This window comes from Lissotriton helveticus, chromosome 2_1 (assembly GCF_964261635.1).
Source record: "Lissotriton helveticus chromosome 2_1, aLisHel1.1, whole genome shotgun sequence".
Lineage (NCBI taxonomy): Eukaryota > Metazoa > Chordata > Amphibia > Caudata > Salamandridae > Lissotriton > Lissotriton helveticus.
The window spans coordinates 768,938,115-769,010,203 of record NC_136059.1 but is presented as its reverse complement, the minus strand read 5'-3'; positions in this window follow the sequence as shown (position 1 = coordinate 769,010,203).

Here is a 72,089-nt window from a genome sequence, read left to right as displayed (position 1 = left end):
CTGGGCGAGGAGCTGCCCAAACAGGTTCGGCTGGAGGCAATGGAGTCAGTTGGGACAGGTCAGGGGGAAGTCAGGGAAGGTGGACGTGTCCTTTTAGATCAAGCTCGACCTTTAATTGACTTATCATGAGGGCAAGACACAAGATGGATACCGTTTACAAAATGGAGTCTGAGGGGTCGGGACGGAAACTATGATTCAAGGGTGTTAGCATACCTCGATCATGACGCAAATGCATAGGAATGATGTCCTAATCATTATCGGTTCGTCGACACAAAATTCGTCATGGTACGTTGATGTTTCGGGACACGGGTATTGGACCTCGATACCGGGACAACAGTAGGGTCCAGAATTTCAGAACCACAGACCCTCTTTTTGCCCTCATATAAATATTCATGTTAATCCGAGTCTAGATCTGTATGAAGGAATTCGTGGAGATGCTGCTGTAGCATCATTCTGTTGCTCAGTTCGTCCCTTGACACAGGCTTCCGTACACATGAGGTAGCACAGAGGCCACATAGTGCAGGAGCGCACTGTACACACAGGCAAAACATAAACAGAAGTGCTAAGATCATCCCAATGAAGATCAGTGTTTTCCATCCCCAGGTAGCGATCAGTTCCCAGAACCACCTTAGTAAGGACCAGTCCCCTTTTTCTACGTGAAGGGAACCAGATATCTCGTGTAGCTTAGAGATGGCCTGGTACACTGTCGGTGCGTTATCAGGGATGAAAATGCAACAACTGGATTGGATCACTCTACACACACCACCACGATCGGCGAGTATGATATCTAGGGCAACTCGGTTCTGAAGGATCATAAGTCGATCCGACTGAAGTTCGGTCGTCAAATTGCCAAGGGCTCCGGCCGTTGTAATCACGGCGGATTCAACTATCCTCGATAACTGGCGAATATTCCTGCTGTTCACCATAGGCCCCCAAAATGGCAGAAAACCCTTTGCGAAGTCAGCGAATTCCTGACCCGCGGTGTCGTCGTTACTCACGACACCCCTAGCTGTCCTTGTCCGATGGTAATCTGCTCTGGCCGTGTAGGTGGGAGGCAGCAGAAATGAGATAAAACATGTACCTGAGAAGTCAGGGGGCAACCAGGTGTAGGCTTGGTCATGGCAGACGAAATACGTGCCTTTGGCTGCTAATAGTATAGGGGAAGTTCGGGAAGCGAACACATATGTTTCCGTGCATATACTCTTTCCTAATTGTGCTTTGGGATCCCTGCCGATACCTTGTAAACATAAGTGACCTCAGTTGGGTACTATCCAAACTGGGCGGGATTTCTTTGCTGTCTGGCTCTTACTCAGGAAAACCCCATATTTAGTTACGTTCCAACGAGTGTACGGAGTGAGTTCATCTTTGGGAATCGTTAGATATGTGTCGAACTCTCTACTCATATTTCTTATCCCTGCTACTAGTGCCTTGTTACTGGAATCACTCTCAGTAGAACGGGTCGGGTATGGTTCTAGGGCGAATAGGAACATGGTCTGGAAAGCCCACAGAGAACCATAATAACTGAAAGGCAGGATGAAGTATGGGATACCCTTATCAGTCGTGTGCGGCATGAGTCCGCATACCCAACAGTTCGATGTGTTCATTATGGACTGGTGTTGGTGTAGAAGTTGAATGAATGCGTTATTTACAAATTCGAGTCTTCTGGCAGACTCGTGTTCAGGTAGAGGGTGAAAGGAGTGTGTGGAGAGAGTGAGAGGAGGAGTTGGCCGAGTGTCATTTGAGAACAAGGAAACTTGAAAGACGAATAGAGTATAACCAGTCAAGAACATTGCTATGCTACACAACATAAAAATACATATTATCAAAAACCTTCTTTTGGCCAGTATCGTGCATAATTGTCTTTCAAAGTCCGTGAGTCTGGCAGGTCTCTTTACCCTAGGAAACTCCATCCTCTACTTGCTGCCCGCGGTGGTAGGTTGATTCTGCCAGGGAGTGCGCTCTGTTCAGCCGGGGTAACTCCCTTGGACCAACCAGAACCGTTGACCTAAACGTCCCCAGTTGCACTCCCCAGACTTCAACAGCGACCCTAGCAGCAGAACCGGATGGCGGTTCGAAAATCAAAAATGAGCAAGTTCCCTGGGCGAGAGAGCTGAAAAATCAAAAATAGTTCTTAGGGGAAAAGAAAATCACATTAGTTTGCTTTTATTAGTCTCTTTGTTTAGACCTTAAATTGTACCGTCGTTTTCCTGGTACGATGTGGTCTTCAAACAATGTCTCAGGTTCGGTAGTGTCCAACTGCATAGACGGTGGCACAAGTCCTTGTAAAATATGATCACTCTCCTTTTCGGTACCAGTTTCTTTCAAACGTTCATTACTGAAAGGGAGGAAGCGAGGTATGGATTCTGTCTCACAGTCGGCAAGTCCTTCCTTGACCCACCGGTCGTATGGGAGGGGTAGAGGGACCCGTTTACAATGGGTCCCGTGCACCCAGTTCTTTTTGCCTTCCACCCGAACAGCTGATCTCGTGGAAAGAAGTACCAGGTACGGTCCGGTCCACCTCGGCTGTCCGTTGTTTGTGCGCTGGAAATTCCGCACCAAGACCCACGTGCCGGGTTCGATGGAGTGACCTGGATCGTCAGAGGCTGGCGGAGAGGAACTGTGTACCTGTTGGTGTAAAACACGCAATTTAGTTGTTAATTCGCACAAATAGTCAAGCAGTACGGGGTGCTCTATTTCGCTGAGTTTCTTTGGCCTTGGCACGCCCCAGACGTTGGCTGGGCGGCCAAACACTATCTCATGAGGACTAAGTCCTAACCTGGAATGGACGGTCATTCTGGTTGACAAGAGTGCTAGGGGCAAGGCGTCAGGCCATTTAAGACTTGTACAGGCTTGGATCTTGGCTAATTTGAGCTTTAAAGTGCCATTGTAGCACTCTACTAATCCAGCTGATTGGGGGTGATTCGCAGAGTGAAACTTTTGTTGTATGCCTAAACACTCACACACTCTCTTCATCACGCGTCTTACGAATTCACTTCCATTATCACTCCAGACGATTCTAGGCATACCGAATCTATGGAAGAACTCTTTGACAAGGGCTTTGGCAGTTGACAAGGCAGTATTGTCCTTAAGGGGGTACGCTTCCACCCACCTGGAGAAGCGCAAACAACAACTAGCACATACTTCAGATTGTTGCACCTCTCCATGTGAATGAAATCGAGCTGCAAAACCTCGAACGGATACGTTGGAGGCGCAAAATGACCAGCTGGAGTTGGGGTTCCCCTACCCGGATTGCACTTCAAACACACCATACAGTTTCTGACCACATTCTCTGCATATTTCAGGATATTACCATTTTGCCATACTGGGGCCAATAGTTTACAGATTCCTCTCGAACTGATGTGCAACTCCATGAGCCATTGTTACTACTGCAAGTACATATGCGTTAGGTAATAGCCATCGCTGGTGTTCTGACAGTTCGACCCAACAACCATTCGCGTCTAATCTACCTTTACTTTCTCTCCATTCATTCACCTCTTTCTCAGTTGCCTCGGCTTGTATAGATGTCACGCTTTCAATGGTTCAATCAGAAAGGGATACGAGGGGAAAAAGGCTATCTAGGGCAGTCCCCCACTCAACGATTCTCAAACAAGAAGCCCTATTCAGCCTGCATGTTGTGAAACTCAGACTCAGTAATTTAAGGGGCCAAACCTCCTATTGGCTCACCAAGCGGCCAAATCAGGCCAATGCTGCGTTTACAGGTCCGGACATGCCTTCAAACATACCAACAACCCTGTGCACAGAGTATGACACACAAAGAAAATAAGTGTGAAAGCAAGGAAAGTACCTCACGGACGTGACACCCGAGGGGGTTCCCGGTCTATGAATGGCCGGTCTACCCACTTCTCATCATCGGTTACTTTCCTTGCAAGGAGGATGGAAAAAGTGCAAGAAGATGTGCACCGAACAGAAAAGAGAGATAAAGAGGGAGTGTACAGATACACTACCCAGTAGGACAGAAACAAGTGTTCAAAAAGGATTCACAAGTACCTACACCCAACACCAACAAAACATAAAATCTAAAATAGTGAAGTTTGGCTGGCTGAATCAATTTTATTCTGGTGCTGCCAAACTGCACTGTTTAAAATAAGGTTAGATTAATACCATTCAATGTTGTAATTGGACCAATTGTAAACGCAGCATTGGCCTGATTTGGCCGCTTGGTAAGCCAATAGGAGGTTTGGCCCCTTAAATTACTGAGTCTGAGTTTCACAACATGCAGGCTGAATAGGGCTTCACGCTTTCAATGGTGTCCTCACACATTCCCACATCCGTAATCCATCTAGCGGGACCTACAACATACATCCGACTCATCGTGTTCCTTGCAGTCTCTTTCGCAACCTCGTCTGCAAATGCATTCCCGCGGCCAACATCATCCTGAATCTTTTTGTGGGCACTGCATTTCACAATTGCAACTTGTAGTGGCAGGGTCAATGACTCGAGGAGTTCATTAACTAACTGACCATGTTGTATCTTTGCACCATGTGACGTAAGAAACCCACGTTCACGCCACAATCTCCCAAAACTGTGAGCCACGCCAAAGGCGTATTGGCTGTCAGTGTACACATTCACTCGCTTTCCTTTCGCTAACACACATGCTCTGGTAAGTGCAATCAGTTCTGCGGCTTGTGCAGAATTGTGGGAAATACGCGCGGTCTCTATAATGGTGTGTAATGTCGTTACGGCATATGCTGCAGTCGTATCACCATTCGGCAGCTTGAAACATGAACCATCAACCCATAAAGTATTGTTGCATTCAGGAAGGGGAGTGTCCTGTAAGTCTACTCTCCCTTTTGTCTCTTCTTCTGTCCTAAAACAGCAGTCATGGTTATCAATCTTGTCTGTTTCTGTCGGAATGGGTAATAACGTTGCGGGGTTCAGTGTATCACACCTCTTTATGTGGATGTGACTTGCTAGCAGTGTAAGTTCGTAACTGGATAGTCGAGCGCTAGTAAGATGTTGTGTCTTCGTCCTGTTTAGTAAAATGTCTACTGCATGCGGGACCATAACAATCAGAGTATTATTCATGACTAATCCAGCGGATTGTCGAATGCAGACAGCTGCTGCGGCGGTGGCTCTCAGACAACTTGGTAGTGCCTTAGCCACAGGGTCTAGAGTTGCCGAACAATACGCGCATGGGCGCTGTCTGTCCCCAAAATGTTGTGTTAAAACTGATAATGCACAACCTTCCTTCTCATGGACATATAATGTAAAAGGCTTACTGTAGTTGGGGTTTCCCAACACAGGAGCCGAACATAATGCATCACGCAACTTGTGGAAACTCGTTTGGCAATCTTCAGACCAGGGCATAGGATTTGGCGTGTCTTTGCAGAGTAGTGCCAGCAAGGGTTTAGCTAGTAGTGAGAAATTCGGTATCCATTGTCTACAGTACGATGTAATGCCCAAGAAGGCCCGAACATCTCTCTGTGTCCTTGGGGCACTCAGTTCTGCAATTGCCTGTATTCTTTCTGGTGTCAGTCTCCTTCCCTCCTTCGACAAGATGTGACCTAGGTAGGTTACTTCTTGTCGGCAAAATTGGAGTTTGGAAAGAGAGACTTTGTGCTTCATGTCACATAAGTCACGTAATAATGATAACGTAGCTTTCTTGCAAATCTCTTCAGTGTCTGCAGCGATCAGCAGATCGTCTACGTACTGAATCAGAGTTGAGCCATTCGGTAGAATAATCGTGTCTAGTTGTGTTTTCAGGGCCTGACTGAATATTGATGGGCTTTCGCAGTAGCCTTGAGGAGCACACTTGAAGCGGAAGCTTCGTCCTCCTAAATTGAAGCCAAAAATGTCTCTACTTTCCTCGGCAATCAGGATGCTGAAGAAAGCGTTCTTCAGGTCAATCACCGAGAACCAAGCTGCTGAAGCTGGAACCATTGTCAATAAAGCAGTAATGTCGGGGACAACTGGAAACTGTGGGATAACTATCTTATTTACTTCTCTGAGGTCAATCACGAACCTGTACACAGGCGGTTGTAAAGGATCAGTACGCTTTAAGACGGGCAGAACTGGACTGTTGCAAACATTACCTGTTGTTTCTTCGATGACATTTTTATCGATCAGATCATAAACGATCGTCAACAATGCATTTTCGCATTCGCTAGATATTTTGTATTGGGGAATACGTGGCAACCTAACGTTGGCTTTCAAAGTTATGACATACGGTGCTATCTCCAAACGACCTACATCATTAGAGCCATTAGCCCAAAGTATATCAGGAAGTGATGACAATTCAGTTGGAATATTGTCCTTTGACAAATACATTGGAGAAATGACTTTCTTACCTAAAGTAAGTTGTACTCCCAAGGGGGAACAGTACAAAGTCGCATATAACCTTTTTAGCAAATCCAAACCTAACAAATTTTCACCGCAACCTGTTGTAAGAATGAGGGGTGCTTCTAATTCGCACGGGCCAATAGAAAGCGATATAGGACTAGAGATCGGGTTTCTAACAGGGGCGCCAGAGAAACCTACTGAAACATTCATTTCGCCAGACAAAGGTGCGCCAGGAAGTTTCGAGTGCATGATAGAACTTTTTGTAGCACCAGTATCCAGCAGAAATGGCTATGACACTCCTGAGGTAATTACCTCGACATAAGGTCCATTCTGATCTACTGGAACTGAAACAACTCCCTCTCTTTGTCCATGGCTGTCCTAGCAATCGTTACCCTCATTTTCGTGTTCGGTGTAATAGTCGTCAGCATAGTACTGAGCTGACCTAGACGATGCATTATTCTGTTGGTCAAAGCTGTTCATCGAATTCTGAGGCGAAAAAGAAGTTGCATTCTGGGTGAAATTTCCACGGCCCCTACCTCTAGGGGCATGTTGAACACCTCTTCCCCTTACACCTGAAGCACCGCTCAAACGTCGCGTAAGAGCCGGACAATTACCTTTAAAGTGACCCTCTTCCTTGCAATACGCACATTGATTCGGGCCATAAGCAATACGCTGATGGGAAAACTCGTTTCCTTGCGCGTTTCTCGAATACTGCTGTTGTTGTTGATAATTGGGCTGACTAGCCGTACGAGGCGGATAGGCTTGCTGGAGAAGAACTTTAGTTTTTAAATCTTTTGTCTTTTTGTCTACTTTATCTAGCTCGTCTTTGCGCCTATTTTCATAGTACTGGGCTGTAGCTAAAATTTGCGCTGACGAAGAGACAGCCCAAGCACTCTCTGAATCTTTCAGTTTATTACACAGTTCAGGGATTAAATTATGTACGAATTTGTCTACGAACAATCTTTGACCACCCTCGGTAGCCATATCCTGACCACTATGATCGGTGAAAGTCTCCTCAAATCTTGTGAAAAAGTCAGACACATTCTCATCTTTCTTCTGCTTGCACGCAGATAGCTTGTCCCAGTTTACGCGTACTTCAGGCATTATTGTTTTCATGTACGCGATAATCCTACCGGGAAGTTCAGCTATTAACGGCTCAGGTTTAAAACCACCTATTTGTCTAGCATCCATAGCGGTAATGTTCGCCCATGAGTCACCTAGTTCTTGGTCATGGTTCGTATGACGGATTTTGCTCCATAAAGGATGTGGAACAACGTTCCCAAACAACATGTCTACATCCGCTAAATTCATTATACATGAGCTTGCAGTTTGCGATAACTCCTTATAATATCCAGTCGGGTTTTTACGAGGATCAGGCAGTGTCTGCTTGAGTGCTAAGACTTCGGATCGTTTCCAGGGGACATGTACCCATACACGCTGGAAATGAGGCAGAATTGGTGGATTCGCATTCGCATCACCTTCCCTCCAAACCGGAGAAACCTCTCTCATGGGGTACTGTCTCGTTCTTTTCCCACCTGGTGCATCGTCTTCGTGCCATGATCTAGAGACGTTTCCCTTACTCCTATAAGAGAGCAATAACTCTATCGCTTTCTCAACATCTGCACCTATAATCATACCTTCATAGAACTTAAAGCGTGTACGCCATAGTTCGTTCATTGTGCATTTGGAATCATTTGTCTTCACATCTTCGCACAGATATACACACATTTCTTCGAATACGTATCTCCGGGTGGGTGCATTCCATTGACGGAAAACGTCCATAACAGACTGAACATCATATCTAACAGTATCCGTAATCCATTTACGGGCTAGTTCATTTAGCACTCTTCTTTCCTCGTAATCAGGCAGTTGACTACGGGACTGTCTATGTTCTGTTTTAGGCGTTGTTTTAGGCGACCCAAAGAAAGGTGAAAACAGTCTAGTGACGGTACCTGTCACTCTTTGTCTAATAGAAGGAGAACCTTGCGGAGGGGTAAGTGCATCGGAAAAAACAGGCTGAGGCAAAGAAGAAGTAGAGGCAATAGCAGAGGAAGTTGAAGTATTAGCAGACGTAGTATCATAGACAATAGCTGGAGCTGTAGGCAAAGTCGTAGAAGTAGATGGAGTAGGTAACAGAGACGGCGGCCTTTGAGAAGGCTGCGCCGGAGAAGTAGGAACCAGCTGAACAGTAGCTGGAGTTTGTGCAATAGCTGTGTTCCGTGCGCCGGGGCGCGGTATAGTAAAATGCTTTGGCGGTGTAGTAGCGTCTAACGCATACGGTGGAGGTGAGCTTAATAAGTGGGACATTAATGGATCTTTCTCGGATCTCTCCTCTTGACCTTGTCCCTTATTTGGTAACATCGGGTAGCATTTATCTACTGCTAGTTTCTTGCTCCTAAGCATTTGTTCTTTTTCCTGCTCTTCCTCGTTATCCCTGTATGTTATGGCAGCTTGCACCATCGACATTCCTCTTTTATTCTTTTTTGCTAATTTTATTTCTTTCTGTTTGGCTTCTTTGCGCCATAAGCGGAAAGAGTCAAACATCGCCGGCCGGGCTTTTCTCTTGAATAATTTGACCTCTAGGTTATCTAATATTTCTGAGTCGAAACTACCATATTGGGGCCATTTTAAAACACCATCCTTGCGGGTGTATTTTATCCACACTTCATTATATGTGATGGGACCTACGCCGTGCTTCACATAGAGCTCATATGTTGGAGTTCCAATCGGAGGAACCGGACAGGAATCCTCTAATCGGGAGTCCTTACTATAACCAAGACAAAACAAGTTTCCAAGTCTGCTAAAACCAGGCATCTTTGCTCACTAGTCTAGCTTCAAACTTCAAAGGATTATCTGTTATGATATTTCTCGTGAATACACAAGTCCTTCGGCTTTGGGGCTTGCAAGTACCAAATCAAAGCGTATCTCAAGGATACCAAAAACTAAGGACAAACTAAGGACTGGGAGACGCTCCACTTATACTTAACTGAAGTATTTGAAGATCGGTGACGTCGCTGAAAGACTCGTCTATCGTTTCGCTCTACCAAGGATCACTGGGTCCAAAACAAGGCGATAGTCAGGGCAGCAGTCCTTCGTAGCCGTCGGGGCGCGGGGAACCTCACAGCAAAGACCTTCGGAACCACGTCGACATACAGGGGTCGCTGAAGTGGCTGGCCGTCCTCTGGAATTTTCACACGAAGCTCCTCACGAACATCTGGCTTGGACCGTTGCCGCTTGATACCGCCCCGAGTTGGGCGCCAACTGAGGTAACGGGTTTTTAGGAACCCGTTGGTGCCAGGGGATAACACCCGAAGACCTCTGAGTTCTCCCTTGTTCCGGACCACAGAAACACTGAGTCTTCTAGTCGCAGTCAGAGATCGAATTTTATTGGCAGCTACCAAGTAACAGGTGTCCTAGAAGCACGACAAACACGGGTCATGTGTTCTCAGGAGACTGTTCGTTTTTACAGAACCAGCCGTCTCCTTATATACAAAAATAATAGCTGCAAGCAAGAATTCTTGAGTTTATGATATGGCTATACACATATTTCTACAATAATACAAAAGAGCGAAGTCATGTAGGCAAGCCCGTATTTTAGACGTCCAATTCGTGATGGATTACCCAGCCAGGCCCGGAACTCCCATCAGATATCGATGAAACCCCAATAAAGGAAGGCACCTCCTAGTCATAAAACTGGCCATAAACAGGGAGCGTGGACAGGTGTGTATGTGTGTAGAAAACATGATCTGGATGTAGTGAATGGTTTGTGGCATGTTATGCATTGATGCTATCGTATTAGGCCACTGGGCGAGGAGCTGCCCAAACAGGTTCGGCTGGAGGCAATGGAGTCAGTTGGGACAGGTCAGGGGGAAGTCAGGGAAGGTGGACGTGTCCTTTTAGATCAAGCTCGACCTTTAATTGACTTATCATGAGGGCAAGACACAAGATGGATACCGTTTACAAAATGGAGTCTGAGGGGTCGGGACGGAAACTACGATTCAGGGGTGTTAGCATACCTCGATCATGACGCAAATGCATAGGAATGATGTCCTAATCATTATCGGTTCGTCGACACCAAATTCGTCATGGTACGTTGATGTTTCGGGACACGGGTATTGGACCTCGATACCGGGACAACAGTAGGGTCCAGAATTTCAGAACCACAGGGCGAGTAAGATTTGGTACGAACGGTGAGCTGTCCCGCTCATTTCCAATAACAAAGGGAGTAAGACAGGGGTGTGTACTGGCTCCCTTCCTGTTCAACCTTTACACCAATGGACTAGAGCAGGCCATGCTGGAAGGGAGCCAGGATCTACCCCAGATAAACCACCGTCCGATACCTACACTGCTATACGCCGATGATTCAGTCATCTTAGCCCGTACTTTGAATCAACTTCAGAACCAAATTAACAAATACGGCAGCTTTATGGACACACTTGGCCTCAAAATTAATATAAAGAAAACCTTTACAATGCACATTGGCCCCAGGGTTAAAAACCATAGACCGATAATGGTGGATAACACGAAGCTGGAAAAAACCTCAGTTTATCCCTACCTAGGAATTCTGGTGGACGACGCATTAAATTGGCGTCAAGCCATTGCCGCCAGAAACCTTCATTTTCGTCGCGCAAAATCGGCCCTGATCTCTTTTTCGAGGAAAATGGGGAAACCCGCGCCACCCGAACTTTTGAAAATATACTACGCCAAGTGCCACAGTGTGGCTACTTATGGTGCAGGCGTATGGGGTTATGGTCATACAGACCACCTACAAGTAATGGAGAATGGCTTTATTAAATATGTTTTAGCCCTCCCGCAAAGCTCCCCGATCCTTGCTTCGCATTGTGAGCTCGGCATGGAATATATCACTGACACTATTCGCTCTCAACCCATCTTACTGTGGCAACGTATATGGACCAAACCTGAGTGTCACTTAACCCGTTCCCTCATCACAGACTGTCTAGCTTTGTGTAACTGGCATAAGATCCCATGGCTGACTTACGTATGGAACTTTTTTAATGACCTTGGTTGTAAGTCCTATTTTGAAGATCCTGCTACGATCGAAGATATCTCCAGGAAACATCTAAAAACAATGTGCTTGGCACACCTGAGAGAGCTCCGAAACCAAGCTGAGATTATAAAATCTTCAAATGAACAAATCTGTGCAATACAATCTGTTAAAGGCATCCAACCATACTTGTCCTACTTTTTGTCAAACCATGAGAAATTCTTATTAACAAGATTCCGTCTTAATACGTTTTTTCGTTTAGTCTCTTTTCCGGAAATTCAAAATTGGTCCCGCAAGCTGATGAACTGTCCATGCGACGGAATTTCTTCACAGACAACGATCCACGTCACTCTGTTCTGCAAATATTACAAATCTCCACGTAAAACTTGGATCATCCCACTCCTTCGATCCAGTGGTCATAGACAGTGCTACTCTGCATTCCTTTTTCTGCAGTCTTTGAACACACCACACGAAGCTAAATTCATAGTGACTTTTCTTAAAGCGACTATTACACTACGCCAAAAGCTTTTAAACTAATCAGAAACATTTTAAATTGTAACTTTCTGTCAAGCATCTCTTTTTAACCTTGTTTTTCTTCAAATTTATGCTTGTGTTGAAAACTTTTCTATGTACTTTTTATGATTATACAATTGATAATCGAATAAAAGTTATTGAACTGAACACTCCATGATTCAAGGCCTGTTATATTGCATGGCCAAGTGGCTTTTTATAAGCCCACAAGAGTGCTCCGATCTTCAATTCAAGCCTTGTTTTGCAGTAGACGAATTATGAAAGCCAGAATGGGTGGCCGCTCTTTAATTGCCTAGCGGCACTCCACTGGAATTCTTTACTCCTGGAAATTTGTCTTACAGAAGACCTCCTCACATTTCGGAAAGGATTGAAGACCTCAATAGTCTCCCTTTAGTGGTGTTGAGTATTTAGAGTTTGGTGTCTTTGATCTAGAGCCGGGATATTGCTTAGGGGATGATGGTGAACTTTATAAATATTGTAAATTCAATTAATTGTGCATGTTGCACAGTGTGGTCTAAGCGGCACATGAGTACATTTTACTCATGCAGTGGAAAGTAAAAGAGTGTGACCAATTCGCTCGTAAGTAGCATCTACAATTCGATTAGGGTTGTAGCGAAACAGGTGCCTGAGTCCTGAGGCTTAGAGTATAGGAATAGCTAGGAGTTTATGGCTTTTTGATTTGCCACTGATTGATGGATCGGGTTGCCTTTGTCAGTTTATTCCATAATATGCATCTCTGAACTGGAAAATCTATATCTTATATGTGTTTTACCAAATTTAAGAATTACCAGTGTACACATTTTTTTATTTGTGTTTTCTTCTTTGATTGTATAGTCTAAATTTCAGTTGTAGGAAGCCAGGTCCCAGCCCATGGATTGCTTGATGTGCAATACAAAAGGCTTTGCATGATATTCTTCTGATCGTCAGTAGCCAGTGTAGTGCTTTCCGTTCTGCGGTAATATGGTATGCGGTAGTATTCTGTATTCTTTATAGATTGACAATTTACTTTTTTGTAAGACCAATGCAGAATCGATTTGCATAGTCCTATCTAGATATAACTAGAAATAGAGATCGCTGTATCCTGTGTGTCTTGTGCAGAAGAATGAGTCTCTTGCCACTTTTTTGACCTGGGAAGCAAACTTTATAATTGCATTTCACTGACTTTGTTACACAAATTGAGTTTAAATTGTTTTTTAAGACGGCACAGTTTTTAAAGATTACTTAAAGATTTCTTTTTAGTTTAGACTTTATGTTTACAGGCATCAGACAGAGGGACTCATACCTAGATAAAGTTGTACTTGTGGAACACTAAACTTTTTACCTACCATTTGGGCAGAGGGTTTTGCTACATATCACGTCTTGCCGTTTTCGCTCTCCAGTCCGCGTTTTGTCGGAGATCGTTTCACTTGGCTCACAAAGAGATGGCCATTTTTCCTCCTCTCTGTGTTCCTTTTGAGCCACTATCTTGGATGGTTAGAACTCTAATGATCAGTGAAATGAGCTCAGCTTCTCAGCACCCTTCATGGGCAGAACAGCAGCATGGATGAGCCATTGGTGCACCAAAGGCAAGCCCGTCAGCCCGTACCCGGTCCACGTCCAGCACTAGCCATGTTGCCCTTTTTGAGAAATCGCAGATCAATATAATGTAGTCAAGAGCAGAGTTACTAGTGCTTTGTGTTCAAGGTGAGTGCCTAAATAAACTTTGCTTTCACACCTTTTACGGTCAAGCTCCATTTAAGATCTGAAAGTAATCTTATAAAACATTTAAATTCTAGTTACAGATACACTTTAAAAGCCTATCTTGTTAACTTCCCCTCCCTACCTAAGCACTCCTTGGATATTTCCAACCTTTTAAATGATCTCAAACCAGACATTGTGGGGCATAATATCACGGGGATTTATCTCCTCTTTTTTGGCTTTAAAAGCCAAGAAAGCGGAGATAAAATTATCTCCCTATTACCTAGCTGTCGCTAACACCAGTTAGCGACAGCTAGTAGGAGATAGCGACCATCTTGGGCCCCACTTTGCATGTCAGAGAAATTTATCACTAATGACATGCAAAGTGGGCGTGCCAAGATGTTAGCGACTGGAAACAGTCGCTAACATCGCTATCTCCTATTACCAACTTTTGGAGATATTCGCGCTAAGCGCGAATATCTCCAAAAGCTAACACCTGCCCTGAGCAGTTCTTAGCCATGTTATCCAATGGGAGGTGGATAACATGGCTAAGAGCATTAGCTCGGTAATGCCTGAATATCGCTGATATGCATGCATTGCGGCCGATTTTTATCGCTTTTGGGATAAACCTTGGTAATACCAAGGTTTATCTGCGATAAAAATCGCCGCAGGTCGGCAATACATTTTTGTCTCTAACCAAGCAATAGCGATAATTATCGCTATTGCTTGGTAATATGCCCCTGTGTTCCTTACCGAGACATGGCTAAGCGATAACTGGAGTCCTGATTTAACAATTGCTATTTCACCTAACTTTCATCTAATTCATTACGATAGGATGTGGACCAACGCTAGAGCGGTCGACCTCGAGTTTTAGTAACCAGGATCGAGTCTCTGTAACTACACTCAACATCCTGTGATTCTGGGCAAATCACGTCATCTCCCCGTGCCGAACAAAATGAATGTGTCAGTCTGTAACGCAACTGGTGCTCATGTAAAGGGCTCTAATACCGTTTGGTCGAGTTTGCGCAATATAAAACTCCGAAGAAAAAAAATAGGGTTGAGAGGAGGAGGCCTTGCGATTGTCTTTAGAGACCCATTTCAATGCTCCACCTTTAGTTTGCACAGTCTTACTAATGCAGAAAAGCTTTGCTTCTCTATAAAAATCCATCCTAATTTTTCTTTTTCTGGGGTGCTTATTTATCACCGCCCATAGCCCTGTCAGTTAACTCGGTTGGGAAAGCACTTGCGCCCTTCTGCGCCAGGTATAAGAGCTTCTCAGTAGTTGGAGATTTTAATCTCCATATCGACAATGCTTAATTAGAGCCAGTCAGTGGTTGCCGGTGGGGTGCCACCAGCACTAATTTTTTGGGACCAGCACTTTTTACTTCATCAGCTATTTCCCGAGAGCTAGAGAAAGAAAGGGGAAAGAAGGAGGAAGAAATAGATGGAAAAAACGGCTGTTGTTATTTTTATGGCTCAGAAAAGGCAGCCGCTCTCTCAAGAGAACTAAATCAGCAGCATACAGCCCTTAACAAATGGAGCTTCTAATAGGATTGCCCGGAGAGGTTTACACACAGCAGTAACAGTTTCCAAACACTCGTGGTCCCGCAGTTATTAGCTCGGGGCATCGCTTGAGCTGTGAGAGACACTGTTTACCTCCAGGTTCATGTTTTCTGTCCTGGGGTTTCTTTAATTCTAATCTGTACAGCTACAGAGGACACATCTGATTAACGAGCTCATTCTTTCCCGTCAAGTGTCCGCCATTAACTAAAGCGATGGGAAAAGCCGGGGACGAAACGAGCATTTATCTCAGTGTCGGGATTTGGCGGGAAAGGAGATGACAGGGGTTCTGCAGGTTGTTATGCAGCGAAGGCGAGATGCCTGCGAGTTGTGCGAGAAAGCCCGGAATGACAATGAACTGAATCGGGACATAGATCAGGGCTCTATCGCTAGTCTTGCCTGTTTCCGTGTAACAAAAGTATAATCATGACATTCTAGTTTATTTGATACATATTGGATGTTTCTTTTTAGGTCTGCAGCTAGCCACGCAATTCTGATTTGACTAAAATTCCATATATGGGCCTTGATACAGCCTTTTCCATCCATTGGTTTGTTATTGTGTCACTCACATTTTTCTTCCACCCACAAGAGCATACAGTAAGGGGCAATGGGTCAAAGCACTGGCTGACTTAACAGTGAGTGACTGCATTCCGCCCTTTCACAAGTAGCTCATCCCCAGATAAAGTAGTTCCCTTAGGTGCCAGGAAGTAGAATGGCAATGGTTGCTTAAGACCCAAAAGTATTTGTGCTTTTAGACAGTTTTTTTTTTTTAGATTGTTGAGGGCCAGGCAATCTCCTCAACAATAACATTTTCCAAAACCATGACAAACTAAAACAAGCATTGACAAAGCCAAAATGCTGGTGGCCAATGCAGGCCAATTGGCTTTGCCAATGCTTATTTTTATTAGTTTCGGGAATAAATGCTCCTTTTCAAGCTAAACGTTGCACTCAAAGACACAATGATATTACATCTGATATATGGCATAACATATCTCTGGCAGAGTGGTCTAAGTAAAAAATAAAGCATTGGAACGTTGATGTGAGACGGAAAGCTGCTGGGGCAGAAAGGGCGTTGAGAATGGAGGCGGGATCAGCATGCAATATTTGACTATAAGGAACCATGAGCCCCACAAAGTGTTTACTGCCTGTTAGCTATGACATGCAAAACAGAAAAAAATAGAAGTCTGAGAAACTATGCAGTTAGCAAAAAATCCAGACCAATATTATGGTGTTACAAGTGACATGGTTCTTTCTGTCAGCTTAGACTAATTTTGAAATAAGCAGTCACATTTTATTAAATGGTGAGACGACATTTTTAGAGGTAATAAAAGGTGATGTAGAGCAGTGGGTGAGATGGCAGAGATGGACGCACACATCAAAATGTTAGTGATTAAACATTTACATTGAAACATCTGGCACAGAGGTGCACTAACATGCCGTATCGCCATGCACAGTGAGAGCCCTAGTGTTTCGGCATAGGATATGTATCCCCTCATCCTCTCTCATCCTATGATAATGTCTGCAGCATTAGAAGTGTGCATCTGACATGATATAATCCTCTGCGCTGGCGCCCCTTTCCACAGTTGAGTGCAGACTTTGAGGATTGCAGGAGCTGGCTACCCTTTTTACAAAGTACAGGAAGGGATTTGCATTAATGAAAAAATACTGGAACTCTGATCCCAGCAGTTTCTACCGACTTCAGCCTCTGCTCCTACTGTGCATTACAAGGTTATCAAAAGTCACTGAGGAGTTCTATGACCTTATAGCGGCTTGAAGTCACCGGACGAGTAGAGTTTCATTGGTAATGGTACTTCGAGGTGACTAGCTAAATCCCGAAGCAAAGAGGTGATCTAACCCATATACCATTTGGGTCTTGTTCTTCTTCCCCATATATCTCTATGGATATTTTAAACTGTGAGTTACCAGTGGCCCTACTAGATGTGTGACACCTGCAGCTTGTCTTGGCTTACTAGCCAACAGCACTGAACATGCTGGAATATTTTTACTCAATACATGCAATGTTGAAAGTGAAGCTCTATGTCTCAGAATGCATTTGCTCCAGGCTAAAATGATTAAACTGGCTGAAGGTATCACACATGACACAGGGACTTAAAACCAAGTTGTTCAAATTATCCTTCGTCAACAGAGCATCGTTTGTTTCTTCCGCCTGCATTTGACCTGTGACAGAAATGATTGCTTCCTGCAGGCTTTATGAGAGCGCATGCTTGCCAGAGGTAATGAGGTAAATTGGAGTATGGGTTCTAAGATGTCTTTAGGCTACTGAAAATAACCGCTTGTTTTACAAACTGCTGCTGATACACAAACACACCGTTTGGAGTGGTGTGCACCAGCTTACCTATACAATGTGAATACCACTGTGTTGCAGCATTGTGGGGACATCACTAGTCACTTGTAATAACTTATTACTGGTGACTGAGTGAACCATGTTCTCAATGGAGACCAAGGGGGTCATTAGGATCTCGGGCGGATCGCCACTGCCCGCATGGCGGTGGCGATCCGCCCGACATCTGTCCCCGCCCGCCACCCATTTCCCATTACTTTGGCGGGGGAGACCACGGCGGCGGAAAGACCGTACTCCCCTTTTCTGCCCAGTCGACTAGTCAACCGGGCGGAAAAGAGTTTAATATGGTGGCAGTGTCTTCTAGACACCGCCATCCATATTATGATAGGGGCGGACACATGCCTTTCCGTTGCCGCGTTGCAGCCACGGAAAGGCATGCAGGAATCTCTTACGGGGGCCTGTTGCAGGCCCCCGGGGACTCTAGGGGGTGGGAGTGCACCTGGGGGTACCTATGGTACCCCCCTGCATTTCAATGTACAACGTGTCAGGCACCGCGTGGTGCCTGTCATGTTGTGCTTGAAATGCATGACGTGCATTTTTAGCATTGCGGTGGGAGGTGCTTTTAGCACCGCCTGCCGTAATGTTAAATATGCGGGATGCGCCCGCCACTGGGGCGGGCACATTCTAATGACCCCCACGGGACCCCTGCCCTTATGGCAAACGGTCCCTTTTCACATCAGGATGGCGGGTGGGCAAAGTCTGCCCGCCATCCTAATGTGCCCCCTGGTGTGAATTCAGGGGGTGTTTGTAATTAAAATATAGGAATTGGAAGTTTCTAAGCATATTATGCTCCTCTACATGGTACACAAGGGATAAAGTACCTAAACTCTGTAATGTTTTACTAGGATGTTCAAAGCCAAGTTCTGAGACCATCCAAAGGAATGAAGGAGTTCCCTTTGTAAGGTCATGGATCTCCAGAGGAATTGATAGTATCCTTATAACATACAGTAGAGGTTACTGTAGTGCTTATAATACATGATCACTCCACTACCCTCACACCAAACAGTTGAAAACCGTCGACTCTTGCACCTTTATGTGAAAGATGATGGTTGCAGATATTCAAAATGAATACCAAATATGTGGGAGGAAATTAAACTCACCAATATGCATATAGGTCTTTGTTGAAAAACATATTGTAATTCACTTTTCTGTAATGAACCATAGTCGTGCTAAAAATAAAGATGCTGCCATAAAAGCCCCATTTTCTGGTGATACCTTTCCATTTCAGGGAGGCAGGTAAGAAGACCTAAACAGCTACTTGTAGTTTTCATTATTTAAACAGCGGTACTCATTCTGTTTAAAGACCTGCTTTTACACTGTCTTTTGGCTCGTGGAGCAGGCATTGTGCAACTCAACTGAAGCCTGATACATTTTTATAGCTGATTAGCCACAATATTTTATTACAGGCGGCTTGTGATGGATCATCTAGACTCGAATACAGTTGAATAAAAAACGTATAAAGTGCACAACCAGGCGTACCGCTGCTAGAAGCAAGGAGGAAACACCCTAGAAACACTCAGTAGTTAAATAGCCCATTCTTTGGATGGTTTCTAAACTGCTGTTTACTGGAAATCTGAGGCAAAAATAAAGGGGACTTATGCCAAGCCTTGGCTGCCAGATCGGTGAAAGAATGCCCACCCTTGGTCCTACAACACAACTTAGGAGTGGAAATCAAAAGGGCATGCCTAGACCCTATAAAGACCCTTTTAGGGATTGAGCTTTCTGCATAGATAGCTGGGAGCCGCCCTGTGAAAGGAGTGAAAAGCAATATCTAGGGCTTTGCAGATGATCTGAAGGAAGTGGCCCGATTAGGGTCACCCGGGTCACTCACGACCACTTCTCAGCCTTCCACACCAAATGAAGAGTCGGTCAGACAGTGGAGAATACAAACCAATATCTGTTTATTCAGAGTACACTCAGAGCGGAGCCCGGTCTGCTCAGTCTCTAAGGAGTGCTGCAGAGGGACTAAAGTCCACAAGAATAGAGATACATTTAGTACATTTCGTAACTGGGCTAGAATTCGCCCAAATCGTAATTTTCCAGGCTGGTGCTGTAAAACAATGTAAACATTAGAATAAACAATCTCAGTACTCATATCTTACAAAGTTGCAGAGTCCACGACCACTGCAAGTGGGCCCGTCTTCAGACAAGTGGGAGATGGCCTATATCTAGTGAGAAAGGTATGCGCTAATAAAAACAGTTTATTCATTAGTCAAGCAAAACTCAACCTTGGAGAAACGAAACCTAGCAGATGCCATTTCTCAGAAATAGCAAAGGATTTGTTTCGATTATGATTCAAATTGGCGACTACATAGAAAATGGCGCAGCAAATGCTAGCATACATAGAACAATGCACAAACATGATTTGTTCTATTCTAACAGACCCTCCTTTTAGCATGAGCTAAACATTTTCTACTAAAATAGCAAAGAACATATAAATCAATATGATCATAAGGGATCTCTTTAGGAACACTCCATATTTTCAGCATCAGGAAGAGAGTCTGTAAGAAGGGAAGAAGTCTCAAAGATGCCCTCATCTATCTGCATGAGGTGATCAATTTCATTCTGGAGCATAATTGCAGCATTTGTGTCATGAATCGATATTTGACTTTTGGGGGTAAGAAGGCTGGTACAGTAGGTGCAACATACAGGCAGGCATTGAACAAGAACACAACAAAACACCAATATAGCAATAATGTAAATTACTTTCTCAAGAATCCAGCCCCAGCCAACATGAAGAGGCCAATTCCAATTTCTGCTTTCCATCCCCTTGACATTTTCTAGAATATCCAGAATATGCTTAGTAATATTCTTTTCCATATTTGTGATCCCGACTATGCACTGGTTGCCAACTACTGCACACACACACCAACATTCCTAGCCAAAATAAAATCCACAGCATATCTAGTCTGCTCTGAATAAATCTGCATGCTTTCTAACTGAGTGGTGATGTCGTGCAGAGCTGCCACAGTTGTGTTGGATAATATTTGCAACTTACACCCAAAATACTCTCAAACCTTTTTAACTCTTGCTATGGCAGTTCCATCCAGTGTAAAAAAAGAAGACATAATATATCCAAACGTACTACCATTACTATAATTGTTGATCTTGATATCTGTTACTCCCTCACAAAACTCATTTGTCAGTGTTTCATTTCACCCATTTCACCTTAGGTCTTGCACGCTTATAAGGTACACCCAGAGGCACCACCATTCCACATCATTTGTTCCGTTATGAACGTTAGAGTAAGTCCCATTAGACAAAAAGAAAAACCCTGGGTGTGCATAATTTGACCCATCATAATACACTGCGGAACACCGAGAATTCATTCCGACTACTTGGATCATCTGCTCTTACTAAAGGGAGTGTCTCTCTATGCCTTACTAACCCTGAACAATTGATGTACAATGAGGTGTCAGTACTATTAATAATAGGACAACAAGCAGGATAATAACCTGCCTGTCGGGGGACCATCAATTGTTTGTAATGCCAACCTACTAATGTTATATTCTGTTCTTTAATATAGAAATGATCACCATAGGTGTTTTTATCACAGCCGGGAAATCCCTTCCCCAATGGTTTGTGATGGTACAGGCATGGTCCTAAAAACCAGATCCAAACATTCCTTTTACCTCTACAAAATCAGGGGGTTCAGTATATGTATAATTCACTAAAGACAAGGCATATGCACTAGGCAAGCACTAATAGGCTCTCGCCTAGACTATGCTAACATCCTTTATTTAGGTCTTCCTGAATATCTGTTGACCCGTCTGCAGATAGTTCAAAATTCAGCAGCCAGGGCAATCTTTGGTCTAACTAGAAAAGCCAGGGCTAGCAACCTCCTTGTCTCCCTGCATTGGCTGCCTATTCGTAAGCGCATCTTTTTCAAGACTCTAACTACAGCTTTTAAGGCGCTTCACAATGTCGGCGCTGGATATCTGCAGAGAAGGGTCAACTTTTATTTTCCATCAAGACCTTTGAGGTCTGCTGCCCTTGCAAATGCCATCATCCCAACAGTGAAACGTGCTCGCTGTGGAGGTCGCTCCTTCAGTTACCTCGCACCCCGTCTCTGGAACGCGCTGCCCCTGGCGCTGCGATCATGTTCCAATCTTTCGGCCTTTAGAAAGGGACTTAAGACCCACCTTTTTGGCCTGTAATGCCACTATGGTTATTGTTGGTGCCGTTACGGAGGTATGTTAGTTGCTGGTATTTGGTGTGATGATCTTTAGCGCCGGGACGCTCTCCGGAGCAGCTGAGCGCTCTATAAAACAAACAGTAACATAACATAACATAACATATGCAGTCCATGAGCTGGTAACAGAGTCAGTGGGGTAGTATGCTGTACGTACCATTACCGAAAAATCACCAAAAGTATATTATTCAAAGCTACTCTCATTTCTTTTTGGAGAAAGACCTTTACCTCCACTGTGTGAAGGTACACTGTAAGCATTTTCCAAGACCCACAACGCCCCACAGAGGATTGTCATGAACAAAGCTGCAGAAATCACATAAATTAATTTTCTTTTACGGGTCCACACCGCATTACGTTGAGTAATAAGAACCATTAGCTGCTCTTCCTCCTAACCAACCTACCAAAGGGATGCATAACGAGTGATAAATGGTGGCAAAAATGTAAAAGGACATTTTTAAGTTCCCAGTGTCTGTCAGAATCTCACTGGTACAGGCTCCTATTGCCGCGGCGCACCAGAGAGGGGCACAACTGGTGCTGGAGCTTCTCTTCGGAACAGTTGTGTTCTTTGGGACTCCACCCTCCATGTGCAGGTCAAGTGACTTGTTTCAATAAACTCGTTATGTCACCGTGTTGGCGGAACTCCCTCCACATAGCCTCATATTGAGGGGCAAGAGTGACCTATACCCCTTTGAACACCTAATCAAGGTCAGGGGGGTATTATATGAGACTGGGACAGTAAGACGTCCTGAAGAAGACCAAGTTGGCCCATTATCTAAGGGCTAAGAGTGGTCGAAACATGTTGACTGTAGCAGTAAAGGAGGGGCGCTAGCGGGTCCTAATACCCTACCCTAGCACTACCATCCATTTATTTTTAATCCTGAGCTTGGAACCTACTAATAAAGCTTAATTTGGTATCCAGGAGCCAGTTTTAACTTTAACATTCCCTACTGCAATGTTTTGTCTATCACTGTACTCAGTCTTGATTCGTTGTTTTTGTCTGTGAACACTGTTGTCATTTTCGGTCTTGTGCTGCATGTTGTCCTTGTACTTCTTTGTTCCCCCTCCCTATGCCCTGCCCGGAGCGTGGCTACGCCCGGGCGTTGTAGCAGACCCGATGATGAAGCATGTAACACACAGTGTGTGTGAGTGAGGGCAGTTTTTCATCACATAGAAGTGTGCCAGTGTTTGTACACTTTTGATTGGTGTGTTTGTTCTGTCTTCTCCACCCCTCTTGTGTGTATATTATATTGACTTAGGGGGTTCGGGGTGGTTGAACTATATATAGACCCTCTCCCCTTCTGTGTGTGAGAATACAGGCTCCTATTGTCCATCAATAAGTTGGCGCTCTTGAGCACCGGTGGTGGAGCTTGCTCTGACCTAAGCTCGTATGCCACGTCGGTCACGTTGGTGTACCCTCAGGGTATACAATGCCTAGCTAATGTTCAAACAACTAAACTCAAACAAGCAATTTGTCATCCAGCTCAATGAATGGTACTGTGGTGTCAGTACAACCTATCTTATGCAGTCCATCCCTAATCTTTTTTCTCCTTGGATGCACGGTCCCTCAGCTGAGGGCGCAAATTGTACCTGGCAGCCCAAGACACTGTCAGATCAGCAAACAACAGCTCCTTAATGGCTTGTATTTCCAGAGGAACAGCATCATTCAGCACATTTTCATTCTCCTGATCCGTTTGAGTCCAAATTAGCTGGGCATCACTAAACGGGACAAAGTGAGGCACCTGTTCAGCCTCGGAGTCCCCAATGCCGTCCTTCACCCACTGATCATAGGACAAAGGCAGAGGGACTCTGCAACAATGAGTCACATGTAGCCAGTTCTTACAGCCAGCGACCTTCACTGCTGTGCGCATTGTGAGCTGGACCTTTCTCTGGCCCCTCCACCGCGGATCCAAACTTTTCTTCCTCTAAAAGTTTCTCACTAATATAAAACCGCCAGGCTGGATGTTGTGTCCAGGCTCCTCTGGTGCGGCTGGCAGGGTGTCCTAGACCTGTTGTTGAATAGACCGCAAACTTTCAGTTAGCTGGCCAAGATAATCGATTAACAATGGGTACTCAATATTGGAAAACCGTTGAGGGGTCGGGACACCCCAGACATTTGCCGGGCTTCCAAACACAACCTCATACGGTGACAATCCTGTTCTAGAGTGTGCTGTAGTTCTTGTTAGCAAAGCATCTGGCCATTTGAACCCTTTCGTCTCCTGTATTTTTACCAATTTGAGTTTGAGAATACCATTGTACTTCTCAACCAGACCTGCTGATGGTTGGCAGCATGAAACTTCTGCTTTATGTGCAAACCATCACAAACCAATTGGATCACATTTGCATTATAATGACTTCTGTTATCACTCCAAATCAAACTGGGCAAGCCAAAACAAGGAAATAACTCCTTCAGGAGTACCTATGCAGTTGTAATGGCTGTATTGTCCTTAGTGGGATACGCCTCAACTCATTTACTGAATGCACATACAACCACCAAAACATACTTCAAAATATTGCATCTCTCCAGTTTTATATAGTCCATTTGAAGGACCTCAAAATGAAAAGTGGGCGGTGCAAAATTTCCAGGCGGTGTAGGGTTACCCTTTCCAGGATTGTGCATCATGCACACCATACAGTACTTTACTAAGTGTGCAGCTGTCTTAGGGATATTGTCATTCTGCCATATAGGGTCCAACAACTTGCAAATACCCTTGGCACTAATATGGGCTGGACCATGGGCCATCGTCACCACAGGGAGAACATATGTATCAGGCAACATCCATCTCTGCTTCCCCGACTTATCAATCCAACATCCTTCATGATTCAATTGTGCTGTATTTTCCTGCCACACTGCTAATTCTTCTATTGTGGCCTCACTTTGTATCTCTTTCACATTCTCAAGAGTTTTTCAAACATAACAACTTCAGGGACCCACCCAGCGGGACCTGGTACAAACATTCTTTTCATTTTTGTCTGGGCTGTTTCCATAGCTGTCTGATCAGCAAAAGCATCCCCTACGTACGTCATCAGTAACTTTCTTATGGGCGCTACACTTCACGATTGCCAATGTCTTAGGGAGTGTCAAAGCAGACAAAAGCCTTAATATGATGTGCCCATGCTGAATCCTAGTCCCTTGTGAAGTAAGCAACCCCCTCTCTGCCCAGAGTCGCCCAAAATCATGGGACACACTGAAGGCATACTGGCTGTCAGTATAAATATTGACAACCAGTCCCTCGCTCAATTCACAAGCTCGAATATGGGCAGCTAACTCAGCAGCTTGGGCTGTCTGATAAGGGACACAATGTCTCTACCACTGTACGCAGTGTGGTAATAGCATACGCTGCAGTGGTGGTGCCTTCTGGTAATTTAAAATAAGAGCCATCGACAAATAGTTCCTCCAGTGGTTCAGATAAGGGAACATAGGTCAAGTCTACTCGTCCTTTCATCTCTTCTTCCGTCCGGAAGATGCAATAATGTTTGTAAATTTCATCACTCTCAGAAGGGAGAGTAGTAACATGGCTGAATTCAGAGTGGCACATCTTTTAATCATAATATGTTTAGCAAACAGTTCATAGCAAGTAAGATGTGCACTGCTGAGGTGCTGTGTCTTTGTCGTATTCAAAAGCGTATCCACAGCATGGGGGGTACCACGACTGTGAGGTCAGTATCAAGTACAAGTCCAGCTGATTGCCTGATCGAAGTAGCCACAGCCGTGACCGCTCTTAGACAACTCAGGAGGGCTCTCGTGACAGGATCAAGCACAGCAGAAAAATCAGCACACGCTGTTGCTCATCTCCAAATATTTGTGTTAGGACAGAAAGCGCACAACCAGCCATCTCATGGACGTACAACACAAATGGTTTATTGTAATTAGGTGTGCCGAGTACTGGAGGCGAACAAAGCACAGTTTTCAATTGCTCAAAAGACTGCCGACATACATGCACTTTTCTCGTTTTTAGTATAAGAAAAGGTTTAAATAGTAGGGAGTAGTTAGGTATCCACTGCCAATAGTAGGAAGTGATACCTGTAAAAGCACACACATCTCTTTGAGTCTGTGGAAGGGGCATTTTAACAATTGTACTGATACGCTCAGGGGTCAACCTCCTACCCTCCTTTGACAATAGGTGACCTTATTAGGTGACCTCTTGTCGACAATATTGAAATTTAGAAAGAGAAACTTTATGTCCATGATGTGCGAAATGTAACAATAATTTAACAGTGCTGTCTTTGCAACCTTGCTCCATATCAGAAGCTATAAGGAGATCGTCAACATACTGGACCAATACATTACCTGTAGGAAGTGCCAAGGAATCCAACTGACCTTTCAATGCCTGACTATAAATGCTCGGACTCTCTGTATAGTCTTGAGGAACTCGACTGAATCTAAAGCTCCTACCAACGAGGGTGAACCCAAACAGATATCTACTACCTCTATGGATAGGAATACTGAAGAAGGCATTTTTTAAATCAAAAACAGAAAATAATTTAACAGTTGAAGGAATCATTGTTATAAGCATAGTAATATTCAGAACTACTGGAAGCTGAGGAACCCATATTTTATTAACCATGCAAATCAATCACAAAGTCATAGACATCTTCATGATCATCAGGGGATCCTGAGGGTGTCCATTTGAGAGTTGGGAGAATGACACTGTTACAAATATTTGCAGACGTCTCCTCAACTACTCCTTTCTTCATTAAATCCTGAATGATTTGCAAAAGGGCCCGTTCTCCCGCCTGGGGTATTTTATAGTGAGAAATACGAGGCAAAACAACATTATCTTTAACCTGAATCGAAACAGGCGGTATATGCGGCAGTCCCATGTCTGCATCACCCGTCGCCCATGAAGTGGATGGAATACCAGAAAATTCAACAGGAAGAGGGAGAGTCAAACACTGTTTAGTACTTGCATTGGGGCCCATCGTCATATAAACACCTTCCAGAGAACAATAAATAGTAGAATGCAATTTCTTCAACAAATCCAAACCCATCAAACTTTCACCACAATTGGATGCCAGCAAAAATGAAGAGTCTACAGTAAAAGGACCAATAGTCAATACAAGGGGTCAGACATTGGAGCTTACAACTGGTACTCCTGAAAAACCAACTGAAACATTATTATGGCCAGACAGAGCTGCCCGAGGGACCAAAGATCGAGAAACAGAGCTCTTTGTTGCACCTGTATCTACCAAAATTCCTTAGTCAAGCCATGCAAATGTGCGGTGACATAAGGGCCACGCTGATAGACAGGTATCGGTACTGGTCCCTGACTCTGTCCTTGGCTATCCTAACTGTACGACAGTCCTGTCACCTCATCCATATCTTAATCATCATGGTAATACTGTCCGTCATGAGGGTCATCAAAATAATTGTTATCAGAACGACCCTGTGAGGCTGTAGCATTCTGAGCCCTATCAGCCTCACCTGTCCCATGACCCCATCCATGGGAACCTTGTCCTCTAGGGACCGCCACCTTCTGCAAAAGCACGGGACACTCGCTATGCCAGTGACCGTCTTCCTTACAATATACACACTGATTCGACCCCATAGGTGTCGTATTCGGCTGTTGACTAGTGCGTGGCAGCTGTCGGGCAGGACCAACACATCCTCTCCATTCTCTCTAAATGCTTGTTGCAACAATACCCTAGTCTTTAAATCCTTATGTTTTTTCTCTGCCCTCTCTTTCTCCTCTTTCTCCTGATGTTCATAATATTGAGCCGTATTCAAAATAACAGAAAAGGAAGAGGTGGACCAAGTACTTTCAGAAGCCTGCAAACAAGTCGCAATTTCGGGAAGTAGATTAGAAACAAACCTGTTGACAAACAACCTAACACCCCCCTCAACAGACAGGTCCTGCCCAGTGTAATCTAAAAAGGTATCCTCAAACCGAGTGAAGAAATCAGACTCTCATCTTTCTTTTGTCAACAAGCCGTCAACATATCCCAATCTTCTTTCCTCGGCAGAATAAGAGAATGCATATATATATAATAATGCAGCCTGGCAAAGCAAGAATCTCTGCTTGAGGCTTATCACCTGGCTTTCTTTCCTGATCCCATGCTTTAATTTGATCCCATATACCACCCAACTCCACAACATGATCCTGATTATGAACCTGCCTCCAAATATCAACTGGAACTAGAAGACCAGAAAACCTTTCAATATCAGCAAGAGTCATTACAGCCAAAGAGGCGGCTTCGGTCAATTCTTTATAATATGCAGTAGGATGTTTCCTAGGATTAGGCAACTGAGTCTTAAGGGACAAGACCACACTTCTTTTCCATGGTGTGTAAACCCACTGTTTTTGGAACCGGGCCTCTACACCCACTCCAGTGACATTCCTTCCCTGATCCGTTAACTCTGGTATCTCTGGGTGATATATGGGATGAACCTCCTGCATCGGAAACTGAGATACAGTAGTAGGGCTCTTGTCATGAAACCTACCTCTGTAAGCAACCAAAGTGGTAGTGTTCCCAAAAACTTGACCTGGGTTCGAATCACTAGCATACACGCAATCTCTAATATTGAATCAAATTTGCGGCGCATTGTCCCCAAAATGTTACTGCCAAAGGCCAATCAATGTAGAGGACATATGTTTAAGAGCATGCTGCTGTATAAAATGCTCATAATCTTTCATCCGACTCCAAACATCCTCCACACCGTAAATGGGATTACGACCCCACTGTGCGGCTTGATTAGATACTACCTTCTTCTCTTCATCCCCCAATGCAGACTGTACAAAAAAGCCCATACGCTCATTAAATTTTGTCCAATCTCTATTCTCAAATCCGCGTACTGGTGTCTCAGTACTCAACGAAATTGGAGGATGAAAAACCATAAAAGGAGAAGCAGCAGAAGTGCCAGGTACAATCGTCGCAGGCTGGTGCACCAGGGGAGAGAGCGCTGGAGAAAGGGATGTCTAAACAAGAGGTGTGACAGGGGTGCTAACAGTCATAGTTGCCACAGACGGCGAAGGCAAACAAGAAGGAGGAGGAGCGGCTGTGATAGCACAGGGACAGTGGGATATATCCTTTGAGAGGCATATGGGGGCGGGAGTCGGGTGTCTAACAATTCCTCCACAAAAGTGTAATTTTCCTCCTGAGCCATATGCGATTGATCAACATGCAATTGAAATCTCGTATCTTCACATTTAACTCCCTTCTCCTGTTTTTCTCTTTCATATGCTACAGCTTTCTAAGTCAGTGTCTGCATCTTTCCTTTTCGTTTTAATTTTTTTTTTTTATTGTTTTTATGTTGCAAACAAAACCAACTTAGATTGTTTACACTTTACATGGATGAAATAGATAATAACAGAATCCACAAAAAAAAAAAAATAAATAAATAAGACGAAGCGATGAACACAGCACAGAAAATAAAGCGAGAGGATATTTAGGTCCTTTCCTCATGAATCCATTGTTGTATCGGAGCCCAAATTTTCATCCCTAATTGTTTCTTCTTTCTTCCTTTTGTTGCATATATAGCAGATTCAAAATTAAATTTTGACAATAAGCGAGCCATCCACATGGAAAATGATGGTGGTTCCGGATTAATCCATTCCTGAGTGATACATGCTCGGAATTCGGCCAACATAATAAAGATCAAGTGTTGTTGTTCTCTTTCTATAGTCTCTATTGATAATCCAAATAAAATCAATTCTGGTGAGAAAGTTATTGTTCTCCCTGTAATTTTTTCCATAAAAATTTGAATTTCTGAGATAATACTTTGTAATTTGAAGCAAGAAAAAAACATATGTATTGCATCTGCTCCAATCTGTTTACATCGGTTGCAAGTTATCCCAACAGTAGCCCCCCATTTCATGATTTTAGCTGGTGTGTGATAGAGATCAAACATAACCATATAAAGTTGAGTTCGTGATCGCCCTGTAATTAGAATAGCATTAGCCATCTTAATTGATTCTTTTATCATCAGGTCATTTACACCCAGTTTCTCCTCCCATCTATGTTGAGTCACTGATAAATCGTCTGGAAGAAATGTTATAAAAAGGTTGTAAAAAAAACCTATTTTTCTTTTAACATAGAGATTCTCTATCGTCGGAATCGTTTTTAACCCTTTACGATCGTGAGGGGAAAATGAATTTAAGAAGCTAAAAATCTGTAGATATTTAAAGTAATCATGAAGAGGGATTCTAAATTTCTGTTGTAATTCAGAAAAGGTAGATACAGTGATAGAGTTGGGCGAGTATAGATCATTCAGGTAGCATATACCACTATGATTCCATCTTTTCATCACGGCATCTCTAAATATGGGAGGAAAACAATATGGAGAATTTAAGGGAGTATATCTTATAATTTTGGGGATGCCCGCCAATTTTCTTATCATTCTCCATACTTTATAGGCTGCCGATATGATCTTGAATTTAGTTTTTTGTAGTAACTCGGTTCTATTATTCTTAAAAATTGGTTATTAGCTTCCATACCTAGAACTAGTTCATATATCGATGGGGAATGTGCATATGATATAAGAGTTTTATTGCCCACAATTAAAGGAGATATAAATGGATACACTGTAGCCAAATAATAGAATAGGAAATATGGAGCTGCCCAACCGCCTCTATCCTTTGGTAAGATCAATTTTTTATAGGCTCTCCTAATGCCTTTATACCCCCATAAAAATCTTCCTGTCATTCTTTCAAGTTGCTTGAAAAATTCAAGCGGGAATTCCAAAGGAACTGTTCTAAATAAATATATAAATTTTGGAAGGATAAGCATTTTTAGGACATTGTTCCTGCCATGTAAGGATAAATGTAAGTGATCTATTCTTTCCAGGGTTGAGTTGGCCTTTCTCAGGATCGGGGCAAAATTGAGATTAGGATACCGGCTACAGATTGCATAGGCCCGCTTTTTTTTTCCTTTTTAAAGAATGCTGTAGCCTTCCCACCCTTTCTTCATAACGAATGTAATAGCTATTTAGCCGCCCCCTCTGAAGTTAGAAAGTGAATGCGCTCTTTATACATGATTTTAAGCTTTGCAGGGTTTAGTAAGAAAGCCTGTGCTCCTTTGGCCTGAAATAGAGGAATAAGCTGGCGGAGTTGCCAGCGAAGTTGAACTGTAGCATGACAGTAGTCAGGGCGCACAAAAAATTCGACGTCTTTACCCTTGCGCTTTCTATTTGGTCTAGCCAGGTCATATAGGGCTTCCCTAGCTAGAAAATTATTCAGGGATATCAGAAGAGCACGAGGTTTAGAGGATGAGTCTTGTCGATTTTTTTGGAAAGGAAATCTATGTGCCCTCTGAACCTCAGTTTCCCATCTCCATTGTTTTAAATCAGGGAAGGCTTCTGAAAAAAGCTCTATAATGTACTGTCGCGGATCTGATCCTTCTTTTCCTTCCGGAACGCCAAGGACTCGAAGGTTGTTCCGGCGTGATCTATTTTCCAAATCGACCAGTTTGAAGTTGAAATCTTCTTTTATTCCTTCCATTGCCTTTATTTGAGAGTTTTGTTGTGCCATTGTATCTTCCAGTTGAGAGATCCTAGTTTCCATTTCCGTTACTCTTAATACTGTGTCATTGGATACTTTCATCACCTTCCTCAGATTATTTTGCAATTTTCTTACTGCCCCCTGAGTGCGAAGATTCTCTGTTTTTGTCTCTTCTCTGTGATGCAACATGACTTGGTAAAGAACCTCCAATGTTATCTCTGGTACATCAGATCCTTCTTTAGTTATTATAGGCACCGTAGAGATAGAAGGAAGAGTAGACCCATTATCATCTTGCCTTAGTCTATTAGGAGACTCTTCAGGATCTGAATCTTCCGGATCATCTAACTCATCTTGCCCCGGATCTGAAAAAGATTTTTCAAAGTCTTGTAGAGATTGGCTCCCCCTTGCTACCTCTAAGTCTTCCGCACCATCTGAGTCTAAGGCTTGAGAGAGATCAGTCATTGAGTAAAAGTTTCCAGCAGAGTCTATGGAATCCATATCCTCAATTATGTTAAGAGATACTGTGTCCAGCTGTTCTACTATCTCTACAGTTTGCTCATTTTCCATGATAGTTATATCGTTAATAGACATCTCAGAGTCATGTGCTTTATCTTTAGTTATATTTAAATTGTCAGGGCTTTTAGAAGAATTGACTGCCGTACCCACTTTTTTTATAAACATGCCTGGTATTTTAGGAGTGGCGCCTTGCCTACAACTCCCAGAATTCAACATGGTTGACTCTTGTAGATTGGATATTACTGCTGTAGGTACAGCGGTAGATGGAATAAGCATTTCAGTCACATTTCTAGTCATGCATGGGGTTTCACTACAGACTGCATTAGTTGTACTCACTATGACAGCAGATGATGAAACTGTTACTCCCCCCGTCGCTTGAATGCTTTCCTGTGTAGCTGCTGTAGCTGCCCTTGTTTTTGGTTTTTGTTGCCTTTGGGCGCCGGTTGTGGGATTTTTGGGTGCCATCTCTAGGTCCGAAGACAGAAACTCCTTTTGCTCGTTTTGAGCCCAGCAATGGTGAAGGCGCTGCTTTCCGCGCTCCGCTAGTTCCTGGCGTTCCTGGCGTGCACTCTGAGCAGGTGTGCAGCTGACAAGGGAGGAGGAGGAGTGAGTCGGGCGTAGCCACGCTGAGCGAAGGAACCGTGAATAGCTTTTCCACAGGTCCAGTCGCATTCCTCACCCTGAGACTGAATCAAAGTTCGTACCCGTAAAAAGGTAAATGAAATTCTTTCTCCAAATGCCTGGGTCGGGTCTCCTCCGAAAGCCGCCGTATTCCGCTACGCTGATTACAAAGCCGGTATCTGTATATCGCCGAGTAGAGCCAGCTGGGACGCGAGCCTTCTTTCAACGCTGCTCACTCGGACACTGCTGCGTCCGCCATCTTGCCGCATCTTTCCTTTTCGTACATCCTTTTCCATTTTCAATTGTCTCTGCCACGTTCTGAGAGAATCAAATATAGATTGTCTACTTCATCTTTTGAGCAACTTTCCTGTAAATACCCAATCTTTTGTTCATCAAAAGTGCCCGTCATCGGCCACTGCAACTCGGCATTGTCCCTAGTGTATTTGTGCAATAGTGTACTAAACATAATAGAGCCAAGACCATGCTTCACATACATATAACAATTTGAAGTGCCTTCTGGAGGCGTCGGCTGAGCTTCTTCCAATCGAGCATCTGCAGAACAACAGTGACTGCACAAAGAAAACAATTTACTAATTCCAGGCATTCTCAAAAGAAAGCAAATTCACTATATGCCTGGCAAAGCATTTGCAAATGCTTTTATCCCAAAGACTGTCCTCAGACTGTACCAAATGCAAACCAAAATGGTACCATATCCACAAAGAAACGAAACAAACTCACCTGATATATGCGAGTCAAGCTAACTAATTCTCCAATGCCGACTCTTCAGCCCAAACGGTCAGATCCACGGGTTTTGCCATTCAAGACTCCAGTCAGGATGACCACTGGGCAAGGACTGTCCGGCAGGGGCAGCTGCGAGCAATCAATGCTCCTCTTACAGGGATTCCTGAACTGTCAGTCTGACCCGACGATAGCCTCGACCTCCCACTCATTCACGGCAGGGATGGGTCACTCACCCTAAGGAGACCCTGTTCGGGCGCCAACTGAAGGAAGTGTATACACTAATAAGAACAGTCTATTCATTGGTGAAGCAAAACCCAACCCCGGAGAAATGAAACCTAGCAGAGGCCTATTCTCAGAAATAGCAAAGGATTTGTTTTAATCATAATTCAAAATGGTGCCTAAATAGAAAATGGTGCCGCAAATGCTAACATATATAGAACAATGAGCAAACATGATTTTTTTCTATTCTATCAGATACATTATTCAATCGGTAGGTGTTAGATTTGGGGGTCTCTAGTTGACACAGGTAGGTACTTGTGACAAATAGGGACCCTTGCCTCTAGTCAGGGTAAGGGCGTACACTCCTAAAATAACCCCTGCTCACCCCCTTGGTAGCTTGGCACGAGCAGACAGGCTTTTCTCAGAGGCAGTGTATAAAGCATTTATGACCACATACAGTAACCCAGTGACAACACTACAGATGGACACCACACAGTTGTATAGTAAAAATAAGTATTCTTTATATAGACTTAACACAAGACCACAAACGACAAAAATCCCCAATACTATACATAAAAATGGTAGTTTTAGCCTAGTTCAGTTCAGTTATTAAGATGCGACACTTTGCGTCAATGTACCTTAGGATGCGTTGTGCTTCCACAACAAGTAATGTTGCAGCAATGGAAATGCGGCAAAGTTCTGGTGCAAAGAAATAAAGACGTGAAGATCTTCCAGTTCTGGTGCAAAGAAATAAAGACGTGAAGATCTTCCAGATGCGGCACGCTTCTCCGATGATGCGAGAAGTCTCGATTTGATGCATCAGCTGCAGCGGCCACACCCTTGTCCAGCGATGCGACGGCAACAGCTTGAGCTGCGACACTCTTCTCCGATGTTTGCAAGAAGCTTCCGCACAATGCGACAACTACAGCGGCAACATCCTTGTTCAGTAATGCCACTGCAGCATCTCCGACGGTGGCGTGCTTCTCCGGGGATGCGAGGCACTTTCCTTGCGGTGCAATGCAACAAGTGATGGACGGCGACACCCTTGTTCAGAGTTGCGACGGCAGCCACAGCGACGGCTACACACTTCTTCCTTGTTGCGAGATACTTCTCTCGATGCGGTGCAATACGACAGCTCCAGCGGCGACACCCTTGTTCAAAAGTGCGACAGCAGCAGCAGTGATGGCGACACGCTTCCTCTTCGTTGCGAGACGCTTCTCTCGATGCGGTGCAATACGACAGCTCCAGCGGCGACACCCTTGTTCAGAGATGCGACGGAAGCAGCAGCGACGGCGACATGCTTCTTCCTCATTGAGTTTCGCTTCCAGCTCCTTGCGACACGCCATCCTTCAGCAGGCCCAAAACAGCAGCAGGCACTTCCAAAGAACTCTGGGGAGCTGGGGGGTGAAGTCTGTTGTCCCTGAGACTTCAGTAGGAGGCAAGCTCTGTTCCAAGCCCTTGGAGATCCTTCACAAGTTGAAAATAAAGCACACAAAGTTCTTTCTCCTTTCATTGGCAATCAGGCAACCACGGTAGGCCAATCCCCTAAGCAGCACTTGAGCTTAGGAATAGTCTCTCCTCAGTTTCCTCTCCTCAGCAAAGGTTTCTTCTTGTAGTCCAAAAGTGATCTAATTTCTTGGGATCAGGGTCCCAATATTTATACCCCAAAATCCTTTGTCCTCTGAGGGCAGAGGGGCCTTTGCCTAGTCCAAACCAGTTCTGGAGCACTCTGTTTACATGACTCCTTCTTTTCTTTCACAGTGCAGGGCAGAAACATCAGACGCCCCACAGGAGGTGGAGCCAGCATTGTGGAGGGAAAGCACAGCCCTGGAGCACTTTGTTGACATGATTCATTCTCTCCTTTCACAGTGCAGGGCAAAGACATCAGACGCACTACAGGGGGTGGAGCCAGCAGTGTGCTGGGACAGGCACTGTCCTATTCAGGTCCCATGTGCAACTCCTCCCTCCCATCTAGATGCAAATCTCTCTATTCACCACTGGGCTGACTCATTCTGTCTCCTGGAATCCCCTAGCCCTGTTACTCAAAAACACCAGACAAGGCATACACAACCTAGCAGAGGCAGGCTTTGGATAGTTAGACAAGAAATACCTACTTTCTAAAAGTGGTATTTTCAAACACAGAATGTTAAAACCAACTTCACTAAAAGATGTATTTTTTCATTCTGAGTTCAGGTATACTAAACTCGAATTTCTAACATGTTCTCTGAGTCTGTTAGGATTATAAAATGTAATAATCTAACTGCCCATTCTGGCCTATGGAGAACAGGTAGCCTTGCAATAGTGAAAAACAAACATGGCTGTAATTCACTATTAGGACATGCCACACACACCAGGGCATGTCCTACCTTATACTTACAATTCTTATTCTCCCATCCATGTTTCATTTCCCCTCCCACCCGCCTCGTCTCTGTTTCTTCCCCCATACCCTCTCCCCTGTTAACGACCCCACCCAATTGCCAAAGTCAATAGCTCACCCATGGGCGACCTCTTGGCTTTGCCAATGCTGGTTTTTATTTAGATACCTTTCCCTTTTTACCTCAACCAGCACAAAATCTACAAATATATCCTTATTTATGCTTTATACTCTAAAAACCAAGCTCCACAGGGCATGACAAAATATACAATTACTAAATGTCTACAAATAAATTCCAACTACTATTTTCTCTTCAACTAGAGCGCTCGACGCTGTATCACAAGCATTACAAAAAACATTAATTTTAGCTGCTTTGTAGCAACACAGAACCAGTCCAGTAAGGCCAGCAGCTCGCTGTAAATTACTCTTAAAAAAAAAACTTCGGGATCAACCACGACTTAAAATATCATTCTGAAGAGGTAGTCACTATTTCTCAGAAAATTACATGCTGTTAGACAATAATTAAACATAAACAACCAGAATCATTTTCACTGCAAAAGAGCATCGAGTGGAGACCCTTTCTAGGCGAGATGCGTATGGAATTGTAATATAGCTGTGATTATAGGGACTTTATGTTTGAATTTTTCACCGGTAAAGCGACCCCACTTCAAGATGCCCGCTCATGACCATAGTGAAGACTTATAGACTGAGCTAAGATCTCTGTGATGTCATCTTGGAATGTTGCACTTGTACAAGGCTCTCCATACAGCTAAGCTGTTTCTTCTAGTTAATAGGAATTTATGTTGCTTTTGAATAGTAAAGTGTTAAAAATATTTAAAAGTGTATTAGGCGTACAGATATGCTGATATATATTCTTGGAGTTGAGGCCTTTGCTTCTTCATCACACTGGGTAAACTCCCTACTGAGTCCCTCTGGTTAAATACATGTAGTCTATCATAACAACACATATCATAACGACACATCTATACATGTAGTCTATCATAAAAACACACCTCCTAGATTCCCAGGAATCTAGGAGGTGTGTATGAAATAGTGCGAGCACATATGAGGAGTGAGGTGCCACCAGAATGTACATAGTCCTGAAGGTTGTGCCATAGGGTGTAAGTGTCTGGTTTAGATTCACATAAAAGTAAATGGAGTGAGAGGAGCTCTATGTGTTCTCTCTGTGTAGATCAGGCCAATTTCAGCAGGTCAGCCTGTAGTCTAAGAGGTTAAGCACCTGCCAGAAGGACTATGGGTAAGGACACTGTAACACACCCAGACTAAAGAGATGGGCTGCAACCTGAGTTCTTAAATGCCCTAGAGGCAACAGCCCAGGCACACCCCAAAATTGTGAAAGACATTTGAGTATCCCCTGCCTTAAGCAGAGGTTCACCTCACAAAAATACCCTGCTAATATCGAAAACATAAATAATATTTGTTTCTTTTGTTCGCCCTCACCCATGCTTCATCATTGGCTCTCATCCTGGTCCCTCAAATCCAGGACGGGCTTGACCATATTCCAGGGAGCACTCTGAATATTTTCACAGCCGTAGTACCTAAGAAGATTAAAATATAGCAAAACAACCTTGGTTTCTCTTTATTAATGGCAGTTTGGGTATGGTTAAAAATAATTCTAAATTGGAGGTAAGGATATTATGGTCCTGTTACTCTAACAACTGGCTGACATGTTTCAGCCTTTCAACTATGGGCACTTGGGTCCAGGTCTTTCATCAGGACATAACACTCACAATGCCTCAGATTGCGCAATCTCTCTGAACAAAACATACAGTGGTGGCCCGCACCGATGGGGGTGGCAGGCTGGGGGCAGAGACGAGGGGGGATGTAAAAAAAAGAAATAACAACTTACCTTATTGCTGCCACCGCCCTCCTCTGCATCAGGACTCAGCTGGTGCGGAACCAGGAAGCACCCAGGCTCCCCTGACCAATCACAACATTGCAATGCAGCATTTTGATTGATCTGAGTGCTGATCCACTGCGCTCAGCCAGGAACTGGGGGCCTGGGCATGTTCTCCATGCAGGCTGCAGCCTGCATAGAGAACATGTGAAGTGCGCAGGACTGTTCTGGCCGGCCCCCGAGGGCCGGCCAAACAGTCATTGTGCACTAGGAGTGGGCAAATCACTCCTTCCCTGCCCTGAGAGCAGAGCATCCCCACCCCGCCCATAAAGCACCATGGAAACATACAATGATAATAACTTTATTATCATTTAATGTTTCCTTTATTTACACTGCTTAAAATCAGTTGGGTGACGCTCCTATGCCTTAGTGAAGGAGCCGCCACTGACGGTGAAATATTACTCACCTATAAGAAGCCGTAATAGGTCATGATTCCCTACTGGGGTATCCTAGATAGCGACATTGGAGGAGGGGGGAGCATGTCCCTGTAGTCACACCTTCATTAAAGGCGACATACTGCTCTTTCCTCTATTTGAAAGACCTGCTCCCACCCAGCTTACCATGAAATGAGTGTGCCCTGGTCCTCGTTTCCCCACAGCATTGTGCAGGGCAAGGACAACCCGTACCATGTTTGCTACTGTGAATACAGCAGTTGGGCAGCTGCCAGCAATCTCCTAGCTTTTTGACCATCAAATAAAATGTGGCTCATGGAGGACTGGACAGCTGACAGCTGGGTCCTTTTTGCAGTTGAACACTGCGCCAGAGCCAATGTCAGCTGCAGTGGTTCTTCTTTCCCTTCACAATGCTGTGTTGCAAGGTGAACGAGAAGAGATGAATTGGACAAAATGATGGGGGAAAACCTCTTCCCCTTGAGCAATGCAGGGATTTTAGGGAACACCACATATTTTACACCCCTTGTCAAAGTAGTGGTATGGAGCACATGACCAACCCCCTCAGCCTTTGGAAATGTCCAAAGGCGTACTGCATGAAACAGTTTATGTTCATTGGCCCTGAGCCCTCTTTACATGCCTCAGTCCCACGTGCACATGCCTATCAGCCATGTACATTGGACTTTGGAGAAGGGAGAGTGGGAAATGTGCAGTCTTTGGTACTCCATGTGTCCAGACTTCATTCACCAAAACAACTACACATGACTTCTAGCCACGTACAGTGGCTACTGAGCATAGATTAGCCACATCTTCACCTACGTCTCAGGTACCTGAATGGACTACACATGAGCTTTGGTCATACACATTAGCCACTGAATGAGGGCTTTGCCGGACAAGACCTCCAGCTGCAACCTACTTCACATGCCCTACCCCATTACTCATGGCTTTCAGCCATTTATATTGCCCATTAATCGTAGGGTATGGCCTGCCTTAGACCATGCCCTGTATATAGCCTCCATACACCCAAAAATAATAATACACAGCCGTTCCCTTTGCACAGGCAGTTATAGTGTAATAGGTGGTCAACAACGATGCAATGTGATGGTTCATCAAGTTCCTGAACCCACTGTGCGTAGCTTTGGTTGTGCGCAGTAGCTTTGGATGAAGGGGAATGAATTTGACCATGACTTGCATATAGTCCATGTGTCCCAGAACCTACTACTGGCAGCTTTTGACTACGTACAGGAGGCACACGTCTTTGGTGTAAGATCAATTGTTCATCTTGTCGTGTTCCACGTCCCCAAGAAGACACAGGAAACGATGGGGGCTTTTCAGGTACACGTTTATTTCTTCTTATACAGCATGCATATACTCTGACCTCTTGCCTCGAGGTCCTGCCCAGGAATGTTCCTGTCCCCTCCCTTGACCGGAACTGGTGTCCGGTATCCCATGGCCTCTGCCCTGTGCCCCAGGGTCCTAGTGCCCTTGTCCAAGGCACAACATCTCCCCCTTGTTGCAAACAAACATTTCGCCGACTGCTGCCTGTGGTCAGAGAGACGTGGAGATATATATATATATGAGAGAGAGAGAGAGAGAGAGAGAGAGAGAGAGAGAAGAGAGAGAGAGAGAGAGAGAGAGAGAGAGAGAGAGAGAGAGAGAGAGAGAGAGGGAGAGAGAGAGAGAGAGAGAGAGAGATAGCTGATATAAAGAGAAGGAGGCCTGTGGAAACTTTTCTATCTCCTCAATCAGTCTTTTTGTCTTCTTGCATTCTCTTCTTGGTCGCTGTTCTCTGATGTCAGCTTGTACTTCTTCCCTTTTTGTGTCTTCCCTCGGCCCTTGCTTAGGCGCTTCCTTGTCTTTAGTTTTCAATTCTATGAAATGCGAGCTATTTCGAGTGATGTGATATTGACCTGCTGATGCCGTTATCATTGGCCCCTTTACCTCTGTCACCGTCAATGGGTCTCTTGAGAATGCACTGTCAGATTTCCTCACTTGTCTTTGTTTCACGACCACGGTGTCTCCTTCTTTTATTTTTGTGTTTGTCGCGTGTCTTCTCTGGTCAGCATAAGCCTTCATTTTTGCTTTTGCTGCTTGGTCTCTTGCAGCAATGTCCTTTTGCTCCACTCTTTTCACCTCTTTCATTTGTGGCAATCTTGTTCTGCTTGAGCGCCCCAACACCAGTTCAGCAGGACATCTGCCTGTGAAGCTGTGAGGGGTGTTCCGATAATCTTTCAGCACCTGACAGAGTGCTTGTCCAATTGAGATCTGTGTTAGTTTTGCTCTCTGTATCGCCTTTTTGATTGTTCCCATGAATCGTTCTGCCATTCCGTTTGCTTGTGGCCACAGAGGTGTTATTCGTCGATGATGAATCCCAAGGCATTCCATAAATCTTTTGAACTCCTCGCCAGAGAATGGCGGACCATTGTCTCTCTTCAGTGTCTGTGGCGAGCCCCATGCTGCGAATATGTCATCTAGGACCGGCAGTGCTGCGTTTGCCGAGGTTGACGCGACTTGTCTCACTATTGGGAACCTGGAAAATTCATCTATTATTACCAGCAGGTAATTTCCTGTCTCCAGGGGGCCATAGAAGTCGGCTGCCAGCTCTGTCCACACTGCTTTTGGGAGTTAGGACATTTGCAGTGGCTCCGGCTTTGATGAGGGCCCTGTTATTTGGCAGATGTGGCAGTGCATTACAGTTTCTTCGACCATGTTGTCTAGTCCCGGAAACCACACTTTTTCTCGCAGCATTTTTTTGGTTGCTCAATCCCTCGATGTGACTCATGTGCTAGTTCTACTGTCCTTCTTCTCAGTGTCAGGGGTATTACTATTCGAGTGCCTCTCATCACTATTCCGTTTTCACTTTCGGAGAGCTCTTCACTTATCTTTTTGAACACCAGCAATTCCTCTCTTTCTACCCCTTGTTCCCAATTGCTGTTGCTGTTCACGTGTCTCCACCTTTGCTGTTTTGTTATTTTCATTGTTGCTTGCATGGTGGGGTCTTGCTTTGTTTCTTGTTCTAGCTCTTCCATTGTTATAGTTGCCGGCGTGCTGTGTTTCAGTGCGAAGCACGACACATCTGACATTCCTTTCTGTCAAATGATGTAGTGCTGTACTGCTAAGAGCGCAATAGATAAGCTCCAACTTACTGAAGTTTATGCTTTTTAAAATGAATTCCTCCTAATATTCTTTTGAGATCCGGGTACTGATTGGACAATGCTACTGATGCCTATATTAGAAGTACAAATGTGTGTACAAATATCTGTGGCAGGAATATCTTTAAGAATCTGACCAATCCCTGGTGCCCAGTGACTCACCCACATGGTTGGTATAGCCTAGGGTGACTACATGGTGTTAGGCACTCCTCTCCAACATTTGCACCTTTGCATTTCATTAAGATGGACTCATTATGCAAAGAGACTCTAGAAATCTGACTGCTGGTGGCTCAGTGTGAGCTAGTGCTTAGCCATCCAGCCCTTGAAACCCCTTGAGGCTGGCCCTTACTGTCGTGCAGGGAGTCTGGACTAATAGGGTACCTTCAACGAGGAAAGATGACCGGACACTTCTCTACCAGGTGCCTTGCAGGGCAGCGGCCTGGATGGGCTGCTTCATTAGCAGTGCCCATAAGCGCCACTGTACTCCACTCCACTCAGAGACTAGCCCTCAAACCAACCTCTTAAGTAATGTCTACCAAAGCTTCTACTCATATTCTTCCTTACACACAAGGCCAGTGTTAGACCTGGTCTTCCCCCAAACATGTTGCCTTACTACTCCATTTTAACTGACCTCGTTTTTGAAGGCCATAGGACACTGTGCGAATATATGTCGATACAACGCAAAACAATACTTCGTATGCTTTTACAACAAAGTTTTTTTATTCAAATACAATTACAATGCAAATTTTAAGTTCACATACAGTTAGTTCGTAACTGCATAGAAATGCATGTAAAATATTTTTACAACGTACTCAAATACAATGCATACTTTAATCCCTTGCATGCTCATGACGGCCCCTGGCCGTCATGAGTCACGGTGGGTGGGTGCTCACGACGGCCGGGGGCCGTCGGAATCCCGCCCACTATGAAAATTGCCAGCACAGCGCGAAAATTTGCGGCGCATGCAAGGGGTTAACAACGCATTTTTTGTTCGTAATAACTATATATATATTTTTTTATTAACCTAACCCCTGGAACGGGATGCAGGGGAAATAGGGGTTTAGGGTGAGGGAGTATATTACATTGAGGGTATTACATTTATTACTCGTGTATTACATTTATTACTCAGGTGTTAAATTTATTACTCGTGTATTTTTTTAAATACTCCGGTAATACAATTATTACTCCAGTTTAATTAGTCTAGCATCCTTTTAATAAATAATACATCCGAAGTATGAATTAAAACCATTTACTTTCACACTAATATAGAGAAGTAAAAAACAAATATATTGTATATATTACTAGGAAAACAAATGAATCCTTGTTAAAGCTAGGTATACATTTTCAACGTAAAGATTATTCTCAAAGGATATTGACATACAATAAAAATCTAGTCCTTCAACTATTTTTACTAAACCTCATTAATCAATAAGAACACAAAATGGCTGACATTCCAGTAGACAATGGAATATAGATTACATTTTACTCACTAAAATTAAATTATACGTTTACTCGTTAAATTAATCGCATTTAAAACCAGATTTCGAAACATATTTTACTTTAATTTTACGATTGCTCCCAAAATACATATAAAACCAGCCGTCCACCATTTTGATTTTAGTGGAGTACTGACTTTCACTGTGTTCACACGCATTTTTGAAGTGAGAGCGACATCAACCAGTCTGCAAGTTAAACAGTGCCATCTTCAGTCTAAAGTAAGTAACACCAAAATAAATACAAGAAAGACATTACGTTAACTTCCTTGTTGAAAATAAGGTAAATAAATCATTATAATGTTTCTTATTTTAACACGGTTTGTCTGTAAAATCAGATGAACAACAGGTGATTTATATAGGATTAGCCAAAAGACAAAACAATTAATCAGTAAGTTTGTCAAGATAGTTATTTTTATGCTTCTTTTTTGAAAAATGACACATTATAAATGCGTCTTATTAATTTCTGGATATTGGGTATTTAAAGAAAAAAGTCTTCTAAAATACCCAAATGTTTAGCAGACAGAAGTTGACGGTTTTGTTTTGAGTAAAACATAATATTTCAAACAACCCTATTTTTTGCCATCTTTGAAAGTGCATTTTTAAATCCAATTTTTAAAAAAATATTTTAAAATCTAACCTTAGCTGGTACTGGATGCAAGGCAAATTGTTGAATTGGGTGGACGTCTAAATTAAAATGCAGGTATTATAATTAATACTCGTTTCTTAATTTTTAATACCCAGCTATTACCTATCAAACTCTCACAGGTGTAGGCGAGAAGGTAAACTGCGGAATGGTGGGGGGAGGGTGGGGGTGGGGAGTAGGGTGTGGGGGTTTAAAAAATGAACTCCATTTCCAACATGTGTTAGGCACAGGTAAAGTGCTGGTTTGTGTAAGCTGTCAAAATTGGAAATCTATTTCCAAACAGCGTAGGACATAGAGAAAGTGCAGGATGGTTTGGGGGCATTTTAATTTGATATCCAAGTCCTACAGGTGTTGAGCACAGGGAATCCGTTTGATGGTGGGGGGACTCAAATTTACAATTGTAACTCACACAGTAGTGGCCCACAGGGAAAGTGCAGGATGGCGGGAAGGTGCTCAAAATTAAAATTTCCAATCTCCGAGAGGAGTTGGTCACAGGGAAAGAGCTAGAAGGTGGTGGAAGATGGTGTCAATCTATCTCCAACAGGAGTAGGCCAAATAGAATGTACTGGATGTAAGTTGGTATTTAGAAATACAAATTCAAAATCCTACAGCTGTTGGCCATAAGGAAAGTGCTAGATGGTGGAGAGATTATAATTTACTTTTAAAACTCCCACAGGTGTAGGGGAAAAGGAAAGTGCTGTATGGTGGCTGGTTTGAGGTGGGAAGAAATAGTAAAAGTGTTTTACTATTCTTTATGCAACATGAGTTGGCAAGAGTCAAAATTGTGAATGGTGTTAGCGCACAAATAATCTGTTGCTCGTTGTGTAGATTATTATATTTACAAGCAAAGACATATCTCTTTTTTCACATTTAATATGGTTAGATAGACACAAATATGAACATACTTTTTCTTGTTCTAAACAGAACACCTAAAGAAGAGTATAATCTCATTTCACAACAACTAAACCAGCCTATATATTTGTTCATTCATACCGAACCAAAAAAAAGGTAATATGATTCTATTCGCTAAGATCACTGAGACCTACATCAATTCTATTCTCACTAGATTTCTAGAGAAGAATAATCGCCTGGACATTTCTCAGAATGGTTTACGCCCAGGTCATAGCACGGAGTCTGCTCTCCTAGCTGTCATCGAGCATCTTAGGCTTGTTCTAGATGAGGGTTGTACGTCGGCTCTGATTCTTTTAGACCTCAGTGCCGCATTTGATATGGTCTTTCATCAGATCTTGCTGCTTAGGCTGGAGGAGGCAGGTATTGTGGGCTCTGCCCTGAATTGGTTTGCCTCTTTTCTCTCCAATAGGACCTTTCAGGTTGTGGCCCCTCCATTTGCCCCCACAACCCTTTCCAACAAACAAGGGATTTCTCAGGACTCTGCCTTGAGCCCCACGCTTTTTAACCTCTATGTCCAACCTTTAGCAGTCCTGGCAAGGAGCAGAGGGCTCACAATTGTATCATATGCTGATGATACACAGTTGATTGTCACTCTCTCGGCAGATTCAGTGGGGGAAGCCTCTAACTTTCAGGACGATCTTACGGCTGTCGCCGAGTGGATGACTGCCAACTGTCTCCAACTAACTCCAGTAAGTCGGAGGCTCTGCTGGTAGGGAGAGACCCGGTGCTATGGGGGGGAACGTTGGTGGCTGGCCATACTGGGCTGTGCACCCACCCCTAAGCAGATCGTGAAAGATCTAGGTGTCTTGGTTGACTCGGCCTTCAGCTTTCAGTCTCAAACCCAAGAAAGTTTATATGGACACTGGGCCTGGAGGGCTCACAGGAGGGCAGGGATGTCGCCTGCTCCGGAAGATTCTCCACCCCAGCGCGCAAGTAAACTGTTAAAGGGATGGGTTAAGCACTCTGCTATGTTGGGGAGGCGGGCGGTTGCAAGTCCGTTCAGCAGGGAGGCAGGGAGGGGGGTGGAGGGATGGGGTTGTTTACAAGTTTTTGAAGTTCCACGAGCAAGGTCTAGCAACGCACCTGTACATATGCATAACCTGGGTCAGACATTGCACGGACGCACCCCGAGAATGGGATCCGAGTACCACAACCTACCTTACAAGATACATAATGCAAGACACACAAGCACATGCAGCTGAGGAGGGGATGCTGCGATCTCGGGTAACGCCACTCCAGCTCATGTCATGGAATGTGAGGGGGTTGGGGGACAAGATCAAAAGGGGGTTGGTGTTGAATGCGGTCAAAAGGTTGGGGCCGGCCTTGGTGCTCCTCCAGGAGACGCACCTTACAGGGTCCGCGACGAAGGCACTTGACAGAAAGGGATACAAGATGGTGGTGCATTCCGAGTTTTCTACGGGCTCAAGGGGCACGGGCATACTGATGAAGAATAATACTGGATTTTATACAGCGCGAACAGCTACCTCACGAGGAGGTGTCCCGGCGCTAGTAGAACACAGATAGCCTGGGGCAAAGATAGGAGAACTAGCGTGGCTGGGTGAAGAGCCATGTCTTTAGCATCTTCCTAAAGCAGGATTCGGATGGGGCCTGCTGGATTGCTTGTGGTAAGGAGTTCCACAGAGCGGAGACGTTTGCTGAAAAGGTACGACCGCCAAGGCGGGCCTTTTTAGCTCGCGGGACGACCAATTGGACACGGTCATTAGACCGTAGTGCGCGTCTTTGGGAGTATCTTGGAAGGCGTTTTTTTAGGTAAGGTGGGCAGGAGCCATGCAAAGTTCTGAACGCAAGCGTCAGGGCTTTGAATTTTATACGGTTGGCCACTGGCAGCCAGTGCAGGGTTCGAAGATGCGGAGAGACTGACTGCTTGAAAGGGATTCGCAGTAACAGTCTCGCAGCCGCATTTTGAACTACCTGAAGTTTGTGGGTCAGGTATTTTGGGAGGCCCAGGTATAGACCATTGGCATAGTCCAGCCGTGAGGTGACAGTTGCATGGACGACCATTTTTCTGCAGCTCTCCGGTAGAAGTCTAAGAATTTTTCGGAGGTTTCTTAGCTTGCTCAAGCAGCATCCGGCCACTTGTTGGATATGGGAAGTAAAGGACATTTTATCATCCCATCTCACTCCAAGGTTTTTTGCCGAGTGACTGGGCGAAGGGGGGGGGCCCATCTCCAAAGGCCACCAGAGATCTGGGGCGGGGGTGGGACCCTTGCCGAAGAAGATGACTTCGGTTTTATTGGCATTCAGTTTTAATTTATTAGTATTCATCCAGTGAGCAATGTCCTGGAGACAGCCTTTAAAGTTTGAGAAAGAGTCCTGCGTCACCTCAGAGTATGGAAATACCAACTGGGTGTCATCGGCATATGAGATTGCCTTGACACCCCAGTTGGCAATTAGCGTAAAGAGGGGGGCCAGGTAGATGTTGAACAAGAGAGGGCTAAGGGCCGAGCCCTGCGGGACTCCACAGCTGAGGGTTTTGGGTGTGGAAGAAATCGTCCCAAGTGCCACCTTCTGCGTTCTCTGAGATAGGTAGGAGTTTATCCACCCCAACGCTCTGTCTTGAATGCCTATCTCTGCCAGCCGGCTGAGTAATCTGGCGTGGTCCACCGTATCGAAGGCGGCCGACAGATCCAGGAGTACCAGCATTGCTGAATTTCCTGCATCCATCGACCACCTCACTGATTCGGCTACCTCTATGAGCGCTGTTTCTGTGCTAAAGCCGGGCCGAAAGCCAGATTGAGTTTCATGTAGAATGTTGCTGGTTTCCACGAATTTACACAGTTGGCGTTGTATAACTTTTTCCAGCATTTTTCCCGGGGCGGCTAGGAGGGATATTGGGCGGAGATTCGTGAGGTCATCTGGGTCCCCATTTGGTTTTTTCTTTAGGGGAAGGAGAGTAGCATGCTTCCAGACGTCTGGGAAAACTCCTGACGTGATGGAAGAGTTCCAAATACATTGGAGTGTGGGAGCTACCGAGTCCGCTATGGCACTCCATAGTTTAGCTGGACAGGGGTCGTCAGGTGAGCCGGATTTGCAGCGGCTGAGTTCCTGCCTCACCTCATTCAGGGGGATATGCATGAACTGGGAGAGGGTTTCTCCTGGCTCGCCAGTGATCGCTGTGTCCTGCTTCACTGTATTTATTACTGGGCCAAAAGAGTCGTACACTTTCTTTATTTTGTGATCAAAGTATTCTGAAATTTGCTCGCATAGTCTAGGTGTGGGAACAACCTCTCTTTCAATGCATTTTGGTTTGAAGAAGGACTGTACCACTTTGAAGACTTGTTTACTGGACTGTTCTGCCTGTAGAATCGAGTCCGCGTAGAAGCGTTTTTTATTATTTCTAATGGCTTTCCGGAATTTTTTGGAAGCTTCCTTATATCTAGTTTTTTCTTCTAAACCGTAGTTTACTCTCCAGAGTCTCTCCAGTCTTTTACATGTCGCTTTCTCCTCCCTAAGTTCCTGCGAGAACCAGGGAGCTGAGGGGGATTCTCTTTTTGATAGAGCCCGAGAGGCTGGGGCAATGGAGGAAACCATCTTTCCTATCCATTCATTAAGTAGTATAGCATCCGTATTGGAATTATTTGTCAAGGGGGGGGTGGTTTGTGCCAAGACCGGGACCATGGTATCAGGGGTCAGTTTTTTCCATTGCCTTTTCATAAAGTAGCATTTGCTTGACGCGGGGATGTCATTCAGTACGTTCAGAGTAAATGGGACGAGTGAATGGTCTGACCATGTCAGAGGGAGGGGTGTTTCAGACCGCACATTCTTGATATTAGCAAAGATGAGATCAATAGTATGGCCCCCAGAGTGTGTAGGGCCCTCATTAATCAGTCTGAGGCCGGCAGCATCTAACGTTGTTCGGAGCAGTTCTGCCATGGCGCAGTCTGCTTTATCCATGTGGATATTGAAATCACCTACCACTAAAAAAAGGGAGTGGAGGAGCGAGCTCTGTACAATCGTGTCTAATAAGGTAGTTAGATAGGGGTCCGTGCCGACCGGGGGGCGATATATCACTAGTCCTGCTAGTGAGAGCTGAGGGCTCACTTGGAAGCAGAAGTGGAGACCTTCAATTCCTTGGATAGCAGTGGGGGCTGAGGATGTCAATACTAGAAACTCTTTGAAAATAATAGCTACACCACCGCCTCTTTTTGTCCCAGGGCGGTTGGCGAGGCATATTTTAAATCCCAGAGGGATTGCAAGAGCGATGGAGGTCAAGTTATCCTCCTTGATCCATGTTTCAGTTAAGAACAGGATATCCCAATCCTGCTCTACTAGTAGAAGCCAGACCTCATCTGTGTGTTTGGCGAGGGATCTACAGTTAAGTAAGCCCGCCCTGAGGCTAGTTTGAGGTGGGGGTTTGGGATTGGGGGGTATCGCGGGGGCAGCGCTGCCAAACGCTATCCCGCAATTGCTACAGGTTTGAAGGGAGTCAAAGGTTATAGGGTCTATAGAGTGAGGGCAGCATTTAGATGGGGGATTGAATGCCCTTAGGTCCTCACCTGACCACGCTATCTGTCCACCTTGTGTTCCGCCACTGGCAGCATGTCTGGCCCCGGCCGCGGTCTGTTCGCGGACGGGCGCAGACGGGCTTGCCTTAGGCGCTCCCGCTGCGCTCGTCCGCTGCGCTTCCGGTGGCAACACATAATAAATAGAGGTGGAGGAAGGGGCGTGGCCTAACGAGTGGTGGGCGTGGCCTGCGTGTCCCCGGGGAAGGCGTCCACACCAGGAGTATCACGTGGCACAGGGGCTCGAGGTACAATTGTATTGCTTCACAAAGTATACACTCAAACAAGGTAAAACTGTATTAAAATCACATCATTTTACACAAAATAATTTTAAAAATCGCTAGGGTGACTCTCCCGGCTTCCGCCTCAAGAGGTCTGAAGTTCTGCCTCGCGCTCCGCTTGGCGCGCTGTTTAAATTCGCGTCGCAAGGGGCGTGGCCTAACGAGTGGTGGGCGTGGCCTGCGTGTCCCCGGGGAAGGCGTCCACACCAGGAGTATCACGTGGCACAGGGGCTCGAGGTACAATTGTATTGCTTCACAAAGTATACACTCAAACAAGGTAAAACTGTATTAAAATCACATCATTTTACACAAAATAATTTTAAAAATCGCTAGGGTGACTCTCCCGGCTTCCGCCTCAAGAGGTCTGAAGTTCTGCCTCGCGTTCCGCTTGGCGCGCTGTTTAAATGCGCGTCGCAAGGGGCGTGGCCTAACGAGTGGTGGGCGTGGCCTGCGTGTCCCCGGGGAAAGCGTCCACACCAGGAGTATCACGTGGCACAGGGGCTCGAGGTACAATTGTATTGCTTCACAAAGTATACACTTAAACAAGGTAAAACTGTATTAAAATCACATCATTTTACACAAAATAATTTTAAAAATCGCTAGGGTGACTCTCCCGGCTTCCGCCTCAAGAGGTCTGAAGTTCTGCACAGTTCATTACACTCAGTACCAAGGTAGACACGCTAGAGTGTTTCGCAGCACTTCAGGGCCAATGGGAGGGGAGACTCCTGAATGTGGTATCAGTCTATGTCCCTCCGGCACTACACTCGACCATACTTCCAGCGTTGGGTAAATTCCTGTTGGACCTACCTGGGGGAGATATAATAATCGGAGGAGACTTCAACGCAGTGATTGATCCCACTGCGGATAGGTTACCGGTGTTGCCGCAAACGGGGAGTCCCTCCCAGATGCAAAGATTCATGACGGCACTGGGACTGATCGACATCTGGCGCTACACACACCCTGCTGCGAGGCAGTACACCTACCACTCACCGGTGCACAATAGCCTGACACGAATAGATTACTTCTTGGCGCTGGGAGGTGGACTACAACAAATCGACTCTGCTGACATACACCCTAGGGGGATATCTGACCACTCCCCGTTCACACTCGAACTATCCACGCAGGAACGGAAGCGTAGGAGAATATATCCAATACACGCATCATACCTCAAGATTCCCAAGATTAGTAAAACACTTAAAACAACGACGTCCCACTACTTTAGGGAAAACACTGAATCAGTCCATTCACCGGCTACCCTATGGGAAGCTTACAAGACGGTGTTACGAGGCCAGGCCATAGCCTCTATAACGGGACATACAAGGGAGAAACACCGTGAACGGTCTGAATTGGAACTGGCACTACACGCAGCGACGGTGGCACATGAGGCAAATCCCACGCCAGCGACCTCTCAGACCGTAATTCTAAACCAACAGCTACTCAGGGAACATGTTAAGCTACAGACGGTGTCCCAGATCACAGACACGGCCCATAGAATATATGACATAGGGGACAAGGCAGGGAAAATGTTGGCATGGCTGGACAGGAGAGGAGGTAGTACTAGGGGGATACAGCGCATCCACGACAAACATGGGAAGATAAGCACGAGCCCTGAGGAAATAGTGGAGACGTTAGCTGAGTATTTTGAGGGGGTGTATACGCCAGAAACTATGGTGACAGCAGAAAAGGCGAGAGCAACACTGGAGAACGTCCCCATACACACGCTCTCACCAGAGGAAGGGGCAGAATTAGAGGCAGATATCACGGTGGAGGAAATCCAAAGGGCGATTCACGACGTCAAGCCGGGAAAGGCGGCCGGGCCAAATGGTATTCCAATAGAATGGTACCAGTCAGCGGCGGACAGACTTAGTGGTCCCCTGCTGGCTATGTATAAAGATAGCCTGGAAAAGGCCATACTTCCGAAGGACCAGAGGGTGGCAACCATAGTTGCAATCCCCAAGCCCGGGAAGGAGCCGGGAGAGTGCGCGTCATATCGTCCCATCTCCCTCCTTAACGCCGAGATTAAAATCTTAGCTAAACTCCTCGCCACCCGGTTAATGGCCTTCCTACCCCACCTTATACACCCAGACCAGTCAGGCTTTATGCCACATAGGAATACCGCCCTCAATTTACGTAGGGTGCATAACGCACTGGCTAGAGCGGAAACACTTTCGGAAAAGGCGGTAATCCTGGCGCTAGACGCTAAAATGGCGTTTGATATGGTGGAGTGGGAATACCTGTTCGAAGTCCTAGAGCGTATGGGTATCGGCCCGAAATTCGTGGCCTGGATCCGTCTGCTCTACACCGAGCCCTTAGCACAAGTAGTAGCAAACGGCCATATCTCTCGGACGTTCCAATTAGGGCGAGGCACCCGTCAAGGCTGCCCGCTCTCACCGTTGCTTTTCGCAATCGCGTTGGAACCCTTAGCGGCCCAGATATGCTCCTCCCCACTACTGAAAGGAATTGCCTGGACAGAGGGATGGGAAGACCGCCTGTCTCTATACGCAGATGACATGTTGGTGTACCTGACGGAACCGGAGCGGAGTGTACCGGCACTGCTGAAGCTTTGTGACGACCAGGGTAGGGTGTCGGGATATACTTTGAACTGGAGCAAGTCAGAACTGTATGTACTGCAGGGCCCATCCCCCGTGCTGGGCGGAACATGCCCTCTCAAAATGGCGGGATCCTCCTTCCGATACCTGGGTGTCCATGTTACGAAGGACCCAGCGGAATTCTTCCAAAAGAACCTGTTGCCACCACTTGAACGCCTGAAACAGGATGTCAAATTCTGGGCGGCGCTACCGCTGACAATGTTGGGTAGAGCAGCACTCTACAAGATGATGTCCCTGCCCCGGTTCCTGTACATCCTGGAAAATACCCCATACCCGGTCGACACTCGATACTTCGGGAGGGTATCCGCGCTAATAGCTGGCCTCATGTGGAATAACCACCCGGCAAGGATAGCTCAGGCTAAACTGCATAGAGGGTGGTATGATGGAGGGATCGCGCTACCGAATCTGCAACTCTACTATTGGGCCGCCCAATTGAAATCCATTAACCAATGGCTGCACGTACCTCAGGACGACCCTGCATATCGGGCGGACAGAATGCAATTAGGTACCAACACCCTCCTGACCCCACTCTATGACCAGAGGAAGGTACGTACACTCGTGGGGCCCACAAAGCTCACTGTGTCACTGTGGCATAAGGCACAAGCGAAACTGGGGTGGAAAGGGAAAATCACGAGAATGACCCCTCTATGGGACACGAAGGCCCTGGGTAACCTAAGGAGTAGTAAAGGATTCACGTTGTGGGACAACATAGGTCTGTCCACGGTGGGAGACTTGTGGGACAAGGACACATTGATCCCCTTCGACCAACTGCGACGGCAATATGAGATGGGCCCCACGGAACTATATAGGTATATACAAGTGAGACATGCCTTACTAACCGCCATTCCCAGTGGCACGAAAACCCCAGAAGCGTCGCCCATAGAAGACAGGCTACTCACAGACTTTATGCAGGAGCGAGCAACCTCCCTCACGTATCGCAAACTAATGAATAATCTAGCGGACCCGACCATAGCGCTAAAAGCTAAATGGGTGGAGGAGGTAGGGGACTTGGACGAGTCCGAATGGAACGAGGCGTTGGCGGCACCCAAAGAAGTAGGCATATCGGCGAAATTCCGCCTTGTACAACTTAAGATCTTGCATAGGGTGTATTACACGCGAACGATGCTATACGCAATACATAGAATACAACACCCATATTGTCTGCGAGGGTGCGGGGAGGAAGGGACACTGTTTCACACCTTATGGGAATGCTCCCGCATCCAGGAGTTCTGGAGACAGGTTATGCGGACTATTTCGCATACTTTGGGAGTGTCCCTGACTCCCGAACCACGAAAATGCTTACTCAACGTATGGGAACCCACAGATCTCAACAGACACGGACAACAATGGTCCACATTAGGAATGATAGTCGCCAAACGGGACATAGCGCAGAAATGGGGGGCAGCGACCACCCCGTCACTAACACAGTGGTGTGCGAACATGGACAGGGTCATGCTAATAGAAAGAACAGTCTACACAGTTAGGGCATGCCCGCATAAGTGGAACAAGATATGGCTCCCATGGAACACATTCAGGGGGGACATATGTGAACCCCTGGAAGAGGAAGACTCACTGACATCAGACGAGGAAGATGAAGAAGAATAGTTAGAATGTAGGGAAAGGGGAACACGAAACACAACTTGAGAGGGCCGTGAGAAGTAAGGAGGGGGAAAGGTAGGAGATGTGATCGTGCCATGGGAGGAAGCGGGGAGGTCACCGACCATGGAGGGAGGGACGAAAGCAGACTGCGAAACACTGGACCTGCGTCCATATGACATACAAGCGATAATTAAGGCCGAAGCATGGGAGCTGTACCCATTGCTAGGGAAACTATAGACCGAAAGTGGTAACTTCTAGTTGATTTTCTTGTTGAAGGTTATAAAATAAAAAACTGGACCTCTATGATTCGCGTTGAGATAATGGCACACCCACAGGGGTGACAGTGAACTGCCGCCGCGCCCCCGGGATGGCGGCTAATGGGCTGTGTAACACGTCTAACAGCATGCACTACAGTAAGATGGCGGCCGGCCCCGGGGTTGTAGGCCAGAAGCTGTGTAATGTGAATAACCAAACAATAAAGGTCTTTTAAAAAAAAATTTAAAAAAACAAGAGAGTTGCAGGGACTTGTTTTGGCATATTACTGGGGCTGTAACCGCTGCTGGGGTTCTCTGACCCACCCATCAGGCAGATGATTATTCAGGCCTCCATCTTGTCAAGATTGGACTATACCAATGTACTTTATTTAGGGGTCAACAAGACTGAAGTCCTGAGACTGCAGAGAGTCCAAAACACTGTAGCCAGAACTCTTCTGGGCCTCCATAGAACCTGTCCCATCTCCAGTGCGATTTGTCGGCTACATTGGCTGCCTGTTGCCAATTGAGCGGAATTCAAGGCCCTTTGTATCGCATTTAAAATTCAGAAATCCTCCTCTCCTGGCATTCTGTCAAACTTGTTCTCATTTTATTCTCCCTCGCGCCAACTTCATTTGATGGGACAAAACCTGGTGGCTGTGCCCCGAATGAGGAGGGCTCATCGGGCGGGCACTCCTTTCGTTTATTGGCTGCCAAACTTTGAAACACTCTGCCACTATCCATCCATGCCATGAATAACTATCTGGCCTTCCGTAAGGCCATCAAAACTCACCTTTTCCCTTTGCTTTAGTGTCTCTCTTCTGCCATCAGCCTCCATGTTTCTGCTTTAGTGCTGGGATGCCTCATTGCTGAGGCAGCTGAGCGCTCTGCCAAAACTTGCTAACATTACATAACATCTTTATTTTTTTCAAGTTAAAATATGGTAACATACCAAAATATGCAAAAAATGTATTTAAATTTTCTAAGCATCTTTTCAGCATAAACGCTTCACACACAACTGGACACAAATCTATTTATTTCTCGAGAAAAGCAAACAATAATAAAGGTAATACAAGACCTTTAAAATAATTTTTAAGTTTCACTTGCAACTAATTAAAGAAATTAAATACATTTTTAAATAAAACTATCAACTACATCATAATAATTTTAATGTGCAAAGGAAGTATTTTTCTAAAACAAAACCATTTGCAAACAAGCTTAAAAACTATCAAAAGTGGATCCTTTTTTATCACGTTGAAAAAAGGAAATTGGTAATGAGTTTCCCAAAAAGACCAATTGAAACCACAACAGGTGTTTGTTACAGGGAAAGTCCATGTTGATTTTGGGACTTTAAATTACTATTCCCACCCCGACTGGAGTAGGCCACATAGAAGGAGCATGATGATGGTTTTAATAAAGTGCACGATGCTGATGGAGTGATGTAAATGGCTTTTCCTTCACCAACACGTATTGGCAACAGGGAAAGTCCTAGATGGTGGAGGGGGGAAAATCACTAATCCAACTCCCAACATGTGTTGTCCACAGGCAAAGTGCTGGACGGTGGTGGTTTCTAAGATTACTATTCTTTCTCTTACATGTGTTGGGCACAGGAAAAGTGTTGGATGGGGGAGGTTGCAAAAATTACTATTCTACCTCCAACAGGTGTTGGCCACAGGGAAAGTGCTGGAGGTTGAAAAAAATACTATTCTATCTCCAACAGGTGTTATTCACAGGGAAATTGCTGGATGGTGGTGCTTGAAAAAATTACTATTCCAACTCCAACAGGTGGTGGACACAGGGAAAGTGCTGGATGGTGGTGGTTTCTAAAATGACTATTCGTTCTCCAACATGTGATGGGCACAGAGAAAGTCCTGGATGGTGGAGGTTGCAACTATTACTATTCTATCTCCAACAGGTGTTCTCCACAGGGAAAGGGCTGGATGTTGCAGGGGGTAAAAATTACTATTCAAACTCCAACAGGTGTTGACCATGGGGAAAGTGCGGGATGGGGAGGAGGGAAAAATGACTATTCCAACTCCAACAGGAGTTGTCCACAGTGAAAGTGCTGGATGGTGGAGGTTGAAAAACCTACTATTCCAACTCCAACAGGTGGTGGCCACAGGGAAAGTGCTAGATGGTGGTGGTTTCTAAAATTAGTATTCTATCACCAACATGTTTTGGGCACAGGGAAAGTGCTGGATGTTGGGGGGGTAAACATTACTAATCCAACTCCAACAGGTTTTCTCCACAGGGAAAGTGCTGGATGTTGCAGGGGGTAAAAATTACTATTCAAACTCCAACAGGTGTTGACCATGGGGAAAGTGTGGGATGGGGAGGAGGGAAAAATGACTATTCCAACTCCAACAGGAGTTGTCCACAGGGAAAGTGCTGGATGGTGGAGGTTCAAAAACCTACTATTCCAACTCCAACAAGTGGTGGCCACGGGGAAAGTGCTAGATGGTGGTGGTTTCTAAAATTACTATTCTATCACCAACATGTTTTGGGCACAGGGAAAGTGCTGGATGTTGGAGGGGGTAAAAATTACTAATCCAACTCCAACAGGTGTTGTCCACAGGCAAAGTGCTGGATGGTGAAGGGGATAACAATTACTAATCTAACTCAAACAGGTGTTGCCCACAGGGAAAGTGCTGGATGGTAGAGGGGTAAAAATTACTTTTGCAACTCAAACAGGTGTTGTTCACAGCAAAAGAGCTGGATGTTGGAGGGGTAAAAATTACTATTGGAACTCCAACAGGTGTTGTCCACAGGGAAAGTGCTGGATGTTGAAAAAATTACTATTCCAACTCCAACAGGTGTTGGCCATAGGGAAAGTGCTGGATGGGGGGGGGAAATATATTTAAATGTAACCTAACAACTGGGACGTGATGCAAAGGAAATAGGGGTTTTGGTGAGGAAATTAAAATATACATGAACCTCTCGCACATGCATTTTCAAATAACTTTTAAATACATTATTTTACACGAAAAGTATTAACCAAACAACTAATCTCTTTTTGCAGAACAAAATCATCAAATCAAATCTTCATTTTTCTCCAGGACCGCAGAAACAGAATACCGGCCATTTAGATAATCACGATCCTTACCTGACTACACACCTGAACTTTGCCTTGAAAAAGCCCGAGGCCAATAGGCCACTAGGGCGAAACACAGGTCGGCTGTGCTTCTTTTTTTCGCATATGTAACAATCACTAAAATCACGCATGCATTACCATTTAAGAACGCTTGAATTTTCTTTTTGGACCACCTTTGACAGACCGTAAGAGCACAATCCTCCAATTTTCCTCTATCCTTATCTCTACAATGGCTCTTGGGTGAAGCCGTTCGTGAGGAATGTGCCACAACACAATTGGGACCTGACAATTGTAGCACCTAAGCCCAGAGACCTCCACCCATACAGTTACACATACCCATTTTAAAAAGGAAGCAACTTTGTAAACAAAAAAACAGCACAAAGAAGAAATCTTCTTCAAATAAGCCTAGACAAACAACCAAAAGGTAAGCTCACAAAATAACACATTTTTTTTATTTAAAAAGGACACTTCTTATCTAGAAAAGCAAAATGTGAAACAAACTTCAAATACCCTTAACACTCTGCTGTTTGATTAAAAATATCTCAATACACTTGTGCCTTAACCTTTTTCTTTCAGATTAATTTTTTAATGTTCTTTTTTGTAATGACTTAAAATTTGTATTTTCCAGATTATAGCAGAGAGAAATCTTGCTAAGTATCTTAAATCCCGTAAAGGAAATCGACTTCTGCAGCACCGTGGATATGTTTACTGTAAGGGGAGACATACTGAGCCCAAGTGTCATTGGAGGTGTGTTCAATTTTACTAATCCCATTGTAGAGGCAGAGTGGTTACTCTTGGTGACAACTGTAGTTAGAAGCACGGACCATAACCACTCTGCAACTGCAATGGAGATTGAGGTAAGAGAAAATATTAATGAAATGAAAGAACTTCCAACCACCTCCCATGAAACCTGTGGCTCAGTATTAAGGGAGGTTTTACAACACATTCCTGCACATGTAGCAAGTTCAATGCCTTCAATCCACAATCTACGCTGCATTATTCAGCGTAAAAACAGGCAAGTAACGGCAAACGTATTACCCCCAATCTTTCTCTGACATTACCATTCCATCTGAGCTTTCAGTAACTGTCACTAACGAACCCTTTATTTTGCATTACAACAAAAACCCTCTTAAAAGGATCCTTATATTTAGCACACCCGGTAATCTTGTTAAGTTGGAGAATTGTGATATTTGGATGATGGATGGGACGTTTAAATCCACGTCTCATCCATTCACCCAAATATACACAATTCATGCCTACATTAATAATACAGTAATCCCCTTAGTGTACAGTTTACAGCCTGATAAACACACTTCAATGTACACAGAATTTTTGTCAGTGGTTAAACCAAAAACAATGAACAAAAATCCTAGAAAAGTGTTACTTGATTTTGAATTACCTATGATTAATACAATTACTAAATTGTACATGGGTACCTAAATTCAAGGATATTTATTCCACTTTTCACAGGCGTTTTGGCGCAGAATACAAAAAATATCCTTAGTTGAAGAATTTATATCAGACAGTAAACTTCCATTTGAACTTAAAAATCTAACAGCACTTTGTTTTGTTACATCAGACAGTGAAGATGAGTACTACACATCTATTACTGATTCAGACTTTTTTACAGAACATGAAGATAAATTGGCACCCATTCTAAATTATTACGAAGACACATGGATTGGCCATCTAAGCAGGTCTGATGGCAAGAGGAAGCCAAGTTTCCATGTGAAGTAGTGGAAATGCTACACAACCTGCATAGAGGCAGGAGCAATGCCATTGAGGGTTTGCATAACTCCTTCAATAAATCAATAGGAAAACCTCATCCTAATTTTTATCATTTTTTCGAAAATTTTGAGGAAGGAGCAATGTTTCCAAGAAATGAGAATTTCACAATCATTCATAGGTAGCCTAAACCCACGAATATCTAAAAAAAACTAAGGAAATGTCTGAGAGACTATTGGGTGTTATTCATCAATTTTCGTTGATGGTGGCTTCTGACTACCTAGATAATCTTGCACACATCCTCTATTAATAATATATCCTTACCCCACTAATAAGTTACTTGCCTGTTTTTTCCATCAAACTCACTTTTTTGATTGGCTTTTTTTAAAATTAATATTTATACTTTTTAAATCAAATAACTGGTTTCTTACCTTTTGTAGTCTTCTTTTTCAGACTCTGTCTTTTTATCCACTTTTTCTCCATGATTCTGCACTTTTGGCACATTCCATTTTTTATAATCCTGTAATCCATGGCCCGTTTTGTTTCATTAACTTTAAAGGACACAGTTTGTCAGAATCTTTAATTTACAACCATAATAATAGGGTGCAGTAAAGAAAGCTGAATATCTTGCCAAAAATCGCAACCCAATTAAAAAAAAGTATTTTCTTCTAAAAACGTAAAAAGAAATCCTGCATTGCAATCCTCTCATTTAACGATAAAAATAAAATTGTCATCCTTTATTTTCAAAATGATCTACTAAATCTCTTTGTTCAAAATGTATAAATCCAAAAAACCTGTTTTCTGAAACGTGCATATGCATTTTGTTTTTTTAAACTGTGTCCATGTAATCTTCTATAATTCAAAAAAGCACTCGGTAGAAGTCTCCTTTTTCTTCAAACTGCACTTGTCCAAAAAACAAAAAGTACTTTATTTTTACATTACATAACAATGTGGATTGATAATATCTTTTAAACAGTGTTACTAAACAAATAGACCTGACATGTGCTTTGAACTTGCCACCTGTGTAGGATTAATATTCTTTTTCCGGTATTATACACACATCACTAATACTGGAAACCTTCCTCCTCTCTCCTTACGTTAAACTGTCCTATGTGTAACTTTTAAAGACAAGTTTTGTAACCTCTTACCTGGACGGCTGACTTCCATGCATCTCCTCCTTCGAGCTACAATCAAACAAGTGACGTTTTGAAGTCCATGCATCTCCTTTCTGGATTTTCCTAAAAATTTAAAAATTTAATTTTATTCTTACTTTTCAATAATGTTTTTCAAATTAAAATTAAACTTTTAAAAAAAAGCTTGCCTTTTTCTGCTCTTTATTTTCATTTGATTATACAATAAAAATTATTAATAAACCTAACTATCTGTCCTTTTTTAGTTTAGCTCTGGTATGTTAATAGATTTTTTAATATTTTTAAATTGTCCTTGTTTTACGCATATCTTTCATGCTTCCTTTCTCTTCCCCTTTCCTTCATCCTCTACACTCGGACTATTATTATCCCTCACAAACTCCATATTGCACTTTTTTCAGAACATTTCAATTAATTTTTCAATACACTTTCACTCTGCACTTTTTATTAAATAAATACTTCACATTTTTTGCCTCTCTTTAAATTTGGTATTCATTTTATTTTTATTAGTCTATTTAAAATAATTGTAGTTCCTAACTACGCCTTCTTCTATCTTCCATTCTTTGTTTTTACTTAATAATATGGTACTTTTTAAGCTTAACACTAATCCAACTAACCTCCCACAACCATCCTTCCATTTATCTATTCCTCGACTAAAATTTATATTAAAGTGTTAAATTGTCTTACCTATTCACCTTTCCTTCATGCTTCTTGTCCTTCCCACCACGATCTTCCATTTGACATTATTACGTTCCAGCTAACCTCCCGCAACCCTCCTTCCATTTATCAATATCTCGACTAACATTTATATTAAAGTTTTAATTCGTCTTACCTGTTCACCTTTCCTCCATGCTTCTCGTCCTTCCAGTGACAATCTTCCATATGGTGTTAGTACGTTCATACGTCTTCGTACTGTATTTTTCAAAAAAATAGAAAAAGGACAAGTGTGTCAATTCAAAACAATGTTAAACCGTGGGAAAACATTTTAAACATCTTTTTTTAACACACAACCTTTGTTCAGCAACACTAAAAAATATTTAAATAATCATATGTAATGAATCTTTTTTTCAATTCCTTTTTTTTTGTCGAAGGTATTAATACTTTTGTATTAATCTATTACAAATACTATGTAATCTAAACTGAAAGGTTTTATTCATAAAATAATTAATAAACAATGAATACTCAATGAATACTCTGGTATTATTTAATAAACATTCATTTAACTCATATATTACTTGCCTTTATTGTTACACAGCTTGTCTGTGCAGTTTAAACTGTAATTTTGACCTGGCAAAATAAACCTTTTGTCAATGTATAAAAGGAATGGCAGTTGCACACCATTGTTTGTCCGGAGGGGTTGGTGATATTGATTTGGGGTTTTAACATTTGGTTTCGAGCATTGGGGGTTCTTGATAAGGCTGGCTTCGGTGTAAAGACTTGTGGGAGATGTAGTAAGTGAGGTTATAAGGGAGGAACCAGTTTCGAGATCCAGGGCGAATCAGAGCTTGCAGAGCGCATGTGAAAGCAATTCAATTAGCTCGAGACACTGCTATTGGGTGAATGAGTATGGAGGAAATGTTTAAATTGCGTACTCAGGCGTAGTCTGGACTGGAGAGTATGACATTTAAAAAGGAGAGTACCGAATGGATATAACAACATTCAAATTATAAGCAGGTAACCTTTTACCAAAATACGCATGAGGAAAAGGTCACGAAGTTAATCTATTATTTAAGTTTAATATACAGCTAGGAGGATATTTTAGGTTTTCCAGAATTTCCAGGCGCACAACCAGAGTACCCGCAAGGTAGTAGTTAGAGTTATTGGGTAGTTGGTATAGGCAATGAGGCGAACGGTAAATCCTCACAACCGTTCAGGGATGGACCAAGAATTGATCCATACGAAACATAAGACAACAGCAATGCCCCTGCGCTATACAATATAGATATGTAATTTTTTAGTGTTAAGAGTATCAGTACTGTCAATAGAAAAACATTAGAGCACCACCAAAATCATTAAACATTTGAACATTTGGCGAACAGGTTTGACAAAATAGAGGTATCAATAAGTTCCGTTGTTGGTGTGATAGTTCTGTTTATTGTTCCTATATATGGGCCAACACGTGTTTCATCGCAGGGAAACAGACTGCGAATCTTCAGGGCTAAATAGAAACATAGAGATTACATTTAAGATCATGTTTGTAATGCTAGTGTATAAAAAGGTGACTTGATAGTGTCACCCATTGTGGAAAAAACATGCCATTATGTGACTTCGTGGCAAGGTGCATCGAGATCATTAGTTCGGTGACATTCGTGAACTTTAATGCTATCTGACTAATCGATGCGATCTGTAGACAAAAGAAACATTGGCCGCAGGAAGTAATAGTGGTGACGTGAACTAGGTGTAGAGTGTGTAAAAAAGAAAGATTTCGAAATCCCAAGTGACTGAAAAAGAGTATTTACGAAATTCTGATAACATCCTAAGAAAAACCTTAAAGGAAACATTTGGAGGGTCTGTAACTGTTCAAAATTATTTCTTCATTTGTTTTATTTGAATTTAATTATCATCTCGGGGGTGTAAAAGGATCTTGATTAAGCTACTCTTATCGTTGCATGTTCTATTTTTGTTTATTTCAAAATTATATCCTCTATTTGCCACCATCATTTAATGTGGACTCAAAATGGGGGCTAGATTTGTGAATCTTGGGTGTTTCCGATCGGTGTAGAGTACTGATCTGTGGATCGACTCATTATTCTGTCTACAGTATAACGAGTAAAAAATAAAAAGTATACAAGTTACACGGGGGAAAAAATTGCTAATGACCATCCCTCTAATAACGCTTTTAGACCGCGCAGACCGCACTAATAGTAAACCAGTCCCTTTACTTTCCTTCTAGACTTCGAACCTCTGATTTGGAAAGGCATGTAAGTGACACTGACACACTGTTCTTTATTTGAATGTTTTCTGTTGCAATAACCTGTCTTTGGTACAACGAAGTCCAACCAATTTAACAACTGACTAGTACATTACATTTTTAGCCTAATGCTAATGAGTTAACCATGTTGCTTTAACTGTTTGTTTACCCGTTTTTAATCATATATTAACAGTCACTCATCATATATCTTTTGTAGTGTCGTCTCCCTGATGAAGGGCATGAATCTAATGCCCGAAATGCATTGGTGATTTTGAAATGGACATTGCCTGATATTATCAAATTGTTTGCAAAAATAATCAAAAAAGACTTTAAATGTCAATCATGAAATAAAATGAACATTTGAGAAAAACCTCAAACTGGAAGTCTTCCTCATTCAGAAGACGATTTAACGAGTGCCCACGGGGGATGATTCTAGATTGTTCTAGTCTCACTATCTCAGCATTGTATTGACGTCGTGGGACCCTCGACGCCACCCTTTTGGTGCACCAGAACCCTCCCCAAATTTGGTTCAAATATCAAATAACTTTTGAGCTGTGCATCCATCCAACACCAATAGACCTTTCAATAGAGAGCAGGTCGGAATATTGAGTTTGAATTCTAAAAATAAAACTTTTAGTAAATTGGTATTTTCTTGTTCCAACCATTTGGTACCTGCAGACTGTATCGTGGTCACATGACTAGGTGTGGCTGGCAGTAGGTCTTTGTGGATTGCTTCCAGACAGTGAGACAAGGGGGAAATATGTGATTCAGGATGAACCATCTCTGACTTGATAAGGTGGAAGGGCATGAAGGTGCTTTGCCGTCCCAGCTGTGGTCCTTTGGGCAGAACAATGCAGCAGGGTGCATCGCTTCACAGCCCCACATTCGAACCTCCACTGTGCAGCGCGTCCTAGACATAGGACCTCGCGTTGCAGCCTCTCCAAACTGCTGCTACGTGATGCATCCCTGACACAGGACTTTGCATCGCAAGCCTCCGTCGATGGCATCCTTGACAACTACCCAGGATCTTGCATTGTAAGCCTTGTTGAAGACTTCATCAGAGCTGCTGCTGCGTGATGCATCTTTGACACCAGACCTCACATCACCACCTGTAGCTCATCAGTACCACTGCAGTGCAACACATCCTCGAAGCGGGATCTTGCAACTCTCTGCAAACGGAATTTAGGGTACTTTGTTCAGCAGGCCTAATTTGGTCCCTGTATCTGGCCTGTGTTACATTGCGGTTGGCCTGAAATTGTACTTTTTCTGGGCCTAGAGCAATCAGATAACATCAGTTGGCACTTTGTACATCTAAGCACTATTTTCACTTAAATTGTTAAAAAATTCTATATCTCAGGTTCTACTGATTGGATTTTTGTCATTTTGGTCTTAAATAATGTATTCAATTTTACAAATTTTTTAGGTTTCGCCCGCACGGCGCTTGTGCTGTGCTTGTGAAATCTATTGTTTTTAATATATTTTCAAAGGGACTTACATCCTGCCTTTTCATTGGTCCATATGCTTGCCAGTTTACTTTACTCCGTGTCTGTTGGTTGTACCCTATTCTCCCTTCTATGTCTCTCTTATCAGTTTCAGTGGCCTAACTACTCATTCTCATCCGTATTGGTGGTTCGAACTTTTTTTCTTTTGGTTAACCCTACATACCGTTTACTGTTTACGTTTTGTTATCTTTCCCTCTAAACATATAATATTGCTATGTTTTATTACTAAACAGGCAGTCACAATTGCAGTTACCTTTCAGTTAAAAGGGACTCGATTTAAATGGTGCAGCAGGTGCAGTGTCACTGGGGCCAAAAGTTGTAGTGAACCCACTAAACACAGATTATTGTGAAATGTTACTACTAAACAGTCACAAGTGCAGTTATCTAGCAGGCAATAGAATCATCATAACAATGGTGCTGCAGGTGCAGTGACACTGGGACCAAAAGCTCCAGGCACACCACTAAACACATAATATTGCTATATTTTACTACTAAAAAGGCAGTCACAATTGCAATTACCTTGCAGGCAATAGAGTCATGATTGAAATGGTGCAGCAGGTGATGTGGCACCGGGTTGAAAAGTTATCATAAGTCCTCTAAACACCAAAATTTGCAAATTTGTACTGCTAAATAGACAGTCACAAGTGCAGTTATCTAGCAGGCAATATGATCATGATTGCAATTGAACATCAGGTGCAGTGAGACTGGGACCAAAAGCTCCAGGCACACCACTAAACATCTAATATTGCTATCTTTTAATGCTAAATAAGCAGTCACAAGTGCAGTTAGCTTGCAGGCAATAGGGCAATGATTGAAATGGTGCAGCAGGTGCAGTGGCACTGGGGCCAAATAACTCCTCTAAACACCAAATATTGTTATATTTCACTACTAAACTGTCAATCACAAACGCAGTTATCTTACAGACATTAGGGTTATGATTTCAATGGTGCAGCAGGTGCACTTACACCGGGGCAGAGAGGTCTAGGGACCCCACTAACACAGACTATTGCAACATTTTACGGCTAAACAGGCACTCATAAGTGCTAATATCTATCAGGCACTAGGGCAGAGGTCTTCAAACTTTTGGATGCCGAGACCCCCCTGTCAACATTTTCAGGTGTAAGGACCCCCTCATGACAAAAAATTCCAAACCTGTTGGCAGAATCTGCATATTTATCAAACTCTAGCTCTGGTCCAGGCAGCACAATAAGTTTTGGTCCCAGAGCAGGAGTGGGCAAAAAGCCTGGATTCATGGCTCTGCCAGTGCCGCAGGTTAACAAACGGTTTCCTAAGCCTACATATTTAAGAGCAGATTTACGTTACCTGGCGCATCCCTGGAAATCAGCAGGGATGCGCCAAGAAACGTGCGACACACAATGCCATTGTTGCGCCACAACGGACGCGCCGCATTTACAATGCAGCATGCCATGGCGCAAGGATAGGCAGATGCGTGTCGCATCTGGCGGCCTCAAGTTGGAGCAGTGCCTGTGTTGTGTCGTGGGCGCGACACACCTCCAGCACTGTGCCAACCCGGCCTAGCTTCCACATGGTGCGTCACACCGTACGCCTGCTACAAGCAGGCGGAAGGTTTTGATGCAGCGGGGTCGAAAATGTGACTGAGTGAAATCTTGTAGATTTCACTCAGGCACTTTTCCGAGGCATTCCTGTGCCGGAACGCCCACCCTGCGGCGGTATGCCCACATGAAACCTGACGCAGGTTACATGTGGCGCAGGCCTTTACAACGTGATGTAGCTCCCTAGATGTGTCACGTTGTAAATCCCCCGCAGCATGGCGCTTGCTTTACGCCGCCACTGCGTCACAGAAGTGACGCTATGGCGGTGCAAAAGTGGGGTAAGGTGCTTGTAAATCTGCCCCTCAGTGCTTTAATTTTTTTACATCTCCAGCACATCCACAGGACCAAATTCTCATGAGTTGGAGTGCTGAGATGCAATGGGACTTATAAGATAAATTATTCTTATAATAGAAATTGGCAAAAGTGAAAAACATTTTGGGGCAGATTTACAAGCACCTTGTGCCACTTTAAGTCACTTTTAACATGGGAAAAGTGACGCAAAAGTGGAGCAAGTGGCTTGTAAATCAGCCCCTTGGTGTACAGAAAAAAACCTTTTAAGATGTATGAATGTTTTTTCTGTTCTTAGTTAATTTAATTTGTTGTTGAACTGTGACATTCTTCCCTTCCTGGAGTTTTATTCACAGCTGAGCTTGATAGAACTGTTTAAATGTAAGGAATAGGCAGAGTGGGGACCCAGGAGGTACTGGAAACAGAAAAAACCCGAAGTCTTGGTAACCTGTTTACAAAGGCATGTAAATATGCAAATGGTCTTTAACAACCTGTGCTGGAGATAAGACTCCAGACACTGCCCAGCCGATCCCACAGCAGCTCGAGCTGCACTGCAGCAGCCCGGGCTGAAACACAGACAGGGAGAAGGGGGGCTGAAGCCCTTGGGCCTAGGCAGAGTGACTGGGAAGGCGCGACCCCCTTTCCAGCACTCCACGGCCTCCCTGGAGGTCGCGCCCCACAGTTTGAAGACCCCTGCATTAGGGTCATGATTTCAATGGTGCAACAGGTGCTGTGGCACCAGGACCCAAAGTTCTAGGCACCCAACCAAACACCGATTATTGCTACATTTTACAACAAAACAGGTAGTCACAAGTGCAGCTATTTTGCAGGTTCTACGGTCATGATTACAGCAGTGCAGCAGGTGTAGTGACACCGGGACCCATAACTCTAGGCATACCACTAAACACCTAATATTGCATATTTTACTGCCAATCTGCCAGTCACAAGTGCAATCACCTTGTAGGCAGTAGGGTCATAATTGAAATGGTGCAGAGGCACTGGGGCCAAAAGTTGTCATACCTCCCCTAATCACCAAACATTGCTATAATTTACTACTAAACAGGCAGTCACAAATGCAGGTAGCTTGCTGGCACTAGGGTCATGATTTGAATGGTGCAGCAGGTGCAGTGGGACCGGGCCCAAACTTTGTCAGAATTCCTCTAAACACCTAATATTGCTATCATTTACTAGTAAACAGACATTTACAATTGCAGTTACCTTGCAGTTCAAAGGGGCTTTATTTAAATGGTACAGCAGGTGCAGTGATCCTGGGTCCAAAAGCTCTAGGGACCCCACTAAACACAGATTCCCGATGAATTTTACTATAAAACAGACAGTCACAAGGGCAGCTATCTAGCTGGTACTAGGGTCATGATTATAACAGTGCAGCTGGTGCAGTGGCATCAGGCCCAAAAGTTGTCAGAACTCCTCTTAACACCTAACATTGCTACATTTTATTACTGTAGAGGAAGCTACAATTGCAGTTAGCTTGCAGTTAAAAGGGTCATGATTTGAATGGTGCATCAGGTGCAGTACACCAGGGACACCACTAAACACAGATTATTGCTATATCTTACAACCAAACAGAGAGTCACAAGTGCAGCTATCTGACAGGCTCTATGGTCATGATTTAAATGCTGTGGTAGATGCAGTGGCATCGGGGCCAAAAGTTGTCAGAACTCCTCTAAACAGGATCTTAAATTTCTACAAGCAGATCTTCCATGTCTCCAGGAGACTCACATTGCTTGCAATGATCATAATCTACTTAAGTCTTTAGGTTTTAAGGTAGTCCAAAACGTGAGGACCAAGGGGGTGGCCATTTTACTGAAAGTTAGTGCCATTATGTTTGGGAGAAAGGCAGTGGACAAGAATGGTAGATGGATCATACTGGAATGTAGAGCAGGGACAGGCACATTTACATTATGCTCAGTATATGCCCCAGTATTAGACGATCCTGTTTACGGAGTTTTCTAGCTATTGAGTTACCCTCCTGACCGGCAACATATCTAGTCTGTGGTGACCTAAATATTAATGGATCTAGAGGAGCTTCGGAGAGGGACGGGGTATCAAGCAAGGGGCGTAAACCTCAGTGTTCCAGGGCGATGAAATTTTTTTAAAGGGATATCGGCCTGGTGTGGCCTAGTCTGATGAGCAATGAGTCAGTATACACGTATTACTCTGCTCCCCACTGCAAGTTTGCCAGGCTCAACTATTTTCTAACATCATCATCCTTCCTTAAGGAAGCCCGGTTGGAGCTATTTCTCAGAGTGATGTCGGTTCACAATCCCCTTGTTTTCGAGTTTTTCCTTGTAGGATTAAGAAAGGAGCATAAGAGGTGGATATTGATCTTTGGCCAAATGCCACACATAGGACACCATATATCGGGGCAGAAGGAGGGACCCAAATTACGGGAGACTAGATGGATTTTGCAGAGGAGATACCTCTAGGCCCACTAACCATCCGGGTACAGGTGACAACAGTGCTAATTTGACCCAGTGGTTTCAGGTGAACTGTCAACACCGGCTCTTATGAGAACATGCCACGTGGTGGCACTGTTTGTGTAATTTGGATATGAGAACAACAACAGTGGTTTATTAGTTCAATATACATTAAAAACGACTGATACATGCCGCCCAAGCTGTTCTTTTAGCTTAGGAGGCATGGAATAGTCTAAATTGTCACACCTGTAGGGAAAATATCGTTTACAATGCATGCGATAAGTCGCATGCCATTACAACGCGGTCATTACAACACTGCGTTGTTACAGCGCATACCATTACAATGCAAGCTGTTACAACTACTTGCTGTAGGGGGCAGAAGGTGTTGGATTTAAAACCCAACCCCTTCCCTATTGTTGCACAGATTGGAGTTGGGATAGTAAATCATACTATTCCAAATTCCAGCACCCCCCTTACAGCAAGTCGTTGTAACGACTTGCGTTGTAATGGTATGCGATGTAACAAAGCGGTCGGTGTAATGACCGCATTGTAATGGCATGCGTAATAAACGCATGCATTATAACATGGCCTATTCACCAGTAGGAGTGTGCTAGTTGATAGTTGTGATGTTACTGGAACTGGTGGGGGCATTGGGTGATGCAAGCTACAGTGGCCTCCTGATAGGGGCCTGGCAGCTATTTTTTTTAACAAGCTAAGCACTGGGTAAAAAGCTATGTATCACTATACTTGAATCAGATGGCATACCTTCAAGCCCAAATGTTGCCAAGAATGATAGCACAGTAGTCACCTTTGTCACTTTTGTTATACCGCTGCCCGTCAGAGCCTAGTGCTCTGTTGCAAAACATCAGCAAAATGGTGGAAAACCTCTAGCAGACGTGTGTAAGGTAGATTCCACTAGGGGTACAAACTACTGACTGGCCAGAAAACGTTAATGAGGAGCAGGATGGACAGCGTTGTGAGACAAGCAAGAACATCTAGCCCTACCGAGTTACTCATAGGATCGCGGTGTCCTGAAGCCGCACACATTCCTCAGCTTGTGAGCATTCAGCAGCTTACCGTAAATGATATCTCGTTCACAGAAAAAGAGAAAAATCACCCTACGAGTAATTAAAAAGCACATCATACTATTCATCTTCAACGAAATATAGATCACTGTTTAGAATATAGGTTTCAGCTTTTTTCTGAGAAGCACATTTGTTCCTCGGTCTATAACCAGCGTGTATGTTATGAAATGTCTAAAAACAGTTACGATATTATAAATAGCAAGTTAGTTACAGGTTTATGGATTCCAATATTTATTTTACATGTTCCATGTGACACATTAATGGTCACTTACTCGAATCTGAAAATTGGCCACTTGCCTTCAGGAAACGCTTGTCAGATAGCATTTATTGGAAAGGGATTCACTGGCAAACGGCTTTATGAAGAGTGATTTCTGCACGATTAAAAGGAAAATGAAAGGCACATGGACTTTCAGATGTTAGTTACATAGAAGTTATTTTCCCTGCAAGCAATTCTACCTTTTTAAGTAGATAGTTGAAGAGGAACTTGGCACGCAATTGCAAATCTAGTTGATGGGTTTAAGCAATCAACCAGATGTCACTCTCACTACAAGTACAGCATGAGTTTAAGGCGCGTCACTTACATGCCTAACCTCAAGCCTTACGGTGTGCTAGCCATCATGCAGAAAATGGAAGCAACATTGATTTAGGGAAGTTGTTTCAGTCCTTGCTTACAATGCTTTGTAGCACAGACTATGTTTCCAAAACACCTAAAACCCATAATGATATACATCAAAATTATACGTGGCGGCTCCTCTACTAAGGCGGAGAAGTGTGGTCCCACTGCTCAATAAAATGATAAGAACAAGAAGTTATTATCATTTTCTTTTTCTTTGCGGGACTCCAGCCAGGTCGGGCGGGGCGGGGTGGGCCTGGGCTCGCCACCATTAGAGGGAGCAGGAGTGGTTTGCACTTCCTCCCTAAGGGGGTAATTAGGATGGCGGGCGGACTTTGTCGGCCCGCCACCCTATCGGGAAATGGGACTGGCCGCCATAAGGGCGGGGTCCCGTGGGGAAAATTAAGATGCGCATGCCACAGTGGTGGGCACATCCTACCGCCCGCCACAATGCCAGGAAGGCATGTTGTGCACTTCCATGCACAACATGGCAGGCACCGCGCGGTGCCTGCCATGTTGTATTGTGCATGGAACTGCAGGGGGGTACCCCCCATGTGCACACCCCAGCCCCCAGAGTACCTGGGGCCCCCGCAGTCTATTCCTGCATGCCTTTCCGTGGCGGCAATGCCACCACGGAAAGATATCTTTCCGCACCCATGTTATTATGGCTGGCAGTGTCTAACAGACACTGCCACCATATTAAACCCTTTTCCGCCGGGTCAACTTGTATACTCTACCTCTACAAAATAGATTTAGGCACCCAGATGAAGTAGACTGACTGTTGGAGACTCAAAAGGGTAGACAAATAGCTGGGCCAGCCAGTGAACAGCAAAGGCCGGATAGTTCATACCCTGAAAAGGAGAAATCTGACCCTAGTCATAGTGATGTTTATCTTTATCCTGTACGAGCCTCATCTCCTGTTTCTTTGACTCAAAATCTGGCTTTGGTTAATTTGCAGGCTGAAAGTGGGCATTGGTCCATTAGAAGAAATGGGTCCTGTAACAAGGCCATAGTACCCCCTGACAACATTGTTTGTTCTCCCCTGTTGGCTTTAAATGTGGATGCTTGGGAAGGGACCCACAACATCTCCATCTCCCCATTAAAATCCAGTCTAAAATTGAAGCTCCTTTCATGGAACATTGTAGGCATCAAAAATAAATTGAATTGTCCGGACTGGGGAACACTGGTAGATTCCTGTGACATCTGCATGTTCAAGAAACACACTCGTCCGGGATTTGCATCCCACTACAAACCGGCAATCTCTAAAGGGCAGCGAAGACCATCGGGAGGGCTAATTATATGGATTGGGACCCATTTAGGTTGCACTGTCAAACAAGTAGAGGAAACTGGGCCAGACATCTTGGGCCAGATGTAGGTAGGCATTTACCAGTCGGTAACGGCCGAATTCGGCCGTTACCGACCGGTAAATGCAATTTGAGATGTAGGGCCCTGTATTTTACAGAATCGGTAAATTTACTGATCGGTAAATTTACCGATTCTGTAAAATACCGAATCGGTATTTTTACCGATTCGGTAAATTTGATATGTAGGTGGGACACTTCTGAGTCCCACAAGCCTTACTGAATCGGTATTTTACCATCAAATTCAATTTGATGGTGAAATACCGATTCCGGTGTGCATGCACATGTGTGCATGCACACCTGTGCCATATGACAGGCAGACCTGCCCTTAGGGCATGTATGCCTGCCACATGACACCCGACCCTGTTTTGGGGGTGCTAGAGGGTGTCAAAGTGACACCCACTGCACCCTTGTGAAATTCGGTATTTACCGAATCGGTAAATACCGATTCGGTAATGCCCATTCATTCCTATGGGCTTCAAAGCCCATAGGAATGAATGGGTATTACCGATTCGGTAAATACCGAATTTTACCGATTCGGTAAATGCACATCTGGATTTACCTACATCTCCCTCATTCTATTTTACCGATTCATAAATACCGAATCGGTAAAATTCGGTATTTATGAGTCGGTAAAATAGATTTACCTACATCTGGCCCCTTGAGCCTTATCCTGTCCTTTAACAAATATTATAAAATCAAATTGATCAATGTGTATTCTAGGCCCGTGAAAAACAGAAAGGAGTCACCAACAACAGACCATCTAGACATAGTAATGTCGGGTGACCTAGAAGATGGCTTGATCCGTCTGGGTGGTGATTTAAACTGCCAATTTGAACCCCTAAAAGACTTTGATGACTCCTGTGCCAGAGAAGAAGATGAGGTGTGGCCATTCCTGAGATAAATTCAACTCCGATTAGGGCTTGGTCTTCTCTGGCGTTACAAATCAAGGCTTTCACCTTGAAACATTCACTACGCGCCTGTAATGGTCGATTTAGTTCCGATTCACCTGGTAAATATACCTTTAACAGGGAGGGCCACTGGACTA